This window comes from Benincasa hispida, chromosome 5 (assembly GCF_027475165.1).
Source record: "Benincasa hispida cultivar pf3 chromosome 5, pf3_genome.v1.1, whole genome shotgun sequence".
NCBI classification, from domain to species: Eukaryota; Viridiplantae; Streptophyta; class Magnoliopsida; order Cucurbitales; family Cucurbitaceae; genus Benincasa; species Benincasa hispida.
This window is the reverse complement of record NC_143482.1, coordinates 70154749-70226837: the sequence shown is the minus strand read 5'-3', so window position 1 is coordinate 70226837 and position 72089 is coordinate 70154749. Positions and strand designations below refer to the sequence as shown.

The 72089-nt window shown below is 37.5% G+C and overlaps 2 protein-coding genes across 5 annotated transcripts; both read right to left on the bottom strand.

Annotated features, from left to right (window-relative positions):
* Window positions 1-36407: 36407 nt before the first annotated feature.
* On the bottom strand, window positions 36408-71365 carry LOC120069080 (uncharacterized). Of its 4 annotated transcripts, XM_039020756.2 has the most exons (8): window positions 70970-71365; window positions 70835-70887; window positions 68572-68631; window positions 68388-68465; window positions 54045-54174; window positions 52254-52306; window positions 51033-51215; window positions 36408-36854 (listed from the first exon to the last, which is right to left on the bottom strand). In XM_039020756.2, the coding sequence occupies exons 1-8, from the start codon at window positions 71292-71294 to the stop codon at window positions 36705-36707; spliced, it is 1032 nt and encodes a 343-aa protein (XP_038876684.1). In that variant the 5' UTR covers window positions 71295-71365; the 3' UTR covers window positions 36408-36704. The 4 variants fall into 4 exon arrangements, with proteins under 4 accessions (XP_038876684.1, XP_038876688.1, XP_038876685.1 ...); XM_039020760.2 differs by lacking the exon at window positions 54045-54174 and having other exon boundaries at window positions 68408-68465; window positions 70970-71348; XM_039020757.2 differs by lacking the exon at window positions 68388-68465 and having other exon boundaries at window positions 70970-71348.
* On the bottom strand, window positions 58692-60033 carry LOC120069082 (uncharacterized). The gene is made up of 3 exons (XM_090313946.1): window positions 59897-60033; window positions 59037-59852; window positions 58692-58953 (listed from the first exon to the last, which is right to left on the bottom strand). The coding sequence occupies exons 1-3, from the start codon at window positions 60031-60033 to the stop codon at window positions 58926-58928; spliced, it is 981 nt and encodes a 326-aa protein (XP_090170072.1). The 3' UTR covers window positions 58692-58925.
* Window positions 71366-72089: the final 724 nt, after the last annotated feature.

Here is a 72089-nt window from a genome sequence, read left to right as displayed (position 1 = left end):
ATGTCTTTGCCATTGGGTTATCAAACCTCACAAGTACCACGGAAAGGTGAGAAACTAGCCTACAAACTTAACAAATCTATATATGGGCTGAAATAAGCCTCAAGAAAATTTCTCAAGTTTACAGCTACTCTATCTTCACATGGCTTTCATCAATCCAAGTCTGATTATTCTCTTTTTACCCGAGGACATGGACATGATTTTGTAGCATTGTTGGTATATGTAGATGACATATTACTAACCGGACCATCCCCTCAAATAATCAGCTCAATCAAAGAAGTCCTCAAAGGACATTTCAAACTCAAGAATTTAGGCCATGCGAAATATTTTCTGGGATTAGAATTATTCAGATCTCAACAAGGGATCATGATTTCCTAAAGAAAATATTGCCTCCAAATACTTGAGGATACTGAATTTCTTGAAGCTAAACCAGCTACAACTCCTATGGATCTCAATTTGAAACTATCAAAGAATGAAGGAGAGCTTCTAAAGGCAGATGACATCACATGTTATAGGAGACTGATTGACAGGCTTATATATCTTCAAATATCTCAGCCAGACATATGCTTTGCTGTTCATCGACTAAGCCAATTCATCCACATCCCCACTAAAGCTCACTTAAATGCCACTCATCACTTACTCAGGTACCTAAAACGGTCTTCTGGACGAGGCATTTTAATCAGCCCTAACACTTCCTTTCATTTAAAAGCCTTTGTGGATGCTGATTGGGGATCATGTCCTGATACTAGAAGATCCATTACTGGTTCTGCATATTCCTAGGGGCATCTATCATATCATGGAAATCAAAGAAACAAGCCACCGTTTCTAGATCTTCTGCAGAAGCGAAGTACAGGGCACTAGCCTCAGTTACTAGTGAATTAATGTGGATCTCTCAACTCCTCAAAGATCTTCAGGTTAAAATCCTAATGCCCACTACTGTATTCTGTGACAATCAAGCTGCTATTGCCATTCCCTCTAATCCAATGTTTCATGAGAGGACAAAACACTTAGAAATTGATTGTCATTTTGTTCGGGACAAGATAGCTGATGGGTTCCTTAAGGTTCTCCCTATCCAATCTAGTCAACAACTCGCAGACATGTTCACTAAAGCATTGTCTACATCTATTTTGTCTAAACTAGTATCTAAGTTGGGCATCATTGGCATTCATCGTCCAACTTGAGGGGGAGTATCAACAGTAAAACAGTTACATTCTGTTTATTAGTTACAACAATTTATTTATTACATTCTGTTATAACAATTTATTTGTTACAACAGTTATGATTCTGTTTGAGTTTGTTTGTATTTTCCAGCTGTTAGTTAGTCAAGCAAACTAACAAGTTCTTTTATAAAAGGAACTTGAAATATGTAAATACAATAAGTGAAAGTAATAAGAAAGTATTTCCACATACCTTTTCTCTCCATTTGTTAATTCTTTTATGGAAGTTGTTAGGGTTTTGTAAAGTTTTGATGGTGGGAGGAGAAGAGTGGAAAGAAAAAAAGAAACAGAAAGAGAAAGGGATGAAAAAGAAACAGAAAGAGAAAGGGATGAACAAATTCCCTTAAAATTTTAAATTTTGATGGTGGAGAAGAAGAGGGGCTAGAGTGGAGGAAAAAAAGAAAGAGAGAAGAATGATAAAGTACAGATTTAAAAAAAGAAAAAAAAAAAGAAAAAAAAAAGATGAGCTTGAAATATGGAGAAAGATAAAAACAAAGAAAAGGCAAAGATAGAACAATGAAAAACTTTAATTTCAATTTTGTTTTTAAAAAAGATAAGTGGCATCATAACAAGTTTTGGGCATCATTAAAATAAGAAACATTTATAAATTTGACCTACTTCACCAATAATATTTCACAAATGTTCTCAATTTTAATTATATTCTATAACTATATTCTCGAAATTTTTTTTTTGACAATTTTAATCTTGTAGTACTCTATTTCCTAATAAATATCAATATCATATTGTAATTAAAATATTAAAAATAATTTAAAATATTTTTAGTAATAATCATTTGGAGATATATTAAAAAAATATTTGATTTCATTATATGTCATCATTAATTGTATATATTCATTTAATGATTTTCTATTTTATTCATTAATGAATATAGTATATATCTCTTAATTTTTGGAAAATATTTGTATTGTTTTATAATATGTTTTCCCTCATGTTAAATTTTTATATTATTTTATAATTCAAAATTCAAAATATTCAAACCGAATTTATTATTTATTAAATTTAGTTTATATTACATTAATGCAAGATTTGTCATAATATTAATCCCTTGATTTTAGGAGTTTTTGCTTTTGAGTGATACTTTTTCCCACTCGTTACAAATTTGTCAAAACTTTTCCTTTTTTTTTTACATATTTTGGATTTTTACCTAAAATTTAGAACTCTTAGTTTCACGTTATATTTAATGCAAAATTATTGTTACAAATATTTGTATTCATCTATGTTTTGTTTCTTATGTATATATACGAGGTTTATTTCAAATATATACGAGGTTTATCCCAAATATATTTAGAACTATGATAGATTTAAGGTTGTTATATACTATATACTGTATATTTTAATTTTAATCTCATTTCTATTAAGATATATATTCAACATACTCTGTCACATACACACATATAAGTTTGAAATTGAGATGTATATTTAGTTATTTTGAAAATATATACTTTTTTTTTATTTGACTTAAAATTTAGAATCTTTAAAATTTTGTGGACTACGCCTAATGCAGAATTATGGTTATAAACTATTATTTAAAACAAACTTATATATATTTGAAACTGAAAAAAATGTAGAGAAGATAGGGAAGGTGTCGTAGGTGGTGAGGTGAGGGTAAGAAAAAAATGGGGTAATTAAGGTGGAGTGAGAAAAGTAAGTACATTAATTAAGGTGTATATCAATTTTGCTTAATGATACACTTTGACTTTTTTCAACCACTATTCTATTCTCGACACATGCATGCATATAGTAGTTATTTTTCACAGTAGATTTTTTTTCTGATCTATGGTTGTTCTCTAACTGGGGAGTTTTCTAAGTAAATTCTTGTGTTCTTATATTTACTACTTTCTTTTAATTTCTAAGTTATTTTCAGCTTATTTAATGCAGTAGATGAAGGAAATCGGACATGAGGATTTCTATGAGCAGGGGAATGATCGTTCCAAATTTCATTCGTATATGAACATTAACAATTACAATCAAGAAACGGAAATATACAGTCATGCATAAAACGAAATTATAGCATACTTCTCTAAAGATCAAGGGAAGGAATACACATACCTTTGAAGACTTTTCTTCAACACCCTTGATCACGACCGCTCATTCACAGTAAGACGGAAATCACGAACGCTCGAACACTTTGACTGCATGTTCATTGCTATCGTGATTCGCTCTAGGAGTGTTTTGTATAAAATAAATTGGAAGAATAAGTTCTAAGTATAAGTGATGCGTTTATGCTTTGATGCGTTTAAGTAATTGTAACACGTTGGGGCGTTAGATATATGCAGCAGAACGCACACAACTTCTTCTAATGACATTCAAGTTTTCCTAAACCAGACCCAAGTATAAATCTAATTTAGGTTCCTGGTAAATCCAGGGTCGAACTCAGGGATTCAGTTAACCAAACGCAGACCTTACGTTGTATCTCTGTAGGGGTTTTTCTAAATAAATGTGAGAAATGTGTTATTTACACTAAATTATTGTGCCTATGCAAGAGATGCAAAAGAGTTGAGTAGTTAGTGATGGATCATGTGAGAATGGAGTTTAATGTAAGTGGATGCGTCGATCTAAGATGAATGTACACAAACCAGGATGTTATGTGGATGAGATGGAGTGATTTGCTTATCTTTTGTTTATGCGTTAGACTTCATTCAACATTTTTCAATGCGAATAACATACAAAACCTATCTCTAGGATGCATGTGTCTAACACAGAATGCAACAAACACCAGTAAGTCTATCTCTAGCTGTACTAGGCGTCCTACTTGATGCAATTTAGTTATTCTTTCAAACAATCTAAGTTAAAAACGCTTTTTACCAATTTGTCAAGTTGGCTTAAGCATTGAAATGAAGTTTGCATAAAGTATTAATGCTTTCAACATAAACAAGAGACAAACAAGGGCAAAGTGTGATGGATCAAATATATGAATTTTATAAAGAAACAGAGAATCTTTACAAAAGCAATATTTAATCCAATGGAATGAAAGCGATAAATGAGAAGAAGGAAATTGAGTCAAGCCAAAGAATACAATCTCTTGTAATTCTTTGGCTTAATCTCGTTGTGTACAATCACTTGTATAGGAATTGGACGAAGTGTCTTTCTCAAGATTGGCTTCCTCCGCTTCCTGACCGGTGGTGGTGGTGGTTCTCAACCCGTCTGATCGTCTTGCACCACAGCACAGCTTCTAAAAGACAAATTACAACTACGCTATACAAAGAGTAAGGATCTTGATAATTTCCCCAACTTCTTGATTCTGGAAGGACTTCATCTATTTAAAGGCGTTGGTCATGTCCACTTGCTGAATGGGTAGTATTAAAGTCCATACCCTGGTCAGCATTAAAGTCCATCCACTGGTTAGCCGCCTGACTCTCGAAAGCTTTTCAGACGCCGCCTGCTAATTGGAAGCTTTTCAGACGCTACCTACTGTAGGTACCCATGCTTGCAAGTGGTGATGTAACACAATCAACCTGGATCAATGAATCTTCTCTACATTGAACTCCCTCCGACGCATGGCCCATGCGTTAAAGCTTTCCCCGCGACACTTGTCTAATGCGTTAACGTTAATCTTTGTGTTGAAATCCTGCAATACAATGTGTTAGTACCGCGATATTTAGTAATAAAATTTCTTTTGCATGAGTTTGCTAATGTTTGAATAAATCCATGCATTTCTTCTAAAAATGAGGAGAATTTATCATTAAAAACCTTAGTTGTTCCAACTTAAGAGCAAAAATAACTTGTATTTCTACAAGTTATCACCGCACCACAGCACAACCACAGCAACCACGAACAAAATGATCTCCAAGATCACGAACAATCGGCAACCATCACACGAACACTGTGAACTCAACGAACGGCCTCCAAATAACCTCGACAATGTCGAGCTGAGCAAGACACCACCACAATGGCTACCTTAGTATTCTCGGTGTGAGAATCCAGAAGTGTGGGCTCTGTGTGGACTTGGTTAAAGGACGAGACTGGAGGAACAATCATGTAAACGATTGAGAAATTGGGGGATGATAGTGTCTATAATATAGACGATGCCCAATCGTTTAACAGAAGCTATGCAATCGTTTAGCAGAAGCCACATGATCGTTTAGCTAATCGTCCAGCTGAGTGTCTATCGTATAGAAACACTCCATGATCGTCTAGTCTCTCTGATGTTGTCGTTTAGTAAATCTAATTTACTTGGTAGACTTTCCATAAGTAATTTCTGAGAATCGAAATCTCAATTCAACCACTTCTAAATTTAGGAAAACATTTTTCTTGTTATCTCACGGTTACCATGAAACCCCCAATAACCCCCCACTCAATTGGTTATTAGAGAAAAAGAGATAATTATCCAATAATTAATGTTAATATAAATATATATGGTAACCAACTTATCCTAGTATATTTATAGCCTATAGTTTTAATATTTCATCTCATGAAACATATAAACCATAGCTCTTTTTCTATTTCATGGTACTTAATGTAAATCTCATTTACATTAATCCTCCACTTGATGTATCTCGTACATCATACCGATCATATCATATATAACCGACTTACCTCTTGTCAATTTGAACATTTCAAATCAACACCAAGAAATGATTCTCAACTTGAATCTGTTGAGCTACCAAGAGAACCTTATGAACCTATAGCTCAAAGCTCCAATGGTACGTGAATAACTGACTAAATTCTTTAGTCATGGGATCCACCATCCGTTAACTGCCAGGCACTCCACTAAAGATCGACAACTGAACTCTCCTTACTACAGATATATTATGTGTCTATCTTAACCAATCAACAGTGCAATAACCCTTCACAGATCGCTCGTAAGTACAGCTCGGCCAATAACCGTTATGCCCCTATAGTTACATCTAACTCCTTGAGTACCACTGATCCCTCTAATGAACATAAGTCATAGTTCTACTATGACTGAGTCTTCTCTTCCAAAGAGAAGTTGTGGCCACTATGTTCAAGCCTTGGAATCATTCCTTGAGGTTTTTCTTTTGAAGTAATGACAGAGGAGTTGCGTTTAACATTTTTCTTATTTTTTTCCCTTTTCTTTATGATGTACTCGTTTGATACGTCTTAACTCGGATTTCCCTCATCCCCAAATTTGGAGATGAGCTATACTCATCGCAAATTTGGAGACGAGCTAAATCCTCATTTCTAAAAGAGAAACAAAATTTCAAAAAGACTCTGAGAGTCTGAAAGGAGTTTAAGACTTAAAGCTTGCACGCGTTAGAAGGTAAACAGAACCTTTTTAGAGAAGTTCAAGCCTTGTTGATTTTCCTAACACCTACTCTATACTTATAAATTTCATATAGTTGATATCATTGAGGTCAGGCAAAGCACAAGACTTAGAAAATATCTAAAGAACAAAAATCAAGTATGCCAAGGTCAAATGCAAGGAACAAAATGATAGGAATTTCTCATTCATTTTCATAAATTCACATGAAGTAAACAAACAAGTCAAGTAAATACAAAAGAACAATTAAATCAAAATAAAAAAATAACTCAACACCCCAAAACTCTATTTTGCTGGCACGGATCTCTGCGTTCTTCCTCAGGGTCTTCATCCATAAAACGCAACGGGTTTCTAAGATGGGCAGGTAGTGGAGGCAGAGCAAACATTCCAACCAAGACCTGATTGATGTATTGCACTGTGTAAACAAATTGGTCTTGCATCCGTCTTGTTTGCTGCCTTAGATAATCTCTTAGATCTCGATTCTGTTGCTGAAGACCTTCGATAGACACGACTTGTGGTCTGAGCTGATCACTGATAAAAGTTTTCAACTCTTCTAAGTCTGCGCTGCATTGAGGTGGTGTTGGTTCTTTATTTCTTCCAACTGGGTCTTCAAAATTTGCTGCGTTGCTTGACCCAAGCCCATTGGTTCAAAGATTATTGGAGGAGGCACAAAGTTGGGAATTGGACTTGGTGGGGGCGAAGAAAGGGAATAAGGGATGTCTTGATCTATCTGAGTAGGCTCTTGATGCGTTTGATCAGAACTCCCTTCTGGCGGGGCCAATGATGAGTCATGGAGAGTAAGATTGAGGGTTGGTTGTGTTTCTTCATCCGGAAGTTCAAGCTCACCTTCATGTTCTTCGTACTCTGAAGCTTCATCATTGTGTTCAACAATCTGAACGCGTCTTCTTTTGGGGGCGCGTTTTGATGATCGAGGCATGGTTACCACTTCCTTGGTAGGTAAGGCAAGTTGATGCGGTGAGCCGCGAAGTAGACGCCTTACTAACTTTATATCTATCAAGCCATCGATATCTTCATGATCATCCCCCAGAGGGATGCCCTCGCGTTCGCATAGTGCACAGATCAGCCATGGAAAGTAGAGTTGCCCTCGTGGCTTAGTCTTGATGGCCTTGATCTGATCCCTTATAATTCTTCCAACGTCCAAAAGGATGCACTGCATGATGCAATAGGTAGCCAGGACGCGTTCCTTTATAATGTTTCATCATGCGTTGTAGGCATGATGCTCCGTTTGATCAAGTAATACCATAAATTCGCGTCTGGAGTTAAATTCCTGGAAGCTAACATTTTTTCCCCATTTCTCGATGTTTGCCATTTGCTTCCAAGTTTGGCTACCGTCCTTAATGCATCTTCTAATTGGCTTGGCGTTGGCTGCTCCAAGATGCGATTTCCTTCCACGTCCGAATAACTGTCAATGTTGAACACTTCATTGATCTTGTCAGCTGAGAAACGCACTAACACCCCATCAACGAAAGTTGTGTTCTTCTCCATATCAAACTCACTGTTGTAGAACATGCGGACGAGGTTAGGCCAAATACGTGTGTGCCCAATGGAAAACTGATTCCACCCCAATGCGTTTATTGTTTTTGTTATATATATTGGCAGAGGGTGGCGCTTGGGAAAGAAACCCTTTTTTATGAGTATGTAACTAAATTGACGCTTTCTTCCCAAGGTCTTCTTAGGTAACGCGTCGGTTACCTTGCATTTTCCTGTCGCGTGTTCTTTGGCTTCCCTTGCCAGTTCTCTCAGTTCATTCTCCAATTTCCTTTGGAGAGCCATCTTCCTTCGCCCTTGCCTTGCAGGCTGATAGTCTTCCAATTCCTGCTCTAGTGCATCGTGCCTTGAGCTATTTCCATGTGCTACATCCTCAGAGCCGGATGTAGATTGTTCATCTTCTTTTTCCTCCAATATTAACCTTCTTTTCCTTGTTAGTCTTTTTTATTTTAAAGGCCCTTCATTCACATCGGATGGGCGTGATTGAGACGTGTCAAGGCCAATTCTCCCTACTTCTCTATCTTTTTCTTCTTCCCTTTCTTCTCTTAATTCTTCTTCTAATTCCTCTTAAGCATCATGGCCTATCGCTCCGCTTCGTCTAATTCAAGTGATGCGTTAAGTGGGTCTGAATGCATCACCTGCTCTTTCGCTTGGCTTTAATTGAGAGACACCAAAATCGCACCAAAAACTTACTGCTCGTCCAATCGAGCCAATTCTGCCAACTCTTCAAGATTGCACTCTGACGCGGGACTATCAGAAGGGGGTATGAGTGGAGTAAATGGAGGGGTGCCCACTGGGGTATAAGGCATCCCAGTGGAGGATATGACGATGGGCGAATGAGGTGGTTGGCTCGACGCGTCTGATTCCAAGAAAAATGGTGGCTAAGGGCTGGAAAGAAAGTGGAGGTGGTGGACGCACGGCTGGTGACGGTGCCTTGTGGAGGTAGGTTGAGAGTGGGTCATGCGTTGCACCCACCATAGTGATGTTAGGAATGACTAGTGGTGAGGTAGGCTTGGTGTAGGGTTTAGAAGCGGTCATAGATGACAAACGTGTCCTCGGTTTTGCAGGTGTTTTGGACCTTGGTTTAGGGGTAGGTTGAGGGGTCTTGGTCGAATGGGTAACGATGGATTTGGAGGTTTTGGAAGGGAGTTTTGTGGATGTTGTGGAAGGTTTCGACCTAGATGGCCGCTGGGAAGAAGAGGTGGCTCCGCTGTGCGTGGGTTTGGTTTGGGCAAGGGTTTTGGTGGTTTTTCTAGGGCTCGGGGGAGGTGAAATCGAAATAAAGTACGAGGAATAGGAACTTACCAGTGAGTCATTTCCAAAGCTCACAGTCTGGTTCTGGCTGTCTGAGGCGGACGACATTGTGGCCGGAGAAGCTTGAGAAAATCGGAAGCAAGGGAGACAAAGAGGCTAGGTTTTCTTTTTCGTTTCAAAGAACTCGAGAGTGAAATGAAGAAGAAGAAGGCACTCGAATCGTTGGTTCTTTTTATAGGCTAAGAGAGAATTAGTGTCTGACGTCAGGCAGCGCCTGACGTCTGTAATAAATGTAAAGCTGAAGGGACGTCTCGAGTTTCTAAGCACTCGAGTGCTTTTGTATTCTCGAGACACGTCTCTTCAACTGGGCCATGTGTTAGACTTACGTCTAACACGTCCGTTATTCCCAACTCGATCATACACAACTTTTAAAGAAAAATAAACAAGTTTCCAACTTTGAATGCAAAAACAAGGTACAATCAATCTTAAAACAGAAATAAATAAATCAACAAACTCACACGCATCGTAAAATACATAATGCAAAAAGACAAGGATAGAGAAAGCATCCCTGGAATATATGGCGATGCAAACGTAGGGATACTTCGACGCGAGCCTCAACTACTTCGCGAAGTGCGAGAGATGACTTTTGGCGTTCTAGTCCATCTTCAAAGTAAGGCTTCACTCTTTGGTCGTTTACTTTGAATGCGTTGGTGCCATCTTCTCGTGTTATTTCCACAGCTCCATATGGAAAGATTGTCTTAATGATAAAGGGTCCTGACCACCTAGATTTTAGTTTCCCTGGAAACAAATGCAGACGTGAATTGAACAATAGAACTTTTTGGCCAACAACAAGTTCTTTCTTACTGATGCGTTGGTCATGCCAACGCTTTGTCTTCTCTTTATATAGCTTGCTGTTCTCGTACGCGTTCAATCGCCACTCCTCGAGCTGTGAGCTGAAGTTTGCGCTGAGCGCCCGCGGGTCCAAGTTCATGTTTAGCTTCTTAATTGCCCAAAATTCCTTGTGCTCCAACTCTAAAGGTAAGTGACAAGATTTTCTAAACACAAGAGAGTATGGAGACATACCTATAAGAGTTTTGTAAGAAGTTCTGTAGACCCAGAGCGCTTCACCCAGCCTCTGTGCCCAATCCTTCCACGTTGCATTGATGACTTTCTCCAGGATGGACTTGATTTCTCGATTTGATACTTCCACTTGACCATTTGTTTGTGGGTGGTAGGCAGTAGCGATCTTGTTCCTGACATTATATTTTACAAGTAATTTGGAAATGATGCGATTAATGAAGTGCGTACCTTCGTCGCTTATCAGGGCTCTTGGCGTTCCATAGCGTGTAAAGATGTTCCTGGTAAGAAACTTAGATACAGTGGAAGCATCATTCCTAGCACAGGCTACTGCTTCTACCCACTTAGATACATAATCTACTGCAAGCAGTATGTACTGTTGGCCACAGGAGAGGGGAAAATTTCCCATAAAATCTATGCCCCAAACATCGAACAACTCAACTTCAAGAATATTGTTCAAGGGCATTGCATCCCTTGAAGAAATATTCCTGGTGCGTTGGCAGGGGTCATATTTTCGAACAAACTCCCTCGCGTCTTTAAAGAGGGTGAGCCAAAAGTATCCGCTTTGAAGGACCTTTGCTGCAATTTTTTGCCCACCGAAATGCCCTCTGTAAGAAGAGTCATGACACTCAGCTAAGATGCGTTATGTCTCCTCCTCCGGAATGCATCAATGCATTATGGAGTCATGGCCTTATTTATATAGAAACGGCTCATCCCAAAAATAAAACTTGCTGTCATGAACTAACCATTTCTTTTGCTGAGAGTTGAAGTTCCCAGGGAATTGCTTGGTGGTTAAATAATTGATTATGTGCGCATACCAAGGTTCTCTGCCTTCAACTCTAAACAGGCTTTCATCAGGAACTGAGTCCTTGATTTCACTTTCTTGGACTAGCATTTCTTGATTCTCTAGCCTGGAAAGGTGATCAGCCACCTATTTTATGTTCCCTTTATGTCCTAGATATCAATATCAAACTCCTGTAGCAGCAGCACCCATCTTATCAACCTTGGCTTCGCGTCCTTTTCGCTCATCAAGAATTTTATGGTTGAGTGGTCGGTGTATATGGTGGCTAACGCACCAACTAAGTAAGATCAAAACTTTTCAATGCCAAACACAACAGCTAACATTTCTTTTTCAGTAGTGGTGTAGTGTTCCTGAGAGTCATTTAGTGTTTTGGACGCGTAAGAGATGGTATGTATCAAATTACCCTTCTTCTGCCTAACATTGTCTCTACTGCCACATCACTCGCGTCGCACATGAGAATAAAGTGTTGCGTCCAATCCGATGCTATCAGTATTGGAGCTGTCGTCAATGCATACTTCAAGGTTTCAAACGCATCAGTGTAGTCTTCATTAAAGTCATAAGGTCAGTTCGCCCCTAGTAATGTGCTCAGAGGTCGCGCAATCTGAGAGAATCCTCTAACGAACCGTCTATAGAAGCTAGCATACCCTAGAAAACTTCGTAAAGTTTTAACATTTGATGGTGGTGGAAGTTTTTCCATGACATATATTTTGGCTTCATCTACTTCCAAGCGGCCTTAGATACTTTGTGACCTAAGACAATTCCTTCAGTCACCATGAAGTGACATTTCTCCCAATTCAGCACCAAGTTTGTTTCCTCGCATCGAGTGAGGACGACCTACAAATTATCTATGCATGACTAGAATGAGTCTCTAAAGACTGAAAAATCGTCCATGAAGACTTCAACGTCTTTTCTAGGAAGTCAGAGAAGATAGCCATCATACATCTTTGAAATATACCAGGTGCGTTACACAGCCCAAAGGGCATGCATCTAAATGCAAATGTTCCAAAGGGACAAGTAAACGTAGTCTTCTCCTGATCTTCAGAATCTATCAGAATCTGGTTGTAACAAGAGTATCTATCGAGAAAGTAATAAAATTCTTTGCCCGCAAGTCTGTCAAGCATTTGATCGATGAAAGGAAGAGGGAAGTGGTCTTTCTTAGTTGCTGCGTTGAGCTTTCTGTAATCCATACAGATGCGCCAGCCCGTGACAATCCTCGAGGATATAAGTTCATTATTGTTGTTGACTATCACGGTCGTTCCTCCTTTCTTGGGAATGCATTGGACTAGACTTACCCAGCTACTGTCGGATATAGGATAAATAACTCCCGTGTCCAACCATTTTAAAATTTCTTTCTTGACCACTTCTTTCATTATGGAGTTCAACCTTCTTTGAGGCTCGATTGACCCTGACTTCCCTTCTTCCAGCCTAATCTTATGCATGCAATAAGATCGACTAATGCGACGGATATCCGCAAGCGTCCAGCCTATTGCACGCTTATGCTTTTTCAGCATATGCAAGAGAGATTGCTCATTAGGCTCTGTAGGATTTGCGTAAATGATCACAGGTAAAATGTTGTTGGTTCCAAGGAATGCATATTTCAAGTGTCCAGGTAACTATTTCAACTCGAGTTCTGGTGGTTCTTCAAGTGATGGACGCGTTGGTTTAGTCCGCCGCTCACTCAGACTTGGCGGCTCTGATTCTTTTAGTTTCTCCTCCAACACGAGGACTCACATACATGGGTCTCTTCTTCAAGAAACTCAATACTGTTTAGTTGACAATCTTCACTATCTGGGAATTTTAATGCGTTGAGCACATTAAACTTCACCTTTTCATTATCTACGCGCATAGTCAATTCGCCTTTATGCATGTCAATTAAAACTTTCCCAGTAGCTAAGAAGGGGCGTCCAAGGATAATTGGTACCTCCCTATCTGCTTCATAGTCCAAGATAATAAAGTCTGCTGGGAATATGAAGTTGTCAACCTTCACCAAAATGTCTTCAATATTTCCTTCTGGGTACTTAATTGTTCTATCAGAAAGCTGAAGAGTAACAGAAGTAGGTTGTGCTTCACCAATCCCCAATTTCTTAAAAATTGAAAGCGGCATGAGATTGATGCTGGCTCCCAAATCGCACAACGCATGACCCACATCCAATCCTCCTATCGAGCAAGGAACTGTGAAGCTCCCAGGGTCCTTCTGCTTCTTTGGTAAACTGTTGCTTACTAATGCGTTACACTCATGCATTAGCGCGATTACTTCTATCTCACTGACTCTTCTTTTCTTTGTTAAAATGTCCTTCAAAAATTTGACATATGTTGGCATCTGCTCCAAAGCCTCTATAAGTGGAATGTTAATATGCAACTGCTTTAGGAGCTCAAGAAAGCACTTAAATTGTTGTTCATCATTCTTCTTCATCAAACGCCTAGGGAATGGTGCGTTCAGAGGAACATCAGGCTTTCCGTGTTCGACGTACTAGGTTCTGAATGGCTTGTAGTCTCAAGCGTTCTTTCTTCCTGATCCATTGAACGTGTGATGCATTCTTTCGAAGGACTGATGTCTCTTGGCTTCATTATTCTTTCTTCAAGAGCTCTTCCACTTCGCAACGTCACTACGTGACATTGCTTCTTTCCATTATTACTCCCAGGTGTTTCAGTATTTCTAGGTAGAACTTTAGGCTACCTGTTTTTCAACTAGCTTACTATTTGCCCTACCTGAATTTCCAAGTTTCTGATAGATGACGCCTGGCTTTTCAGTAACGCGTCATTCTGGGCTATGTATTCATTTAATAGGTTCTCAAGCGAAGATCCTGAGCTCGATGCTTGTCCTTCTCTATTAAAGGGCTATTGATGTGGCTGATGCATTTGTTGAAATGAAGGCGGCGATCCATTCCTTTGCTGTTGTTCAACCCTGGGTGGTGCTCCTGATGATTTCCTCCTGTCCAAGAAAAATTTGGATGGTTTCTCCATCCAGGATTATATGTATTGGAAAATGGGTTGTTTTTAATGAAACATACTAACTGAGGATTCTGTGGGCAATCCGCATAGGAATAAGGATCTCCACAACCCACAAGCTAACCATGAGTTGCCCAAATGCCTCTACATGATTCACCTTCTGCTGATTTGATGCATTTCCTAGCGTTATGTTCTGCAAAAGGCTGGTCATCGTAGCCACTTGAGCAGAAAGTGTGGCCATTGCATTGGAATCGATAGAATTAATGTTCTGAGATCTCTTCTTCCTGTCAGCTCTTCCATCATACGTATCATCCACCCATTCCATATTGTGTTTAGCAATGCAATCTAGTATCTCTTTAGCCCCAGTGTAAGATTTCTCCATAAGTCCACCAGCTGTTACTGCATCTGCTGCCATCTGCGATGCTCTATTTAGTCCTCCATAAAACGTCTCCATTTGGATAATTAGAGGTAGTCCATGGTTCGGGAAATTCTTGACCAAACCCTTAAAACGCTCCCATACAGCGCTTAAGGTATCAGAATCTTCTTATTCAAAGTTCATAATCTCTCGCGCCTCTTCGCGTTGGTGGTAGGTGGAAAGTATTTTTCACAAATTTTTCCACCAACTTCTCCCAGGTGGTGATTTCACCAGGCTCCAGTGAGCTCACCCATTGTTTTGCGTCATCACGCATAGAATAGGGAAACAAGGACAGCTTGATTGCCTCTAGGGTGATTCCAGGAATAAAAAATGAATTACATGTTTCCAAGAAACGCTTCATGTGGGCGTGAGGATCTTTGCCACAACCACCCCCAAATTGTCCAGTAGACTGGAGCATTTGGAGCATAACAGATTTCATCTCGAACCTGGTTCCATCTGGCATTGGGTATATGATTCCTGGAGAGAAATCATACAGTACAGGGGATGCGTATTCCCTCATGGGACGTGTGCTGCTATTCGCCATCAGGATCGGATTCTGTGCAGCATGAGCTAGTTATTGATTTACTTGTTCTTCCGCCATTGCTCGTTGTCTGTTCTGTTGTCTAAGAAACTGTTGCCTCAACCTTCGACGACAGTTAGATCGGTTCCTACGCCGGAAGATCCTTTCAATCTTAGGGTCGTATCTGAGTTCAGAAGTGCTCTTCCTACTCATAAACGTTCACAAGCTTCGGCTTAGCTTGTAATACTCCCTCGACCAAAGTGTTCATACAATAGATACAAACGAAATTTCTGATTAGTCTTGTTTCTGAATCGTCGGCAATGGCGCCAAAAACTTGTTCGTTGCTATCGTGATTCGCTCTAGGAGTGTTTTATATAAAATAAATTGGAAGAATAAGTTCTAAGTATAAGTGATGCGTTTATGCTTTGATGCGTTTAAGTAATTGTAACACGTTGGGGCGTTAGATATATGCAGCAGAACGCACACAACTTCTTCTAATGACATTCAAGTTTTCCTAAACCAGACCCAAGTATAAATCTAATTTAGGTTCCTGGTAAATCCAGGGTCGAATTCAGGGATTCAGTTAACCAAACGCAGACCTTGCGTTGTATCTCTGTAGGGGTTTTCCTAAATAAATGTGAGAAATGTGTTATTTACACTAAATTGTTGTGCCTGTGCAAGAGATGCAAAAGAGTTGAGTAGTTAGTGATGGATCATGTGAGAATGGAGTTTAATGTAAGTGGATGCGTCATCTAAGATGAATGTACACAAACCAGGATGTGATGTGGATGAGATGGAGTGATTTGCTTATCTTTTGTTTATGTGTTAGACTTCATTCAACATTTTTCAATGCGAATAACATACAAAACCTATCTCTAGGATGCATGTGTCTAACACAGAATGCAACAAACACCAGTAAGTCTATCTCTAGCTGTACTAGGCGTCCTACTTGATGCAATTTAGTTATTCTTTCAAACAATCTAAGTTAAAGATGGTTTTTACCAATTTGTCAAGTTGGCTTAAGCATTGAAATGAAGTTTGCATAAAGTATTAATGCTTTCAACATAAACAAGAGACAAACAAGGGAAAAGTGTGATGGATCAAATATATGAATTTTATAAAGAAACAGAGAATCTTTACAAAAGCAATATTTAATCAAATGGAATGAAAGCGATAAAAGAGAAGAATGTAATTCTTTGGCTCACTATCGTTGTGTACAATCACTTGTATAGGAATTGGACAAAGTGTCTTTCTTAAGATTAGCTTCCTCCGCTCCCTGACCGGCGGTGGTTGTGGTTCTCAACCGATCTGATCATCTTGGCACCACAGCACAGCTTCTAAAAGAGTAAAATTACAACTACGCTATACAGAGAGTAAGGATCTTGATAATTTCCCGAACTTCTTGATTCTGGAGGGACTTCATCTATTAAAAGGCGTTGGTCATGTCCACTTGGTGAATGGGTAGCATTAAAGTCCATGCCCTGGTTAGTTGCCTGACTCTCGAAAGCTTTTCAGACGCTGCCTGCTGCTTGGAAGCTTTTCAAATCCTGCCTGCTGCAGGTGCCCATGCTTGCAAGTGGTGATGTGACACAATCAGCATGGATCAATGAATCTTCTCTACATTGAACTCCCTCCGACGCATGGCCCATGCATTAGAGCTTTCCCCACAACACTTGTCTAATGCGTTAACGTTAATCTTTGTGTTGAAATCCTACAATACAGTGCATTAGCGCCGCGATATTTAGTAATAAAAATTCTTTTGCATGATTTTGTTAATGTTTGAATAAATCCATGCGTTTCTTCTAAAAATGAGGAGAATTTATCATTAAAAACCTTAGTTGTTCCAACTTAAGAGCAAAAATAACTTGTATTTCTACAAGTTATTACCTCACTACAGCACGACCACAACAACCACGAACAGAATGATCACCAATATCACGAACGACCGGCAACCATCACACGAACACTGTGAACTCAATGAATGGCCTCCAAATAACCTCGACAATGTCGAGTTAAGCAAGATACCACCACAATGGCTACATTAGTATTCTCGGTGTGAGAATCCAGAAGTGTGGGCTCTATGTGTACTTGGTTAAAGGACGAGACTGGAGGAACAATCGTGTAAATGATTGAGAAATTGGGAGATGACAGTGTTTATAATATAGATGATGCCCAATCGTTTAACAGAAGCTATGCAATCGTTTAGCAGATGCCACACGATTGTTTAGCTAATCGTTCAGCTGAGTGTCTATCGTATAGAAACACTCCACGATCGTCTAGTCTCTCTGATGTTGTCGTTTAGTAAATCTAATTTACTTGGTAGACTTTCCATAAGTAATTTCTGAGAATCGAAATCTCAATTCAACCACTTCTAAATTTAGGAAAACATTTTTCTTGTTATCTCACGGTTACCATGTAACCCCCAATAACCCCCCACTCAATTGGTTATTAGAGAAAAAGAGATAATTATCCAATAATTAATGTTAATATAAATATATATGGTAACCAACTTATCCTAGTATATTTATAGCCTATAGTTTTAATATTTCATCTCATGAAATATATAAACCATAGCTCTTTTTCTATTTCATGGTAATTAATGTAAATCTCATTTACATTAATCCTCCACTTGATATATCTCATACATCACACCGATCATATCATATATAACTGACTTACCTCTTGTCAATTTGAACATTTCAAATCAACACCAAGAATTGATTCTCAACTTGAATCCGTTGAGTTACCAAAGGGACTTTATGGACCTATAGCTCAAAGCTCCAATGGTACGTGAATAACTGACTAAATTCTTTAGTCATGGGATCCACCATCCGTTAACTGCCAGGCACTCCACTAAAGATTGACAACTGAACTCTCCTTACTTCAGATATATTATGTGTCCATCTTAACCAATCAACAGTGCAATAACCCTTCACAGATCGCTCGTAAGTACAACTCGGCCAATAACCGTTATGCCCCTATAGTCACATCTAACTCCTTGAGTACCACTGATCCCTCTAATGAACATAAGTCATAGTCTTACTTTGACTGAGTTCTCTCTTCCAAAGAGAAGCTCTGGCCACTATGTTCAAGCCTTTGAATCATCCCTTAAGGGAGCAATCTATCTACTTACCCCTACTTTTGGAAAGGAGTGAATTCCATCTTGTGTAACTGAGTTCCCAACTCCAAATGAGACAAGTCCCCAAAAAGGTAGGCATGATGAGTTGACAATCTGGTCACTCTCACCCATACTAATCAAAGAACTGCTCTCAAAGGAAAGAGTTCCCAAAACACTTAGGATTAAGTTCATGTCACCTATGGTCGTTTAGGTAAGATGTAAGTCTCCAGTATCAACAATGTTATATACAGAGTCTAGTCATCTCGTGGTCCGGTCTTATACAAACTCTTTGTATAGTACACCCTCGCTCGCATATCTCCACATGAATGGTCAGGATCTACCATATGTAGCAGTTCACAACATTTGCAAACCTCTACAAAGCGGGTCGTATCCGTAGTTCACCGGGATCAAGAATCCTTCCTTAATCCTTATACTACGGACCTATTTAGGTTATCACTTAAGGCATGATTCACTTGTATATCTCATATACATGCTTAAGTTTACATACAATAACCATGGAGCTTTGTTTATTGGATGTGAGTAAATGCCAAATAAAATAACTCTTATTTTATTCATAACAATGTGTATATATTACAAACTACGAGACTCTAGGAGAATTAGGACACCAATCCCAACAGTAGAAATGGGAGATTTTTTCTCAACAAGTGATATAAAGCGCCAGGAATTTAGTTTCTTGAATTTTTAAGTTCTTTGTGGTTGCAGCCTTGTCTTATCTTCCACATCAGAAAAGAATTCTTGAAACATGTTATGTTATTATGAATAGTGTGGGTTGTTCACTATTTGCTATTTTGCTAGGAAAAGAAGTAGATATGTCAAGTTTTATGAGTTTAGTAAAGTTTAATGTGGTGAAATTTGATGGAAGATTCAATTTCAGCTTGTGGAAAGTGTAAGTTAAGGATGTTTGATACAAGTTGGATTATACAAGACCTTGAAGGGAAGACCAAGTAGTGGTGCTTATAAAGAATTAAGCGGTGATGATGGTCTAGGAGAGTTCAGTAGAGGTTCTAAGAAGTCAGTATGAGCGGTGAAGATTGGGAGGAGATGGATTTGAGATCTATAAGTGCAATTAAACTAGATTTGGCTAAAAATGTTCTTGCAAATGTGCATGGAATTCCGATAGCCAAAAAGCTTTGGGAGAAGCTTGAAGCAATGTATCAGATAAAAAGCGTCTCAAATCGATTGTACCTGAAAGAGCAGTTTCACACTTGCAAATGGTGGAAGGTACAAAAATATCAAATCATCTAAGTATCCTTAATGGCATTGTTCCTGAGCTGGAGGTGATAGGATGAAGATAGAAGATGAAATAAGGCACTCCTACTAATCTAGTCACTTCCTCCTTCTTATGGACACATGAAACCAATCTTGATGTATAGGAAAGAAACTTTAGATTTTGTTGAGGTTACTAGTAAACTTCTATTAGACAAAAAAAGACTAAAGAATGAAGAACGTACTTCACAAGAGAATTTAGTACAGGTAGCTAGCAAAAGTAAGAAGAACGAGTTCGTGTAGAAAAGGGTTTGTTGGGAATGTGGACAGTCCAGACACATGAAAAAGGATTGTCCTAACATAGTAGGTTTGTCAAAAGGTTTTGAGTCAGATGCTAACATTGTGACCCCCTATGAAGAAGATGAAAATCATCCTCGTGGTATGTTCATTTTACTATGATAGAGGACGTGATGTTAGCGGCTCCACAAGTTTGCACAGGCATTGACTTAGTGGTTATGCAAGGTGTGTGGTGGAAGTTATGTCAATGGTTGAAGGTTATGTATTATATTTGATATTGTATTTGATACAATATAAAAACTATAGGTTATGTATAACATATAGTATATATATATATATAATTAGGTAGTTATTATATATATATTATTATTAATTTAATTAAATTAAATTTAAATTTAAATTAACTTAAGGGAGGGAGTTACAACTCCCTCCCCTTAATGTGCTCCCAATTACAACGTGAGAAAAGGGTCTTAGTTGGTTAGGTCTGACAATCCATCTTCTTCCTCTGGATTACAAAGAAGAGTTCTCTGAGAAAAGATTCTGATTCTCCTCTCATTCTCTTCTTCCCTCTTCCAAAAAATTGAGTAGAGCTCACACCTCCTGCCCAATTCTCATCCTCAAGGAGAATACAAAAGGTTTGTTTTATTGTGGTCTTCTAAGATGGAGAAGAGATCGTGATCTAGATCGAGGGAAGCATGAAGAAGTGTTCTTCAAAGGTAATTCTTTTTCTTCCCCAATTTTCCATAAAAAGTATGCTGTAAAATTTAGAGTCTTTAATGCATAATCTCCTCTTCTCTATTAATTCTCTAATTTCTGAATTCTGTGAAAACTAAAAATGGGATGGATCCCCGCTTCCGCTGCGAAACCTTTGATGATTTCCCTTCAGTTTGTAATTTGTATTTGTACAAACATGTTATTTATTTAATAAAATAATTGTTATTTTATTTGAGATTTAGTTGCATTAACTCAAAACCAATAAACTAATATCCAAATTTATTCGATGTGACTTAAACATGTATCTGGAGACATACAAGTGGATCATGTTTAAGTAACAACCTAAACGATCTGTAGTAGCTAGATAAGTTTGGGTACCTTATCCTGGTGACACTACAAATACGACCCACTTTGTAATTGTTACGATTATTGTAAAATGTTACAAATGATTTGATCCTGATTATTCATATGGAGACATGTGAGCGGAGATATCCTTGTATAAGAACGAACCACGAAATGTATAGTCTCTCTTTACAACATCATTGTTAGAAGAGACTTACATTTCACTAAGATAACCATAGGTGACTTAACCTTAATCTTAAGTGAATTGTTAACTCTTACCTATGAGGGCGGTCCTTTGAACTGCATGGGTGAGAGCGACCAAATTCAACGACTTAATATGCCTACCATTCTGGGAATTCATCTGATTGGGGAGCTGGGAACACAGATACACAAGAAGAAATTTACTCTTTCCCATTGTTAAGGTAAGTAGATAAATTGCTCCCTTAGGGGCTGATTCTGGGCCTTGAACAATGTGGCACCACAATCTCTCCTGGCCCAGGAGGGGTTAAATTATAGTTGAACTATGGCTAATTATTCACTTGAGGGATCAATGGTACTTAAAAGAGTTAGAGGTAACTACAAGCGTAAAACGATAATTTTGATCCAACTATACTTACGAGCAATTTGTAAAGGGTCAATGTGTTGTTGATTAGTTATATCCATTTGACATAGAAATATGTCTATAGAACAAAGAGTGCAGTTGTCGGTCTTTAGTGAAGTGTCGACAGTTAATGAGGGTTGATTAATTTAATTAAAGAGTTTAATTAATTAATCAAGTATAATTGGAGCTTCAATCTATAGGTCCATGAGGTCCCCTTGTTAGCTCAATAAGGATTAATGAAAATCAAATTGACTTTTGATTAATTTGAATTGTTCAAATTAATTAAACGAAATTAATCTAATATATATGATACATTATAATATAAAATTTTTAACGAGAGAAATAAATATTCGAATATGATTCAAATATTAATTATATGAATATGATTCATCTAAAAGATATAGGTTATATGAGAGAATAATAAACTATGGGCTCTATTGTATATGATATAATATAAACTATAGGTTATATGTTATATGTGATATAACATATAGTTTAATATGATATATATTAAATTAGTTAATATATGGATATATATTAAATTAGAATTTAGTTTTTGAATTTTTGAAAATTAAAAAAAAAAAAGGAGGAGTTATTTTGATAACTTCCTCAACCCCTTTTTCTCTCATTAACGTGAAACACAAAGGGAAGTCTTAAGTGTTCAGTTTTTCGATTATCTGAATGATCCATCATTTCCATTCTCAATCTCTCTATGAAAATCTCTCAACCAAGAAAACTCTCTTTTCATCAGAATTAAGCAACAAAAGTCCACACCTCTATGTTGATTCTCATTCTTGAGAATAACGGGGAAGATTTTCTGGTGGTGTCCCCATTAGTGTTGTTGCTGTAATATTCCATTCATGTTGGTGAGAAGAAGATCGATTCGTGATCTTGACTGTGAAGAGAAAAAACAAAGAAACATTTTTCAAAGGTATGTTATCGTTTCCCTATTTTCCTCTTTAATATCTCAGTAGAAGCATGCTTAAGTTTCAATTTTTTTATCCCTTTCTTGTGTCACTCTATATTTTTTGTTCGGTAAAATAAAATCATGACACAATGCGGTCAATTGCTTCCACTTCAGTAAATTCAAATCCCTACATTACCAAGGTGGAATTTGTTGAGGTTTTTCACAAGATGTAGGATTTGAATCCCACATCGTTAATTTTGAAGGAAGAGGATGAGCTTCATCACTATAAGAAGATCCTATCTCCTTTGTTTTTATGTATCCCAATTAGCAAAAACTTTAAACTTATGTATGCTAATTAAATTTCCTCTTTCGCATTTTCTACTTTGAGAGTGAGAAAAAGAAAAAGGGTGTGAGTAGACAAAAGCTTTGAAGTGAGTGATTTTGTAATTGGGGTTCGGGGGAGATCTCTATGTGATCATAGCAATTTTTCACATAGTAGATTTTCTTCTAGTCCTTTTCCACATAAATTCTTATGTTCTTAGATTTAGTGCTTTCTTATAATTTCTCTATTATTTTCTACTTATTTCTTGTGGTAGAAGTGAGAGGTTTTTTCCCAACAACGATATCAATGATTCGAATCTCACCCAGTTATGTATGTCGAACTGTAAACCAATTATGAAAAAAAAAACGATCCAAGAACTCGTACCCATTCCTAAAGAAAAGCTCAACTTCATTATACTGCTTAATATGCCTTTGCAACAAATGAAATATCAAATGAATCAAGATTTTTATTCTCAAAGCATGAAGCTTAATAAAGAAGTTGGAAATAGACTCACCTTTGAAAGATTGTATGTCACACCCCCTCCCAGTTTACCCTCTAAAATTGGAAGAGGGTATAACGACCTAAGTGCCAGCACTTATTGCCTAACTTAAATGAACCTGCTTAAACATGAATATGCAACTACTTGGTAAAAACACATCCATGCAATTAAACAGCGCAAGTCTTAATCATAATTCCAAACAAACAAACATATGTCCAACTAAAATAAGATGACCTAACATGTGTCCCAAAAATAGAATAAGTGTCACAAGTCCTCGACTCCTTTTCAAAAGTGTGTACATCAAAACAATTTTAACCTAAGCTTCTCTCTAAGGTCTCCAAACTTTGGGTGGCAAGCTGCAGTGGATTCAACCGCGAGGGAACTGACCACTATTTGGAAAAGAGAAAAACTTTTGAAAACTATGAGCTGGTTGCCCAGTGAGTGATACATAGAAATACATTTCTTCGTTAACCTTTCAAATGCTCTAATTTAAAATAAATAACATGCCGGAAAATAACCTCAAGAAACTTGAATAGTGTCATACATTAATCATAGCATTCTAATCAATCATGCTAGCAAACCTTAGTTGAGAACAAGTATTCTTAGTTCAAGCTCCCAACGTCCATTCAAGGCTGTGAGACCCGTACTTCGGTCCCTTAATGAAGACTGTGGCCAGAGACCCATACTTCGGTCTCATAAAGAATTACCTACGTGCACGTGGAGTATACTAAGTATCGTCAATACCTTAGGTACTTCCTCAAATACCTTCTATACCTTTGGTATCCAGTACATTAGAAACATAATATCTATGGGAAATTCTAGCATCATTATCAGTCACATGCATGCTTCACATTTAATAACATGTAGTTGCATTTCTTTTCATACCTTCTTAACATACTATAGGATTAACAAAACTCATTTAAAATGCAATTATAACTTTAGTTGCTTGGAAAACCATGAACAATAGCATGAAATTCCTTTGAACCGCACGTCCCTCTTGTGGACATATTTGAAAACATTTAGTCACTCACAAATCCTTTAGTTTGGTTCTTCCAAAGCTTTGTAGGCCTCTCCAATGGACGTAATTCCTACAAATAATAAGAGTTTAGTTGCTACTTGGCCTCCCTTTTGAGACTACTCTTTTAACTAAGCTCATACTTGGCAATGGATTGCCCAAACGTCCAACATTTTTTATATTCAAATTCTAACATAAATAAATTGAAACTAGAACCCATTTCATGAAAGTTCCTTCTGCAAACATGTTCGTAATTTCATTACCAATGCTACCTCAAAGTTTCAACATGAAACTCTTCATGGTTTAACTTGGGTCCTCGAATCTTTCTCGACAGCCCTAACTATAACTTCCTGCTTGATTAAAGAATCTAAGGTTACCTCACAAAATATATATAACTTGAATCATAGACCTTTTATTGCCAAGGTTCCTTCTACAAACTTACTTGAAATGGTGCCCACGGGAATATCTTAACGTTTCAGCTCGAAAATCCAAGTGGTTCGGTCTAGATCTATGTTTCTTCGTTGAGTGCCCAAAAATGCCCGAAAATGAACCTTGACACTTCCTTCCTTCTCCGTCCTTCTTTCTGGTGAGATCTCCCTTCCAAAGGCTCGATTTTAGCAACTAGACTCGAAGAGCTTTCCAATGTTTCCAAGTTTGCCTGGTTTGCTCGAGTAAATCGTCCAAAACATGCCCTTGAATTTCTCTTCCTTTTTATACTACTAACCAGCCCTTCACCTGAAATCTCCTTAAGCCACCTCACCCATTAATGGAGATCAAGGGTCAAGATTAAGCCATTTGTCCAGCTAACTAAAAGAGGAGTCTAAAACTGAGCATTTAGATCTGGGTGTTTCAAGCAACTCGTTTCTCACTGAGGAATCTCGATGGGGAGATTTCCTTACTCGACAGACAATTCCAGGATTCTTTGTAAAATACTCGATGGAAGGACTCGCTACTCAATGGGGAACTCAACGATGGGAGCTTGCTCGACATGCACCCTTACTCGACGCTCAAACTCAACATGTGAGCCTTCCTCACTCACCCTCGACACTCGCCAGCTTCCTCGCCCACATATACTCGACACTCGATAGCATCTACTCGATGCTCGACTCTTCTCGATCACTTATACTCAACGATCACCTACTTTCTCACTCACTTATGCTCGATGCTCGGCAGCATCTACTCAATGCTCGCCTTGCACTTACTCGATGTTCAAGCATCCTTCAATACGATCAACACTTAGCCAAAATTTCTCTTATCGAGCCAGAATGGTGTGAACGAGAGCTAAGCTTTCTCACTTAATCATTTGCTCCAGGTTTAAACTCATCTTTTACTTTAGAATATGCAAATCCAAACTAACTTAAATACTTAACCCAACTTTTTGCTTAACTTAACAGTAAACATCGTTAAAAAGGGAAAAGTAAGGTGCGGGTTCTACAACCTACCACCCTTCAAAGAAATTTCGTCCTCAAAATTTACCTGTATAAGTCAGTGGAAGAGTTGAGGATACTTCTTCTTTATTTGCTCCTCGGATTCCCACGTCGTGTCTTCAACTCCATGGTTGTTCCACAATACCTTCACCAAAGGTATAGTTTTATTCCTGAGCACCTATTCCTTCCTGTCTAAAATCTGAACTGGGTCTTCTTCATATGGCATATTTTCCTTGAGTTGAATCGGTTGATTCACCAGTATATGCGTACGGTCAGGTATATACTTCCTCAACATCGAAACATTGAACACATTATGAATACGTGTTAACTTCAGAGGTAACTGTACTTATATGTTGTTGTGTCCACTCGTTCTATAATCTCGTAAGGTCCGATGTAGCAGGGACTTAGTTTCCCTTTCCTTCCAAACCAGAGTACTCCTTTCCATGAGGATAAATGGAGGAATACTTAGTCTCCAACCTCAAATTCTAGATCTCTCATTTTCTTATCAGCGTAACTCTTTTGCCTATCCCGCGCTGTCTTCAAATTTTCCCTAATAAACTTCATAGTATCGATCGTTTGTTGCACTAATTCTAGACCAAACAGTTTTCGCTCTCCAACTTCATTCCAACATATTGGGGTTCTGCATGGTTTGCCATACAATGTTTCGTACAGGGCCATGCTTATGCTTGAGTGATAACTGTTATTATACGCAAACTCAACCAATGGCAGTTGTGCATCCCAACTTCCTTTAAACTATAAGACACATATTTTCAACATGTCCTCCAGTGTCTATATTGTCCGATCAGACTGATCATCTATCTGCAGATGAAAAGCAGTACTAAAATGTAGCTTAGTACCCAAGGCCTTCTACAAACTAGGACAGAACTTGGATGTAAACCTCGAATCCCGATCTGATACTATCGATACTAGAGCTCTAAATTGGCTAACTATCTTGTCCACATATGTCTTAGCCAATCGATCCAAGGTAAAGGTAACTTTCACGGGTAGAAATTTGGCCGTCTTGGTTAGGCTGTCAACTATCACCCAAATTCCATCATACCCTAAGGGCGTACTAGGCAATCCAAACAAGAAATCCATCGTGACATGGTCTAACTGCTACTCTGGCACTGGGAGTGGGTTGAGTAATCCTGCATGTCTTTGTCTCTTTGGTTTAACTTGTTGACAAATTAGGCATCGGTCTATGAATTCAACTATTTCTTTCTTCATTCCAGGCCACCAATACAACCTCCTCAAAGTTCTGTACATTTTGGTGCTTCCTGGATGCATGGCATAAGCCGAATTGTGTGCCTCCTCTAAAATGGCTTGCTTAAGCTGCAACACATTCGGTATGCAAAGTCTACCTTCCTTCGATAAGGCACCATTTGCCCTCCCTTGGAAATCCGTTCTCAGTTCCTTACTTGCCTTCTCTGCCATGTTTTGGAGGTTAAGATCCTTCAACTCTTCACGTACGATTTCATCCACTAAAGTGGGTCGTACATGAAATGAGGCCAACAATCCACCTATTTGCTACACTACTAAATTCGCTCCGGAATTCTTGAATTCTTAGATCAACATTCTGTTGGGATTGGTGTCCTAATTCTCTTGGTGGTCTCGTAATTTGTACACATTGTTATTAATAAAATAAATGTTATTTTATTTGTATTTACTCATATCCAATAAACTAAGATCCATGGTTATTTTATGTAACTTAAGCATGTATGTGAGACATACAAGTGAATCATGTCTTAAGTAATAACCTAAATGGTCTGTAGTATAAGAATAAAGGAGGGATACCTTGTCCTGGTGACACTACGGATACAACCCGCTTTGTAGATATTTACAAGTGTTGTAAAGTGCTACAAATGGTCTGATCCTGACCATTCATGTGGAGACATGCGAGCAGGGGTGTCCTATACAAAGAGTTTGTATAAGACCAGACCACAAGATGATTAGTCTCTTTATATAACGTCGTTGATAATTGAAACTTGCATTTCACTAAAATGACCATAGGTGACATGACCTTAATCCTGAGTGAGTTGGGAACTCTTGCCTATGAGGGTGATCCTTTGATTAATATAGGTGAGAGTGGCCAGATTGCTAACTCAACAAGCCTACCTTTTTGGGGTTTTGTCTGATTGGGGAGCTGAAAACTCAACTACACAAGACGGAATTCACTCCTTTGTCGAAGCAGGGGTAAGTTGATAAATTGCTCCCTTAAGGGTTGATTTTGGGTCTTGAACATAGTGGCCACACCCTCTCTTCGGAAGAGAGGACTCGGTCATAGTAGAACTATAACTTATTATTCATTAAAGGAATCAGTGGTACTAAAGGAGTTAGATGTAACTATAGGGGAAAAATGGTAAATTGGCCCAGCTGTACTTACGAGTGATTTGTGAAGGATTATCGCACTGTTGATTGGTTATAAGGACACATAAATATATTTGTAGTGCGAAGAATGCAGTTGTCGATCTTTAATGGAGTGACCAACAATAAACGGATGGTGGATCTCATGACTAAAGAGTTTAGTCAGTTATTCACGTACCATTGGAGCTTCAAGCTACAGGTCCACGAGGTCCTCTTGGTAGCTCAATAGGTTCAAGTTGAAAATCAGATTTTGGGTTAGTTTGAAGTGTTCAAATTAACAAGAGGAAATTCAGTTATATGTGATATAATTGGTGTGATGTATTAGATACATTATTTGGAGGAATTAATTTAAATATGATTTATATTAAGTACCATAAAATAGAAAAAGAACTATGATGTATATGTTTCATATGATAAAATATAAAAACTAAAGGTTATAAATATAATATGATAAGTTGGTTATCATATTTATTTATAATATATTAATTATATGATAATTAATTCTTTTTCTCTAATAACTGATTTGAATGGAAGATTATTGGAAGTTTTACGGTAACCGTGAGATAAAGAGGAAAATTGTTTTCCAAAATTCGAGATGATTGATTTGGAAAATTCTCACGGAAAAAGGCTATCAAGTAAAAAGAGTTTTTACTAAGTGATACCGTTAAGAGCATACACGATCGTTAAGCATTGACTATATGATAGTTACTCGTTGATCGTTGCTACACGATCGAGTAGCAAAGTCTATGCGATAGGCTTCATCTTCTAAACGATTGAGTACATTGTCTATGCGATAGACAGTGTTCATATCTCCCACTTCCTCGATCGCACACCTCCTCTCTTTCTCAATCCAAGATCATACAGAGCCCACAACTCTTGGATTCTCACACCAGAATACCAAGGTAACACTTGTGGTGGTGTTCTTACTCAGTTCATGAATCGAGTCGGACTCGATTGGGTTCGAGGAGCATTCAGACGTTCGTGGAGATCGTGTTCTATTTGTTGCATTCGGGTGCATTGTTGGACTCATTGGAAATCGATCGGGGATACTTGAAGAATGGTTCTTTAAAGGTATGCATACTCTATCCCTTTAATCTTATTAAAGCATGCCGTAATTTTGATTAATGCATAATCTGTATGCTTTCGATTAGACTATGATTGTTGTCTTCATTCTGAATGAAATTTGGAACGATCCACTTCCACTGCTCATGGAGATCTCTGTTTGTGATTTCCTTCAATTGGTATCAGAGCCAGGTTGTTCTGATATTCCTAATTCCATTACTGTTATGAACTTATTTTACAGTCGTGGTGGGTTTTAAGTTTGTTCTGCAATGCGTTTAAAGGTTAAATATGTTTGTGGATGTATTAATGGATGTTTACGGGATGATTTCCTCTATTTAAAGATTTATTTAAGTTTACAAAGTGTTAATTTGTAAGGGCCCCTGCATTTTTGGGCATAATTAACCAGCAATCGAGTTTGTATTCAAAGCGTTTGAAGTTTTTTCAATCATTCGTGATGAAGTTTCGAAGCATGGAGATGCAGTTCTCATTCGAGGAAGAAGACCAAAGGTTGGTCACATCGTGTAGCCCAGGCAAACAATCGTTCAGATTTGGCTAAACGATCGTGTAGAAAAGTTCTACCCGATCGTGTAGTATTTACTAAACGATCGTATAGTTAATGTTAAATGATAGGGTAAAGAATTTACTCTATCTTGTAGCGTTAGTTGCTGGATCGCGTAGACGCTTCAGCTAAACGATCTGTAACGACCCGAATTCAGGAAGGGTACATGAATGAACGGATATCACATCTAAATGAGAGGGATCCTGAGGACATGAAAGTATGGTTACAAAAGGCTTAAAACAATTGAAAGTTACTACCTATACCAACAAGGTGCACCTTCCTTTTCGGTGGTTCAATCATAAGAACTTCAAAGTTAAGCGTGCTTAGCTTGGAGAAATCCTATGTTGGGTGACCTCCTGAGAATCGGATTCTAAATCCTAGTCTGAATCCTGGGCCTAGGGTCTTACAGATGGTATCAAAGCGAAACCTCTCCTAGTAAGATGTGGTTTGGGGACGAACCAAGCGGAAGTTCAGCATGCTTCATCGCTATGCTCACACAGCGTTGCTAGACGATCACAAGGATTTTTTACACGATCAAGGAGATGTGAGCTTCACCTAGATGATTCAAGACCCGATTCATCTGTTTGAGCCAGTGGACTCATTACTCTTTGTAATATTTAGCTTTGTTGGTTAAGGATTTAAGGCTAATTATCCTGGTCCATCAAATTTTACTTAATGTACATGAGATGAATGTTTGTTTATGTACAATAATGTATGACATATAGATTTAAAATCCACCTTAGGTTATGCATTTTATTCATGCGTCATATATTATATGCGTTATAATATAGTTAATGGCATGATGAAATTACAAGAAAGCATGTTCATGCATCATGAAATATAAGAGTTATATTTATGCATGCATTAAGCATATTCTGCATCATCTTTATATTACAAGCGTTATAGTATAAGGGTGTATGAGAGCATATATACTTGGTTCATTGCTTTGTTATATAAATGTTATATATAAGTAGTAATGAATGAACAATACATGGAGCATGACACTTAGGCTTATTTATAAGAGTTATGAATGCCTTAATATGTGTTGCTTTGCATTATGGTTAGTTTTAGTTGTTTCCTATTATAAGCGTTATAATGGAAATTAGAACTAAAATCAATAACAAAGATAAGAGAGATAGTACACCAAGGAGACGTGATCGTCACGAAGATAGCCTCTGAAGACAACCTTGCTAATCCATTTACAAAGGCCCTCTCGACTAAAGTGTTCGAGGGCCACCTGGTTGGACTAGGAGTCTGAGCAACGTAATCTAAGGCAAGTGGAAGAATATCTATGGTATTAGTGATGCCCTAGTTTATTGTATTTTCCTCTATGTTTCTCAACATTGTATTGTATATATTTATTCTCACTGGAGTTTTATTCCAAATGGGAGATTGTTGGAAATGCCCTAGAACTTGCAGTTCATAAATTTTGTATTAAACATTTCTATTTATCAATAAAATATTATTGAGTATTTTAGTTCAATAAAGACATTGATATTGCATTCTATAATGAAAATCCAATAAACAGATTCATGACAACTGATAACGGGCAGAAATGCACGTTATTACAGTGCTAAATTATTAAACAATGCAGGTTTACGTTGATAAAATATATAAGATTGTGTCCAAAAAGAATTAAGTTCATAATATTGTGGTCGCATGCATACATCGCATGAAAACAGTTAACTTGTGTATTTTTGTGCAGAATATGCGTTGATGCAAGACGGAAAATGCAATCACAAGAAATCAACGGTCGAACGCAGCGTCACCGCAAGGCTTTGCGGTGATTTACGCTCGCAAGTATCTGCTCAAGAAGGATTTCCGCATAGAGCCAGCAGAACTTGATGGGCGCATCTGGGTGAAAAGCATAATAAATCACGATGGGATAGAAAGCTGATGACGGTCGAGTCCGAATTAAGTTGACAAACCGCTAAGGAACTACTATAGCAAGTACCCTCAGCTTTTTGGTGACAAATATTCGGCGCATCAGACAGAGAATTAATGTCCTCCCATTAGTGGAATCATGAGAGAGAAGACGTCTTTCACCCTGAAGCTCTATAAATACCGAAGGCAACCTTCAGTAAAGAAGTTTGGACAGTTAGAGAATTTTCCTTTAGATAGAAAAGCCTTGTTCATAGTTTTCCTTTTTACTTAGAAGGCGGAGTGAGAGAAGAGAAGAGACGCCAAAAGATCGCTCTGGGAAGCTCGAGAGAGAACCCAGAGGCGTGGAAAGCAGATAGAGGGCCGACTCTTACGAGAGCGAGACTATCTTCTGAACAGAGTAGAAAAGACAGTGTAAAAGCCTTGGGAAGCAAGAGATTGCTACCAGGCTCTTTATTCTCATCTTGCATTGTTATTTTGTTTTTCAACTCTATATCTATACAATGGAAATTGCTTATCTACATTTGTTCACTCTCTCAAACGCATGCATGAGTAGCTAAATTTATCGAATGGGTTGAGAAGAACTAAGCTAACGTGACCTAGGATCTTCATTGCATGCGATTATCTTGTTTTATGTTGTGCCCAACATCCCTTTAGAGCTACTTGAGAGAGAGTCTAAAGAAAGAACCTAAGACTTAAGAGAGCTAGGTTAGAATTTAGACTCGAGAGAACAAGATTAGATCTGCATAAGCGAGAGATAAGGACTTAGAGATAAGCTCTGTTTGCAAACATGCATCGCATGCACCCTAGAGATAGGTTATAATATTATGTGGTCGCCTTATTTGTGTGTGTGTCATTTTTTCATCGCATAGATAAGAATAGAGGCTTATGCGTCGAGAGATGATTTTCTATTGTATGTGTGTTGCATGATCACATAAAATGAATGCATCCTAGGAAGTGTTAGCTGAACCCCTTCTCAATCCGTTCTCTGCATATTCATCGCATCTTCCGTACTATCAACTCTTTTCGTAACTCCATCGCATACATCTATTTTATACTGCAAACAAAAACCCAAAACAACTATTTGAATTATTGGTTACCGCAAAGTCTTCTAAAAAATTATCACTACATACGGTTTAACTAGTCCTGAGTTCAACCCTGGACTTACCAGGAAACTCAGTGGGATTTATACTTAGATTTCGCTGAGAAAACTTGTTGCTCAATGCATTTTCATCACCGCATTTCATTCCATAATTTCCACATAAAATAACGCATCAAGTTTTTGGCGTCGTTGCCGGGGACTTCAGCAATTCAGTGTGCTAACGGTAATTTTTCTGATTTCTTTGCAGCTCTCAATCTCTAGCGAATTATGATCTGGATATTGAAAGGAGGTTCTAACGAAGATTAAGAGACAACCGCCAACAACAACAACAACCAAATAAAGAAGATGTCATGAAGCAGCCTGGAAACGGAGCACCAAACGAAAACAATGTCAAGGCGAATCCAATCCTACTGGCAAACGATCGTAATAGGCCCATTCGGGACATGAGAGTTGTTGATGTCCAAAGAAACTTCTTACAGAAATCATGAGTCCTATTACGATTACTCTCCAGGAATCATAAGGCCTGCCCTTGATGGATCCCGATTCGAAATGAAACCGGGCAAGTCTTAATCATAATTCCAAACAAACAAACATATGTCCAACTAAATAAGATGACCAAAATAACATGTGTCCCAAAAATAGAATAAGTTTCACAAGTCCCCGACTCCTTTTCAAAAGTGTGTATATCAAAACAAGTTTAACCTAAGCTTCTCTCTAAGGTCTCCAAACTTTGGGTGGCAAGGTGCAGTGGATTCAACCGCGAGGGAACTGACCGCTACCTGGAAAAGAGAAAAACATTTGAAAACTGTGAGCTGGTTGTCTAGTGAGTGACACATAGAAATACATTTCTTCTTTAACCTTTCAAATGCTCTAATTTAAAATAAATAACATGCTAGAAAATAACCTCAAGCAACTTGCATAGTATCATACATTTGTCATAGCATTCTAATCAATCATCCTAGCAAACCTTAGTTGAGAACAAACATTCTTAGCTCAGGCTCCCAACGTCCATTCAAGGTCGTGAGACCCGTACTTCGGTCCCTTAATGAAGACTATGGCCAAGAGACTCATACTTCGGTCTCTCATAAAGAACTACCCACGTGCACATGGAGTATACTAAGTGCCGTCAACACCTTAGGTACTTCCTCGGATACCTTCTATACTTTCATACCCAGTACATTAGAAGCATAACATCCATGGGAAATTCTAGCATCATTATCAGTCACATTCATGCTTCACATTTAATAACATGTAGTCGCATTTCTTTTCATACCTTCTTAACATACGCTAGGATTAACAAAACTCATTTAAAGTACAATTATAACTTTAGTTGCTTGGAAAATCATGAACAATAGCATGAAATTCATTTGAACCGCATGTCCCTTTTGTGGACATATTTGAAAACATTTAGTCACTCACAAATCCTTGGACTTGGTTCTTCCCAAGCTTTGTAGGCCTCTCCAATGGACATAGTTCCTACACATAAAAGAATAAGAGTTTAGTTGCTATTTGGCCTCCCTTTTGAGACTACTCTTTTAACTAAGATCATAATTGGCAATCAATTGCCCAAACGTCCAACATTTTCCAAATTCAACTTCTAACGTAAATAACTTGGAAGTATAACCCATTTCATGAAAGTTCCTTCTCCAAATATGTTCGTAATTTCATTACCAATGTTACCTCAAATTTTCAGCGTGAAACTCCTCGTGGTTTAACCTGGGCCCTCAAATCTTTCCCAACAGCCCTAACTGCAACTTCCTACTTGAGTAAAGATTCTAGGGTTACTTCCCAAAATATATATAACTCGAATCATAGATCTTTTCTTTCCAAGGTTCCTTCTATAAACTTACTTGGAAGGGTGTCCACGAGAATACCTTAAAGTTTCAGCTCGAAAATCCAAGCGACTCGGTCTAGATCTATGTTTCTTTGTCGAGTGCCCAGAAATTCTTGAAAATGAACCTCTGAATCTTCCTTCCTTCTCCGGCCTTCTTTCCGATGAGATCTCCCTTCCAAAAGCTCGATTTCAGCAACTAGAATCGAAGAGCTTCCCATTGGTACCAAGTTCGCCTGGTTTACTCGAGTAAAACGTCCAAAACGAGCCCTTGAATTTCTCTTTCTTTTTATACTATTGTCTAGCCCTTCACCTGAAATCTCCTTAAATCACCTCACCCATTAATGGAGATCAAGGGTCAAGATTAAGCTATCTATCCAGCTAACTAAAAGAGGAGTCTAAAACTAAGCGTTTAAATTTGGGTGTTTCGAGCAACTTGATTCTCACTGAGGAAACTTAATGGGGAGATGTCCTTACTCAACAAACAATTTCAGGACTCTCTGTCAAATACTCAATGGGAGGGCTCGCTACTCGATGGAAAACTCGATGCTGGGAGCTCACTCGACACGCGCCCTTATTCAATGCTCGAACTCGACATGTGAGCCTTCCTTGCTCACCCTCGACACTCTCCTCCAACCCCGCCCACATATACTCGACACTCGGCAGGATCTACTCGATGCTCGACCCTTCTCGATCACTTATACTCGACCCTCGCCTCCTTCCTTGCTGACTTATACTTGATGCTCGCCTAGCACTTACTCGATGTTTAAGCATCCCTCAATACGATCAACACTTAGCCAAAATTTCCCTTGTCCAGCCAGGATGGTGTGAACGAGAGTTAAGCTTCCTTACTTAACCATTTTTTCCAGTTTCAAACTCATCTTTTACTTCGAAATGTACAAATCCAAACTAACTTAGGTACTTAACCCGACATTTTACTTAACTTAACAGTAAACATCATTAAAAAGGAAAAAATAAGGTGCGGGTCTTACATTGTAGTAGTAGAAGAACGACTTCTTCACATTGGAAACCTGAATTTGGTTCCTCAACTTCTTGAACTTGTCAAAATAGCAATCTCCTTGACCTCACTATTGGGGTCAACGATGAGGAGGAGCTTTCTCAAGAAATGAAAGCGGTGAAATTTTGAAAATTTAAATTAAATTTGAAAAAAAGTCTAGCCGAAAACACACTAGAACACACACGGGGTTTTTCACACAGACGAGTTGCTAAGGTTTGTGGTTGTTGTCATTGAATGTAGGTCCGATGTGGTTTGAAGTCGTGCAATGGTCAGATGTTTGTGTCATGTCTACCATCGCCAGAGGAGGCTCACCGGTGAAAAGAAACACAAGAAGAAGCAATAGAAGAAAACGACGAGAGTAGGATGGGGTCCGCAATTGGAGGAAAAAGGAAGGGAAAGAAGAAGATTCCATTACCAGCAATTTGGAATAATAAAGAATCTGAAAATAGGATTTATACAAATGTCAAATGTTCAAAATATAAAAAATGGATAACACACCTTTAGTATTATGTTACTAAATAGCCTTCCATTGCAAATTGTCTGAAAAAAACTTAGTAATGCCTTCAATGTTGACCTTAATAAGTAGTGCTTGCCCTATTTTTTATTAAATTACAAATCTTTTACTCTAGACTATAAAAGTTGTCTATTTACCTCTTAAATTTATAAAATTACAAATTTAGTTTCTCAATTTTGATTTCTTTTATATATAAAAATAATAATATTGATCTACTAAATGTAAAACTAAAAATTTAGATCTCATTTATAACCATTTCATTTTTTGCTTTTAGTTTTTGAAAATTAAGTCTATTTCCTCCTCATTTCTTACAATAATTTGCATCTTTTTCTTAAATATAATAGTTGCATTCTTAGCCAAATTATAAAAACAAACACAAGTTTTTGAAAACTGTTTTTTATAGTTTTCAAAATTTGGGTTGGTTTTTCAAACTAGTGATAAAAAGTAGATAACAAATGAAGAAATTTTGAGGTGAAAATAATGTCTATTAGCTTAATTTAAAAATCAAAAACAAAAAATGAAATGCATTTCATTTCACTTTTAAAAATCGAGGCAACTAATAAAAACTTGTAAAAATTCAGAGACCAAATAAACAAATATCAAAATTCTTACATCCCCAAATAGATAGATCAAATTTCCTGAGGTGGTTATAATGGGATTGATTATCAAGGAGATTAATAAAAGCAATCAAAAGATCCAACCCTTTCAATGCTACCTATACCCCATACCATACAAAATAGTAGCTTATGACCAAAACTAAGAGAATGAAACTGGGAGCTGCAAACATAATATACGAAACAGCAACTCTAACTCACAATATTCAAGACATGGTCTTTACAAACATATCTAGTTTTCGTCATAACTAGTACACTCCAAATTGTGGATTCATCTTCATCCATCAAATCAAAGAGCAGGTTGTAGATCATGAAAGTCGCTCGTACGGCCTCCACTCCTTGACACTCGCTCTTAATGCCTCCGGAACAACAGCAGACCAGGAGTGCAATTCTGGAAATGGTCCAGTCAGAGCAAGATAATTCTCACCCTTCTCTTTCGGCAATTTTTTCCAACACAACTGCAATTAAGACTTCAAAGTGAGATCTTCGACTACCATAGGCGTACACAGCAATTGTATACTTATCCACATTTCTATGTCCAAAATACCAAATGATTATGAAGCGATACTAACTGAATCTTAAAGTCTAACATTTCATCAGTTTTTATTTCGACAACATCATGACTTACACGAAGAATAAGAATCTAACTAAACATATCAAAGAAAAGATAAACAAATAACTAAAAACATAAAAATTAAATTAAATTAAAATGTAATCTAATCTAAATTTAAAAAAATAACATTCAAATTTAAATAAAACAAATCTCTTAATTGCCACTATACTTAGATGTGCAACTATAGGTCAACATCGTGACCTAGAATGCCTTATAAGGTTCTGAAGATCCTATTTACAGCCTCCAATATGATATTCAGATATTCATTTGGACTGCTCATATGCTGTCTAACAAATCTAACAAAATATGCAATGGTTGGTATTGTATGTGAAAGATACATTAAAGCACAAACCATCACTCCCCCTCAAATTGGTTTGGAGATATTTTCAATTGTCAACTTGTCAAATCGTAACTTTGAGAGCTTCTAAGTTAACACACCGACAATTTTCTTTGTTGTTCAGAATACACAACAGTTTTCTTTGTTGTTAGAAGATAAAGAATACACATTATTCTGACATCAATCTTCTCCCTTATAAAGTGTTTATCAAGCTCGATATGTTATCACGAAGGACTTGATTGTGTCATCTTTGCCATAGTAAATATGCATAGGCACCCATCTAGAAGAATTTCAACTTTTCCAACAGTCCCTTTATCCATGAACTCTCAAAATTGTCATGGGCTGCCCTGAGTTCTACTTCATCATTACTTCTAGCTACCATACTTTTCTTTTTGCTTCACCTGGTAACTAGATTTCCTTCAACAAACAAACAATAATCAAAAGTAGATCTTCTATCTATCATGCTACTTGCCAAATTAGCATCGGTGTAAATTTCATTTAGTAGTTGTACTTCTTAAAAAGTATGCCTTTGAAGTTCCTTATGAATATTTTAAGATCCTATAAATTGCTTCAAAGTGAGATGGCCCTTGGGCATGCATGAACTTGCTTGCCATAATAACTTAAAAGCAATTTCTAGACAGTGTGAGATAAATAAATAAGTTGTTCCACAAGTCTTTGGAATTTTTCTCATCTTTACCTCTTCCTTGCCGCAACCTGCAATTTTAAATTTGATTCCATAGGAATTTTTGTTCTCCTACAACCAAGTAAGTTTTCTTCTTTAAGCAAATCAATAGTATATTTTCTTTTATTGACAAGAATACCTTTTTCTGACGTAGGAATTCAGGAAACACTTCAAAAGTCCAAAGTCTTTTGATTTGGAATTCATTTGCTAGGTTTTTATTAAAACTATTTAGTCTAGCCTCATCATTACCTCTAAGGATGATACCATTAAAACAATCATCTTGTCATTTCCAATGTCTATAGAAAATAGTATGATCTACTAAACTCTGGAAAAACCAGATGTGTGTGGCTAGACACGAGTGGTTGATGTTCATGAAACCATGAGTTGCAATTAGCTCCAGGGGCAAATTGAAAGAGAATTAATTGGTTCTATGTCGTTTCTTTTTATGAAAATAATAGATCTTTTTACTGAAGGATCATAAAAAATAAGCTCCCCATCAATTATTTCAAAGATCAAAGAGACTACGACTAGTGATACTGGAGACGACAATGGCAGATAAAACAGCGACTACGAATCATGATTGGTGTTTCCAGAGCGCAAACTAGTGTTTTAAAAAGACCTCTCGGGCGTGCGTTGAGCCTTGGGATTTGTTATTATTTGAAAAAAATAGTAATAATTAAGGGGTTTTCTTCTTTATTAACTAAAAAAATCAAATTTAGTGAACCTAAATGCAAAATTTCTTGTTTATAGATCTTTTTTTCCTTCATGTTTCCAATTCAACTAAGCTTTCTCTTCTTAATATAGTATTTTTATACATAGTGCGCCTAGAAAAAAAGCCCGTGCTTTTCTTTGCCCCTTGCACTTAAGCCCCAAAAGACTATTGTGCTTCATTATGTCTTGAGCTTTAAAAGACACCGGCGAAAACAATGAATGATTGATAGAAATGAAGTAACGAACAAACCTAGTAGAGATTGCCAACGGAAAATAGATGGCGTGGAGGAGGGTGGCTAAGGCTTTTTTCATGGCTAAGGTTTCAACTCTAAATCGTGTACCTTTTGAGAGAAAATAAAATTCTCATTCACTTTTCCCTTGGAACTATTTACAAAAACAAATATAGTTAAGCTAGGATATATAAAAATGATCCAACTGAAAAATAGGAGATTCCCTTAATTAAAAAAAAGAAATAAAAATGTGTCATAGACAAATAATTAAAAATATAAAATTAGACTAAAAACTAATATTAAAAAAAGATAATATTTAAATTTAAATACAACAAATTTGGGTTAAAACACCACTATGGTCATTGTACTTTGGGTTATATTCTATACCTATATTTGCACTAAATTGTAGTACTTTCAGTTGTCCAAATTGCAGTACCAATACTTACAATACCTCTTAAATTTCATAAAACTTCTATCAAAATTGGTGAAACAATAATAATCATTTTTATATAAGAAAAGACACTATGTGAATAGATTTTCACAATTTATAAAGGGAATCTTAATTAGAGACCTTTTTTTCTTTTTGGAAAAAACCAACAATAAACTACAACAAAAAGTACAAGGGCTAAAATTGAATATTTAAAAGTGTATAAACTAAAATAGAACAAAACCAAGAGTACCAAGACCAAAATGATATTTTAACCAACAAATCTACATCACTACTACCATAAGATGACCTCATACCAACAATATAATAAATTAAGGTTAAATCACACCTTACATTATATATGGCAAAATGTTGGAGCTTTCAAATTTTCACACGCCGAGATAGCGCATAATAATAAGAAAAATTATAATAGGAAGCAAAATAAGGGAAAATATCAACCAATATAGCACCATTTAAAAATAATTGCACATGTTGACCAACCACCTTTTAATTTTTTTTCAATTTCCAAGTTTGCCCTCCTCTATTCCTATTCCTTTTCTTTTTTCTTTTTTTTTCCTTTTTCTTCTTCTTTCCTCCGTATTCTCCGTTCTTTTTTTTTTCTTTTTTTCCCCTATTTCTTCTCCTCTCCTGCTGTGTGTTCTTCATTCCTTTTTTTTTTTCATTTGGCTTCTTTTTTTTTTTTTTGTTTTTTTTTCATTGCTTATTTTTACTTTTTAATTTCTTTTTCTTTCTTTTTTCGTTGTTAATTTTGATTTTCAATCTTCAATTTTTTCATTGTTAATTTTTTTATTGCTTAGTTTTACTTTTTAATTAAAAATTAATTGATTTAAAAAATGGAGAAAGCTAGGTTTCAAACCAAGGAACTAAAAGAGCTACTTTTCTCAATTTTTTAAATTTGAGATCTTTTTTAAAAACGGAATGAGAAATGGGAATGTTACAAAGAGACTTCCTTTTTTATTTGCAGGACTTTAAAAGTATGAAATTTAACGGTAATAAACTTCTATCACTAATAGCCTGTGATATCAATAACAGACTTAGTTTATTGGTGACAGAGTTCCTATCACTGACAAACTATGTGAATCAATGATATAATTTAGGTGGATATCGTAATATTTGTGTATTGATAATACCAATTATTAGTGATATTAGTGATAGAACTTAGATATCAATCATATTCATATATCAGTATATCGATACTTGAGTAGATATTAGCGATAGAAGCCTATTAGTGATAAAAGTCTTTTATTAATAATCATGGTAAAAGTTTCTCAATAATAGCCACTGATAACTTTAAGTTTTAATCTTTCAAAATTGATAGTGACTAATTATAGCCACTAATATTTTATGTCATCGATAACTTAATCTTTGATGATTGCTTTCACAGTTAATAGCCACATATAGCAGTCTATCATTGATAGCCAACTTAATTAATTCAGTTAATAAAGTTGAATCTCGAACTAAAGTGTAAGTGGGATGCATAGAAGCTATCACTAATAGTATGTTACAATAATAGAAGTTGTTATAATTCTATTGTTAGGATTTTCCATTATTGTAAATATTTTGTTATATTTCCTTTTCTATGCTTCTTGTATATATTCAAATCTTTGGTGAATGAATAGAGTATTCTGATTCTCTCTCAAACCTAAGAGTTTCAGAGCACTCTAAACAAACTTAGGGTTTTGTGAACCTTAGGGTTTGAGAATTTAGAACCCGCTTTTGTCACGTCTAGTATTTTGTGGAGGAGTGAGTTTACATCTTTGTTCACAGCCGCCGTCTTCCGTTTGTTTGCCACCAGAAAAAAAACAAAACAAAACAAAAACAAAAAAGTAGTTGTTCGGCACCGCCCAATCTGTCGAGGAGCCCAGTCGCGATCTATAGAACCCTAAAGTCCGGACTCTATCTTACCAGCGCGTGAGGCTCGCGCACCACCTTGCTTTTCTACCATCGATCCACGTGCCGGCGCATGTAGGCGCGTGTGCCACCTATTTTTGTTCGTCTTCTGTGGGTTTTCTCAGTTTTGTTGACTCTTCTTAGTGGTGTGTTTGTTTGGGATATATAGATATACTAACTACTTGTAAAGACATCTCTTCGGTAAATTAGGGTTTGATTCTCTGTTGTCCAGTGTCTATTTTTTTTAGGTAATGACTGATAAGAAACCAGTAGTCATGTCTGAGATTGTTCCTATAGTGTCAAAAGTAACTGAACACAAGTTGAATGGATCCAACTACTATTCATAGAGATCAAATGTTCGCCACTTTATTAGGAGCATGGAGATGGATGATAACATCACATAAGAGCCACCGATTGATGCTAATAAAAAGATTTGGTGGCGGGACGATTCAAGAATGCAAAGATTTGGTGGCGGAACAATTCAAGAATTCTATTGACCGTGAAATCATTGAACTAGTAAATCATTGCGAATCAGTCAAGGAACTATTGGAATATTTGGATTTTCTTTATTCTGGGAAAGAGAATATTAATAGAGTGTTTGATGTTTGTAAATACATGTGCGGAATTCAATGCCTTGATGCCAATCAGCACGAATCCAAAAGTTCTAATGGCTCAACGTGAAAAGTTGTTTATCATGAGTTTTTTAGTAGGTCTTGCACCTAAATATGAGATGGCCAAAGATCAAGTGTTGTCAAGCTCAAATATCTCATCGTTGGAAGAAGCTTACACTCGAATACTTCATACCGAGAAGACACAAGCAATTACGTCATCTGATTCTAGTAGTGCTTTGATTGGGCGCACAAATGATTATAGAGGTAATAAGGGGTTTGAATCAAAAAGCTCCAAAGATCATCCCAATAACCAAAGATTAAATCCAGAAGGTGTTGTTTGCTATTACTGTCATAAACCTGGCTATACAAAACGTGAATATATAAGATTGATGAATAAGGGTCAAAGGGTGCCATCACCCTCTGCACATGTCGCCTCAACTCCTGATAATCTTGACAAGTCAATTACGATTTATGCAGAGGAGTTTGCTAAATTTCAACAGTATCAAAAGTCATCGAGGGCATCATCTTTTACTCCCATTACGGCCATCGCAGAGACAGTAACATTTCTAAATGCCTTCTTTCCTCCACGTCAAAATGGGTCATTGACTCTGGTGCTACAGACCATATGACAGGTAACCCCAGTTTACTCTCTAATCTTTGTACATCTACCTCTTCACCTAATGTCACCATAACTGATGGAACCTCCACTTCTGTTTTAGGATCAGGAACCGTCCATCTTACTGAATCAATTTCTTTGTCATCAGTTTTAAATTTACCACATTTCTCGTTTAATTTGATTTCAATCAGTAAACTCACTCGTGATCTTTATTGTTGTGTCTCTTTTTTTCCTGGTTATTGGATCTTACGACGAAGTAGACTATTGGTAAAGGGCGTGAATTTGGAGGTCTTTACATCTTTGAGCCATAAACACCTACGGCCATCACATGCTCAAGCGTGTCGTCTCCCTTTGAAAAACATTGTTGTTTAGGTCATCAATCTATCTCTATGTTGAAGAATCTTCGTTCACAACTTCAACATTTGTCTTCTTTAGATTGTGAGTCATGTCAGTTTGCTAAATTTCATCGTTTGAGTTTGTATCCTCGAGTCAATAAACGAGCTAGTGCTCCTTTTGAATTAGTTCATTCTGATGTTTAGGGTCCATGTTATGTTGAGTCATGTTATTCTATAATTAGGATTTTCAATTCTTGTAAATATTTTGTGATATTTTCCTTTTCTATGCTTTGTACACTTGTATATATTCATATCTTTGGTGAATGAATAAAGCATTCTGATTTTTTCTCAAACCTAAGAGTTTTACATGGTATCAGAGCTCTCTAAATAAACTTAGGGTTTTGTGAACCTTAGGGTTTGAGAATTTAGAACCCATTTGTGATACGTTTAGGGTTTTGTGGAGAGGTGAGTTTACTCACAGTCACTGTCTTCAGTTCGTTCGCCATCGTTAGTCGCCGCCGCCGGGAAAAAAAATAAAATAAAATAAAAATAATAAAAATAAAAATAAAAATAAAAAAGCTGTTTTTTCGACACCGCCCATTCCAAAGAGAAGCCCAGCCGCCGATCTAAAAAACCCCCAAAGTTCGGTTGTCATCTGACCAGCGCGTGAGGCTCATGCGCCGCCTGTTCCAACCTGCTGTCCGTCCACGCGCCGGCACGTGTAGGCGCGTGCGTCGCCATTTTTCGTCCATCTTCAGTGAGGTTTACTCAGTATTGTTGGTTCTTCTTAGTGGTGTGTTTGTTTAGGATATATAGATATACTCATTGCTTGTGTAGACATCTCTTCGGTAAATTAGGGTTTGATTCTTTGCTGTCCGGTGTCTACTTTTTGAGGTAATGGCTGATAAGAAACCAGTAATGTCTGAGATTGTTCCTATGGTGTCAAAAGTAACTGAACACAAGTTGAATGGATCCAACTACTATTCATGGAGATCAAATCCAAGAGGTGTTGTTTGCTATTATTGTCATAAACCTGGCCATACGAAACGTGAATGCAGAAGATTGTTGAATAAGGGTCAAAGGATGCCATCACCCTCTGCACATGTTGCCTCTACTCCTGATAATCTTGACAAGTCAATTACAATTTCTACAAGGGAGTTTGCTAAATTTCAGCAGTATCAAGAGTCATTGAAGGCATCATCTTCTACTCCCATTACGACCATCGCAGAGACAAGTAACATTTCTAAATGCCTTCTTTTCTCCACGTCAAAATGGGTCATTGACTCTGGCACTACAGACCATATGTCAGGTAACCCCGGTTTATTCTTTACCCATTGTACATCTATCTCGTCACCTAATGTCACTATAGCTGATGGAACCTCCACTCCAGTTTTAGGATCAGGAATCGTCCATCTCACTGAATCAATTTCTTTGTCATCAGTTTTAAATTTACCAAATTTCTTATTTAATTTAATTTCAATCAGTAAACTCACTCATGATCTTCATTGTTGTGTCTCCTTTTTTCCTGGTTATTGCTTATTTCAGGATCTTACGACGAAACAGACTATTGGTAAAGGGCGGGAAGTTGGAGGTCTTTACATCTTTGAACCACAAACACTTACGGCCATCACATGCTCTAGTGTGTCGTCTCCCTTTGAAGAGCATTGTCGTTTGGGTCATCCGTCTATCTCTGTGTTGAAGAATCTTCGTCCACAACTTCAACATTTGTCTTCTTTAGATTGTGAGTCATGTCAGTTTGCTAAATTTCATCGTTTGAGTTCGTATCCTCGAGTCAATAAACGAGCTAGTGCTCCTTTTGAATTAGTCTATTCTGATGTTTGGGGTCCCTGTCCTATTGAGTCCAAAGGAGGCTTTAGGTATTTTCTTACATTTGTCGATGACTATTCTCGTGTTACATGGTTATATTTAATGAAAAGTCGTCCTGAGTTACTTTCTCATTTTCGTAACTTCCATGCCGAAATTCAAACTCAGTTTAGTGGTATTCTTAAAATCCTACGGAGTGATAATGCTAAGGAATATTTCTCTCATACACTCAAGTCTTATTTAGATGCCTATGGCATTCTTCATCAATCTTCTTGTGTTGAGATACTCCATCTCAAAATGGGGTTGCAGAACGAAAAAATCGTCATCTCCTTGAGACAGCTAGAGCTTTGATGTTTCAGATGCATGTTCCAAAATCCTTTTGGGCTGATACTGTTTCTACAGCTCGTTTCTTAATAAATCGCATGCCCTCTTCCATTCTTAAGGGTGATACCTTTTCGTACTTTATGCCCCAAGCAACATTTGTTTCCCATTCAACCCAGAATATTTGGTTGTACCTACTTTGTTCGGGATGTTTGGCCTCAGCATACCAAGATGGATCCAAAGTCCTTAAAATGTATTTTCCTTGGTTATTCCCATGTCCAAAAGGGGTATCGGTGTTATTGTCCTAGTCTTAATAAATATTTAATCTATCTTGATATCACGTTTTTTGAACATACCCCATTTTTCTCATCACCGTCTTTCTCTTTGAATAAGAGTCAGGGGGAGCATAAGGAATTAGAGGATGATTTCCTTGTCTACACAGTTATTTCTCCTTCTGATCCTCTTCCTGATTCATCTCTTCCTGTGGCTACCTCTACTCTTCCTGATTCATCTCTTCCTCCCATCGTTAAGGTCTATACTCGACGACAACCTTCTCCAGTTCCATGCCCTATACCAGAGTCTTCTTCGTCATTGGATCCAGAAACGGGTGATGATCTTCCTATTGCTCTTCGTAAAGGTAAACGTACTTGTGCTCATACTATTTCCTCTTTTGTTTCATATAACCATTTGTCACCTTCCACATGTTCATTCATTGCATCCTTAGAGTCTGTATCCATCCCGAAAACTGTCCATGAGGCTTTGTCTCATCCTGGTTGGTGTGCCGCAATGGTGGAGGAGATGACTGCCTTAGATGATAATTGTACTTGGGTAGTTTCTCTCCCTGCAGGAAAGAAGACTATCGATTGCAAATGGGTGTTTGCAGTTAAAGTTAATCCTGATGGTTCTGTTGCTCGATTAAAAGTGCACCTCGTAGCGAAAGGCTACGCACAAACTTATGGCGTTGACTATGTTAATACTTTTTCTCCTGTAGCAAAAATGGCATCTGTGAGGTTGTTTATTTCATTAGCTTCAATCAATCATTGGCCTTTACATCAGCTTGATATTAAAAATACATTTCTTCATGGTGATCTTCAAGAAGAGGTGTATATGGAGCAACCACCAGGGTTTGTTGCTCAGGGAGAGAATGGAACGGTGTGTCACCTTCATAAATCTTTGTATGGTTTAAAGCAGAGCCCACATGATTGGTTTGGTAAATTTAGTCAGGTGATTGAAAGCTTTGGAATGCGGAAGAGTAGGTCAGATCATTCAGTCTTTTTTAAGAGATCTGAGGGTGGTGTCATCTTGTTAGTTGTATATGTGGATGATATTGTGATTACTGGTGATGATGCTTTAGGTATCCAGTCTCTAAAGACCTTTCTTCATAGTCAATTCCATACAAAAGATTTGGGCATGTTGAAATACTTCTTAGGAATTGAGGTAATAAGAAGCAAGAAAGGAATTCTATTATCACAGAGAAAATATGTACTTGACTTGTTGACTGAAAGCTAAGGGCTAAGCCATGTAGTACCCCAATGATGCCCAACTTACAGCTCACAAAAGATGGAGAATTGCTAAAAGATCCTGAAAGATATAGGAGGTTAGTCGGAAAACTTAATTACCTTACAGTGACTCGACCCGACATAGCCTATTCAATAAGTATTGTGAGTCAGTACATGTCATGCTCTACAATCGATCATTGGGCTGCATTGGAACAGATTTTTTTGTTATTTGAAGGCTGCTCCCAGGCATGGTTTATTATATAAGGATTATGGTCATACGAATATTGAATGTTTCTCAGACGCTAATTGGGCAGGATCTAAAGAAGACAGAAGATCAACCTCAGGATATTGTGTTTTTGTTGGAGGTAATTTGATTTCTTGGAAGAGTAAGAAGTAAAATGTGGTGTCACGTTCAAGTGCAGAATCAGAATATAGAGCAATGGCACAATCTGTGTGTGAATTGATTTGGATATATGAACTTCTTGTTGAGTTGGGATTTGAAATCACCACACCGACAAAGTTGTGGTGTGATAATCAAGCAGCACTTCATATTGCGTCTAATCCAGTATTTCATGAAAGGACTAAACATATTGAAGTTGATTGCCATTTTGTACGTGAGAAAATTCAACAAGGGTTAGTATCTACAGGATATGTGAAGACTAGAGAACAATTAAGAGATATCTTCACGAAAGCATTGGATGGAAGACGTATAGATTATCTATGTAACAAGTTGGGCATGATTAACATATATGCTCCAACTTGAGGGGGAGTGTTATTCTATAATTAGGATTTTCCATTCTTGTAAATATTTTGTGATATTTTCCTTTTGTGATATTTTCCTTTTCTATGCTTTGTACACTTTGTATATATTCATATCTTTGGTGAATGAATAAAGTATTCTGATTATTTCTCAAACCTAAGAGTTTTACAAGTCCAAAGGAGGGTTTAGGTATTTTGTTACATTTGTCGATCACTATTCTCATATTATGTGGTTATATTTAATGAAAAGTCATTCTGAGTTACTTTCTCATTTTCGTAACTTTCATGTTGAAATTCAAACACAGTTTAGTGGTGCTCTTAAAATCCTACGGATTATAATGTTAAGGAATATTTCTCTCATGCACTAAGTCTTATTTAGATGCCCATGGTATTCTTCATCAATCTTCTTGTGTCGATACTCCATCTCAAAATGGGGTTGCACAACGAAAGAATCGTCATCTCCTTGACACAACCAGAGCTTTATGTTTTAGATGCATGTTCCAAAATCCTTTTGGGCTGATATTGTTTCCACTGCTTGTTTCTTAATAAATCGCATGCCCTCTTCCATTCTTAAGAGTGAGATACCTTTTCGTACTTTATGTCCCAAGTAACATTTGTTTCCCATTCCACCCAAAATATTTTGTTGTACCTGCTTTGTACGGGATGTTCGGCCTCTACATACCAAGCTGGATTTAAAGTCTTTAAAATGTATTTTCCTTGGTTATTCCCGTGTCCAAAGGGGTATCAATGTTATTGTCCGAGTCTAAATAAATATTTCGTCTCTCCTAATATCACGTTTTTTTAACATCCCATTTTTTTCATCACCATCATTCTCTCCGAATAAGAGTTAGGGGGAGAATAAGGAATTAGAGGATGATTTCCTTGTCTACACAGTTATTTCTCCCCCCGATCCTTTTCCTGATTCATCTCTACATGTGGCTACCTCTACTCTTCCACCCATCGTTAAGGTCTATACTCGACAACAACCTCCTTCAATTCCATGCCCTGTACCAGAGTCTTCTTCGTCAGTGGATCCAGAAACGAGTGATGATCTCCCTATTGCTCTTCGTAAAGGTAAACGTATATCTGCTCATCCTATTTCCTCTTTTGTTTCATATAACCATTTGTCGTCTTCCACATGTTCATTCATTGCATCCTTAGAGTCTGTATCCATCCCTAAAACTATTCATGAGGCTTTGTCTCATCCTGGTTGGTGTGCCACAATGGTAGAGGAGATGACTGCCTTAGATGATAATTGTACTTGGGATTTAGTTTCTCTCCCTACAGGAAAGAAGGCTATCGGTTGCAAATGGGTGTTTGTAGTTAAAGTCAATCCTGATGGTTCCGTTGCTCGGTTAAAAGCATGCCTTGTAGCGAAAGGCTACACACAAACTTATGGAGTTGACTATGCTGATACTTTTTCTCCTGTAGCAAAAATGGCATCTGTGAGGTTGTTTATTTCATTAGCTTCAATCAATCATTGGCCTTTACATCAGCTTGGTATTAAAAATGCATTTCTTCATGGTGATCTTCAAGAAGAGGTGTATTATGGAGCAACCACCAGGGTTTGTTGCTCAGGGGGAGAATGGAACGGTGTGTCGCCTTCGTAAATCTTTGTATGGATTAAAGTAGAGCCCATGAGCTTGGTTTGGTAAATTTAGCAAAGTGATCGAAAGCTTTGGAATGCAGAAGAGCACGTCAGATCATTTGGCCTTTTTTAAGAGATCTGAGGGTGGTGCCATCGTGTTAGTCATATATGTGGATGATATTGTGATTACTGGTGATGATGCTTTAGGTATCCAGTCCTTAAAGACCTTTCTTCACAGTCAATTCCATACAAAAGATTTGGGCATGTTGAAATACTTCTTAGGAATTGAGGTAATAAGAAGCAAGAAAGGAATACTATTATCATAGAGAAAATACGTACTTGACTTGTTGGCTGAAACAGGGAAGCTAGGGACTAAGGCATGTAGTACCTCAATGATGCCCAACTTACAGCTCATAAAAGATGGAGAATTGTTAAAAGATCCTGACAGATATAGAAGGTTAGTCAGAAAACTTAATTACCTTACAGTGACCGACTCGATATAGCCTATTCAATAAGTATTGTGAGTCGGTACATGTCATGCCCTACAGTCGATCATTGGGCTGCATTGGAACAAATTCTTTGTTATCTGAAGACTGCTCCCAGGTGTGGTTTATTATATAAGGATTATGGTCATACTAATATTGAATGTTTCTCAGACGTTGATTGGGCAGGATCTAAAGAAGACAGAAGATTAACCTCAGGGTATTGTGTTTTTGTTGGTGGTAATTTGATTTTTTGGAAAAGTAAGAAGCAAAATCTGGTGTCACGTTCAAGTGCGGAATCAGAATATAGAGCAATGGCACAGTCTGTGTGTGAATTGATTTGGATATATCAACTTCTTGTTGAGTTGGGATTTGAAATCACCACATCGACAAGGTTGTGGTGTGATAATCAAGCAGCACTTCATATTGCGTCTAATCCAGTATTTCATGAAAGGACTAAACATATTGAAGTTGATTGTCATTTTGTACGTGAGAAAATTCAACAAGGGTTGGTATCTACAAGATATGTGAAGACTGGAGAACAATTAGGAGATATCTTCACAAAAGCATTGGATGGAAGACGTATAGATTATCTATGTAACAAGTTGGGCATGATTAACATATATGCTCCAACTTGGGGGGAGTGTTATAATTCTATTGTTAGGATTTTCCATTATTGTAAATATTTTGTTATATTTTCCTTTTCTATGCTTTGTACACTTATATATATTCATATCTTTCTATGCTTTGTACACTTGTATATATTCATATCTTTAGTGAATGAATACAGTATTCTGATTCTCTCTCAAACCTAAGACTTTTACAGAAGCTATTAACGATAGCATGTTATTTGATGGTAAAAAGGAATGACATAAGTTATCTCTGATAGCATGTCTTTAGTGATAGAAGCCATTACCGATAACCACGATATAAGTGATATCAGTTATATTAGTGATGTTGGTGAGAACTTAGGTGATATCCATATATCGATGACATCAATGATATAAAAGTCCATTCCATTTGATGAAATTCTATCATTGATAGCCACTGCTAAAAGCTATCGGTGATAGCCACTAATAGAAGCTATTAATGATATTCACATATCAACGAAGGTGTATATTATTTAAATGAATGATATTAATGATTTTGGTGATTTTAGTGATATGACTTAGGTAGATATCAATGGTAGTCACTTATAGGCCTCTCATTGATAGACTTATATCACTTATAGCTTTAAATGTTAATCTTTGAAAGTTGATAGTTTCCTTTCAAAGTTGATAACAACTTATAAAGGTCTATCTTCGATAGTGACTGATAGTCATAAATGTTAATATTTCAAGTTTGATTCCAATTGATGAAAGTGTACCAATGATAACCACTGATAACTAATAGCAAACTGAAAGCTAATATTTCAAGTGTTACTATCAAGTATTAACATTTCTCAAATTGAAAGCTATCACTGATAGCCCACACGTAGCTCACCATTTCGCCTTCTTCTTCTTATTTTTTCAAATTGAAAGCTATCACTGATAGTTGTTGCCAGTGATATCTGGCACTAATTTTGTGCTATATCCCTAATATGTTTATCTTTGTGCTACATCTTTTACTATTTTAGGCCTCATTGTTATTTGTGCAACCAACCCTACAATAATGCCTTTTTTTTTTTTTACAATTTAATAACATGCCATACCTGTTTAGGAAATACTTCTGAAAGAGCCTCAATCACAGAATTATTTGGCCAGAAGCAATCGGTTGAGGATACTTCACTGCATATACCATTGTCAGTAACGTTGACTACTTCATTCCCTCCACAATTTATCATGAGCCGACCACCAACCATCAATCTATCTTTCAAATCCAACCACATGCCAACCTATTATAGAAATGCAATTAAAAGATTAACATCATATGCATAAGAAAAGTGTCATGGTTTAGCTTTGCAAAGTTTTGATTTGTCTTCTCTGGGTTATTTGGATCGACTTACATGAGGAGATCTTTTATTTCTTTGCTGGTGATGATTTTTCCAAAACTATTTTCATTGGGTCAATAGTTCTTGCAAAGCTGAAGAGCTGTTCGAGGGGTCATGTCCAGAAATGGCTTGAAGTTTGGGAGCTTGATAAATCAATCTATTTGGTACTAAGAAGCTGTCTGTTTGTGCTGTATTAAGTTGCTTTATGATGAGTTTTAAAAGGGTTTTTTTTTTTTGTTGGTTGGTGGTCGATTCTTGGTTTTATTTGGAAGATTTGAAGTAGCTATTGGTTTTCAGTATTTGGTGGAGGCCTTATTCATGGTTTCATCATTCATTCACAAAGTCTCTAAGTCCTTCAGATGAAGATTTTGGAAAAGTTCTTGGTTCTTTAAATGTTTATTTATTTACATGGCTAATCTATATTTGGTTGTATTTGCTGTTTGTATTTTTCTTTTTCACTCTCTTTGGGAGTTTATTTCCGTGGACATTGATTCCTTTCCATTATATCAATGAAAAGTTGGTTTTAGTTCAAAAGAAAGGGGAAAAAAGGATTTTTAAAAAAATGATAGAACCAAATCCTTGGACCAAAAAGATCAGTAGGAAGAAAATTAGGCAATTCCAACATATCCTATTGTATGGAAAGTAAATGAATTAGGCATGAAATTTCTAAACCAGACTCAGAATTTTTTTTTGAAAAAAAGAAGAAAAAAAAAAAGAAAAAAGAACATCTATTCAAGGAACATCATTGGTACAGTTACAACTAGTTCATTGGCACATTACTAAGGTGGGACACAGAAATTGAAACACCAAAGCCATAATTACACGCACAAGGTACATAAGGAATATCATCGGTACAGTTACAACTAGTTCATTGGCACATTACTAGAGTGAGACACAGAAATTGGAACACAAAACCCATAATTACACGCAAAATGTACATACCTGTTGCAATTGAGGTAAAATCTTTCCATCAGAAAACAAGTCAATAACAATTCCTGAATATTATATAAATACACATCAGCACAAGGGCGGAGAAAAAAGGAAAGAAGGGCGCAGTTCTCCCCTCTTGATTTGTCATATATTAAAATATATCTATATCTAACAATTAAGATTTTAAAATGTTCTTCCAAAAATTCCCCCTCCCTAAATTTTCAGAATAGAAAGATTTTCATATATAAAAAGTTCCATGTACAATTTTGCCCCTTCCTATGAACATTTCCGACTCTATGCTTGTGTCAGAGTATATAAAAGAAAAGTATAGCTTCTAGTAAAGAATAAAGAAGAAATTAGTTAATATAAAAAGACGTAATACAAAACTGATATTGAAGAAGATTGTGATGGTTCTAGTATGAGATATGACTAATTCAAAAATTAAATAGTCAAATATCCCTTGTAAAATTATATTTTTTTAGTAGTAACTGTCATTGTGATTAAAGAATTTAGGATGAATGAGAGGATTGAATTCTCAGGATCTCGTGTAGCTAAGGAATATGCATCCATGCTTCAAATCCCATGGCATGTTTGCACACTCAGAATTAGATTGGCACATATTTTGGTGAAATTTTGGTTCTCGAACAATATTTGGTGCCAAAACATGTAAAACCGCCTTGAATAGCTGCCATGGAGGAGAATTTCTTGGAGGAAACATATGGATATTCTTCTCTGGCAAGAAAAAAATCCTTCAGTAAGGTTGGTTAGATGGCTAGTTTGGATTATTTGGTTGGCATGCAAATTCAAAGACGCCGAATATGAGTAATCTTAGTTTATTTCAATTCTAAGTTTCATCTCTCCCATATATCAAGATGTTTTTCTTCCTCCCTTCCTCTCTAAATTTAAGACAATAAGGGTCCGTTGTACAGGCTGCTCTATGGTTTCTGTAGCTTTTGGGACCTTTCTAGTGGGTGCTTCTTTGAGACTCCCCATCTTAGCAACATCTTGTACTTTTTCAAATGGAAGTCCGGCTTCCAATAAATCTCTGCTGTATTTGATCATAATGGATGGATGATTGAGTGATGAGCATTTAAATCTCTGCTGCCCAACCTCTTTCATGGAACTCTTCTCCCCAGATAAAAAAAATGTGTCAAAAAATTAAATGAGGGAGAATAGCATATATTTATGTAATTAAGTGTTAGTTAAAAGATTGGTCTTACTTAGGTAACTCTCAGTTTAAGTTTCGAATTACTCCGTTTTTATTTTTCTGTTTCTCCCTGTTTTCATGTTGTTCTGTTTTTTTACCGTATATGACTTCTAAAAGTTAAAGTTCCATTTGATAATCATTTAGTTTTATGTTTTTGTTTTTGAAAAGTAAAAGTCTATTTCATTCACATTTCTTACAATGATTTACATCTTTCTTAAATACAATGGTTGAATTCTTAGCCAAATTTCAAAAACAATAACTTTTTGAACGCTAGTTTTTTTAATTCTCAAAATTTGGCTTGATTTTTTAAATTATTGGTGAAAAGAAGATAATAAAGGAAAGATGTAGAACTAGTGTCCATAGGCTTAATTTTAAAAATAAAATCCACAGTCAAAATGTTTACCAAATGGGGTCTAAGTTACCTTTAGTTTTAGTTTTCAAGGCTGGTTTGTAGCCTGGTAGCCTTTGAATAGGCGTCCCAGGTTGTAAGATGCATTAAAGAAAAATATTTTCCAAGATTGTGTCCAAGAGAATTAATTTTACACTATATGTATTATACATTTGTTCCATAAGAACCGAGAAAAATAGGACCTTACCAGCATAACCCCCAGAGATTCGGACTGATGGATCAAGGGCATCTCCGATGTTAATGTTAAGTATCCCACCATCATCAGAATGCTTCTCAAGAACAGATAGGCCGAGAAATTTTCTTGCTTTATCAATTAGCTGGATTGTTAAGAAACAAACCGTTCAAGATGAAGTCACAGGGTAAAAAAGATGAATGATGTTTAAATTTTCACTAACCATTTTAAAAATGTCAACCAAAGCATAGCTCATTTGGTTAAAGCATTATAACTTCGACCAACAGTTAGATGTTTAAATCTCCACCCCTACTTAAAACCAATACCATTTTAAAAGCAATTTCACACTATGATAGCAAGAATCAGTATAATGTTTGAAAGTAACATTGACTAGAATAAAACTCTGAATGCATTGAGGCAATTGTTGTCAAACTCAAATTTTCTGTCCGCCTCTAATAATGCACTCAGTGGTCGTGCTATCTTAGAAAAGTCTTTAACAAATCATCTATAGAATCCAGCATGCCTCAAGAAGCTTCGCACAGCCTTCATGCTGGTTGGAGGTGGAAGTTTTTCAATTGCGCTTAAAACTTTCATAAGCTAAAAATAATGAAACAAGGAGCCAAACAGAGCAACGGTGGGATAGATCTGAGACTTTTTTTTTGAAAAGGAAACAGTCTTTATTAATCAATATAATTAGTACAAGAGATGAGTACTTTGATAATAAAGGCAAATACAAGGAAATCAATCAGGAAACCAAATGATCAGTAGGTGCACCCGGGTATCTCAACTAGGTTGACACCCCCATAGCACCCTTATCATATCCAACAAATTGAGAATGCCAACAAAGGCTAAAATAAGAGTAGTCTAATGAGGCAATACAATCTGAATGTTGCAACCAAACAAAATATAGAACTAGGCTATAGAAATCTAAATTACATCAAGAAGCTAAGACAAATAAGAGTACTAAAGAAAGCGAAGCTGTTGTCTCTATTTCTGATGCTTCGATTAATCTTCCAATTGACAAAAAGATTGTCAATTTAAACTTATGTCTTGCAAGGAGTAGGCTTCAAAGCAATTAGAAATGGAGCACCAAAGCGAGGCATTGAGCTTTGCTGCCTCAAAGCGATTATACCAAGGAGTTTCAATCCCATTGAATATTCTTTGATTTCTTTCAAACCAGTTTCAACCAGCATTGCTTTTACTCCATTAGTCCATAGTAAATTGGAGTATTTCTTCAGAATAGGACCTGAAAGTAGCTGATGAACATTGCATCTAAAGGAAAAATCAAAGACCCAAGAAGTGTTGAAGCACTTAAGGAATTTCTTCCAGCAGTTGAAGGCAAAACAGCAGTCAAAAAATAAATGTTGGAGGTCTTCTTCGGCTGATTTACAAAGGACACACCAATTGGGGGAAATAGAAAAGCAAGGCAGCTTTTTTTGCAGCACCGATGAACAATTTAGGGTTCCAAACAGTCATATTAACCCTTCGAGGGCTGTTAGACTTCCATAGACTCTTGTGAAGGCTGGTTGATAATGGGGTGGTCTCGGAGAGATGGTTAAACAGGGATTTTACTGAGAAAGAGCCATGTTTTTCAAGGGACCAAATGCAAATGTCTTCCTTATTGGATAATCTTTGCTCAGCCAATAATGCTAGTAAGGCTTGGAACTCTAAAATCTCATCATCTTTTAGGTATCTTCTGAAGTTTAGAGTCCAAGAAGAGGTGTGATAGTCCCAATACTGTGATAATGAACCATTTGGAAGCAATGTTAGTCTGAAAAGGGAAAGAAATCTGTCTTTTAACTGAAAAGAGTCCAGCCAAGGGTCATGCCAAAATGCAATTCTGGTTCCATTCCCTACTTTAAAGACTGCCAACTTCTCAATAATCAACCAAGATCTTGAAATACTTATCCAAGGGCTTTGAAGACTACAATGAACCTTGCCGGAAGTATGCCAACCAAAAAGACTGCTACCATGTATACTCAAAATAACTTGGCTCCAAAGGGAAGGTTGCTCTTTTAGGAATCTCCAACCCCATTTGACTAATAAGGCCATATTTTTAGCTTTTAAACCTCCAATTCCGAGTCCCCCATCAGCTTGATTCTTAGAAACTAGCTCCCATTTTGCTAGATGATTTATCTTTCCCCCTTTAAAACCTTCCCAAAAGAAGTTTCTGCTAATTTTTTCAATGGCTGAAATCACTTTTTTAGGCATCAAGGAGGACATATAGTAAGTTGGGAGGTTGGCAAGGACTGAGTTGCATAAGGTAGCTCTTCCCCCTCTTGATAAGTTGTATCTTCTCCACTTGTCAAGTTTTTTGTGAACTTTATCAATGACCAGTTGCCAAAACAATAATTTCTTTGGGTGCCCCCCAAGAGGAAGGCCTAAATATATGAAAGGTAGGTGTGTTAATTGGCAACACAATCTTGAAGCCACTGCCCTTAACTTAGAATCTTCAATATTTATCCCAGAAATGGCAGATTTTTCCCAATTAACTTTCTGCCCCGAACACCACTCAAACAAAGTAATAGATTTTTTGAGATTGTCTAGCATGTCATCATCATACTTGCAAAAGAGTAAAGTGTCATCAGCAACTGGAGAATAGAGAGATGTATCTTGTTTTTTCCAACCACAAAGCCTTCAAACAGCCCTTTTTCATGAATTCTGTCAACCAAAACACTAAGCAAGTCACTTACCAAGAGGAAGAGGAAGGGGGATAGGGGGTCCCCTAGAGTAATTCCCCTTGTAGCCTTAATCCTTCCTCTTGGTCTTCCATTAATGAAGATGGAGAACATTGGGTTAGTGATGCAGCCCAAAATCCAAGTTATCCACTTGGGGTGGAAGTTCCTTTCCTTAAGGGTTTTTTCAAGAAAATTCCAATCCACTTTATCAAAAGCCTTTTCAAGATAAGCTTTAAAATCCAACCCTTCTTCTTCTTAATTTTGTAGTGTTCTACGACCTCAATAGCTATTAAGACCGGATCAAGGATTTGTCTCCCTTCAACGAAAGCAATTTGAGTTTGACTTATAAGGCTAGGCATTACTTTCTTGAGCCTTTCTGCAAGTACTTTAGCTATAATCTTATAGATTATAGTAGATAGGCTAATGGGTCTGAAATCTTTCACTAAAACTGCCTCTGGTTTTTTTTTTGAATTAAGCAAATAAAATTTTCTTTGATGCAAGAATTGAGCTTCCCATTTCGGTAGAAATCATCAAAAATACTCTTTATATTGTCCTTTAGAAGCTCCCAAAATTTTAGTATGAATTCAATTGTGAAGCCATCCAGTCCTGGAGCTTTGTTTCTTCCCAACATCTTTACTGCTTCTTTAATTTCTGTCAAATTAAATCTGGAAATCAACCCCAAATTCTGATCTGAAGAGACCCTTGGCCAGCTCAGATTCTAAGGTATATATCTCAATCCTTGACTTTTTGAGTATAGATTGCTGTAAAAATCAATAATTAGGGATTCCACTTCTCTGAAATTCTTTGTAGCTTCCCCTTGGTCATTGATTAACTCCGTTATTAGGTTTTTCCTTTTCTTGGCAGCAAGAAAACAGTGGAAGAAGGCTGTATTTTCATCACCAATTGTAACCAATTCAGTTTGCTTTTTTGAATAAGGTTTCTTTCCTCTATTTAGTAGATGGAAACTAATTCTGCTTTTAGGGAGATTCTTAAATCTTCCTCAAGAGAGGATTCCTCTTGAGACTCCATAATTAAATCTCTTCTTCAAATTTCTTCTAGTAGTGTCTCTTCATTAGCTTTCAGCTGCTTGGTTTTTTCAGCATACCATCTTTTGAGGGCTTGTTTCAACTTTCTTAGTCTGATTGAGAAATTAAAACCAGCCCACCCTTGCTGAATTTCCAGACTTAGAGAACGTTCAATAATTCTGCAACACTCCTTATCAAGTAGCCAACTATTGCAAAATCTAAAAGGGAAGGGGCCCCATTCAACAGCTCCAGCTTCAAACAAGAGAGGGAAGTGATCAGAAATTGGTCTAGTTTGTGTTGAGACTCTTGAGTTTTCGAACAAATCATCCCAACTACTTGTGATGAAGAATCTGCCGATTAGTGATCTTGATACTGTTTCTCCTTCTCGTGACCAAGAGAATCTTCCATTTGACATGGGGATTTCAAATAGATTCGTATTTCTAATGAAATTATTAAATTGTCTGATTTCTCTAGTTGCTCTTCCTACTGGAAATCTTTCTTGTCTTCTTCGAATACAGTTAAAGTCCCCACCGATACACCAAGCACTATCACATCTTTCTGCCAATGAGGTTAATTCAATCCACAAATTTCTTCTTTCACTAGGGTTGTTTGGTCCGTATACATTGGAAATCCAGCATAATTTCTTACAAATGGTACTGCACTTTAATGTTAATGAGAATTCTGCCTTGAAGACTTCTAAAACTACAATTTTGCTTTCATCCCAAAGAGAAAGAATACCCCTCATCTGCCTTGTGCTTCTACAAAAGCCCAGCCCACCTCTTTAGAACTCCAAATGCTTTTTATGAAAGGGAGATCAAAGCTGTCCTTTTTTTATTCTTGAAGTAGAACAACATCTGGATTTATTTTCCTCAGAAGCTTTTTTATAACTAATCTTTTAGATTTATCTCCAAGTCCCCTAATATTCCAGGAGATAATCTTCATTTGCTGATTATGCCAGGGTAATGTCACAAATATTTAAGAAAGAATTGAGCTCTTGAGGTAGTTCAATGTGGGATGGAGGGATTAAGACTGCTGAATCTTGTACCTCCTCTTCATGGAAAAGCAAATTCAAGTTTAGTATGGCATCTTTTTGATCTTCTAGGCCTTTGAATTTCAAGTTATGATCCTCAAAGTCTAAATCTTCACTGCTGACACTAGCTATTGAGGCTTCATCATACTCTTGTGGTAGCTTTTTAGAGCCAAAGACAGAAATGGGAGACCCTTGCACATAAATGAAAGATAGATCTAAGTTTTTACCCAACTGAGGAGTGGTTGAAGAAGGAAAATTGGGAGGAATTACTGACCTTTCTGCCTTATCAATAGGTATTTGTACCCGAGCGCAACAATCTTCCAATAAGTTTGAGTTTGCAAGTAAGGACCACGTTTTAACAATGGAGCTTTTCCTTCTTTCAAAGTATTTGGGGAATGGCTTGAGAAGATGTGAGCTTCGGCTAAAGAGGGACACTGAGTTTTCTTCTAGATATTTCAATGAATTATCAAATGCCGGAGGGGTAAATTGGACAGGGGATTGAACAGGGGAGGACTCTTCCTCTTCAGCATTTAATGTATGTGTCTCCTCGGTATCCTCTGGCCAGCCACAGCTTTTTAATCGAATATGATGCTTCAACTTCCTTGTCTCTTCAGTGGGGAGTTCATTTACTGCCGCGCAGCAGGGTAATTTGTTTTTCTCCCGAGATGCTGATGGTTTATTCATTGTGGGGCCATGTAGAACTGAAGATGAGGGGTTTATCTCTTTCACAATAATTGGTTGTTCTTCCAAGGAATCTGAAACGTCAGTCCTTTGGTTTTTTTCCAAAAGAGATGTTTTAGTAGGGTTTATAAACGAGGTGTTTTTAGAATTAAATAGAGTGGTGACTGTTGGAGTTCTCGAAGGAGTGGCTGTTGGGCTTCCCTTGACTTCCTTCTCTCTTCTTAATGAGATTTCTTCATTCTCTTTCCACATGTTCACACCTAACCGGTTCTGGATTTCGGGTAGAGTGGTTTCTAATTGGCCAACCAATTGCTCTGGCAAGCTACCTTCCTCTTTTTCCGGCAAAGATGTCCCCTGTTCTGATTTTTCCGGCGAGTTGACATTGACTTCTTTTGAAAACAGAGGATTCCTTGCAAAAAAAACTTTTGATTTACTGCTGTATCAAGGAAAGACCACTCTTCAGCTGAATTTGGATGGCTTAATCCTTCATCGATCTTAACCTGATTTAGTCTAGCTATGTCAACCGGATTGTGGACTTCATTTCCTCCCAAAATTCTCATATCTTTTCTTAGAGGATCCAAGAACTCCATGTCCCCAAAGTGTAAAAATATATTTCCTCTGTTTTTTTCTGTTATTTCTATTGTTGCTGGCAAAAAACCACCGATGTTCTTCTTTAACTTAATCCTTGCTTCAACCACATTGAATAGATTTAGTGTTTCAATTGCAATGGCTTCTAGCCCTCCAAAGTAGGCACCTATTGCTTCAAATGTGTTCTTGCACTAGTAGTTCAGGGGCAGATTTTTAATGGATAACCACCCTCCATATCCTTATATTGATCTTGGTCGGCTGTGTAGAGAATTGCTCCATCTTTCAAATTTCAGGTGTAAATGCCCTATCTTTTGCCATCTTCCCGGTTGTTCTATTAAGGCTTCCAGCTTTCCTTCTTCTATTTTTAGTAAAGCATACTCTGCTGATAAGGGATTAATTAAAACATTAGAATTGGACCATACTTTAATTACCTTTGAAACTTCCGACCATTGATTGGATTCAAACAACCTTGAGACTACCCATAGGTTACTGAAATCTTCTTTAAGTACTTCTTGATTCTTCTTTGTCCAATACTTTGCCTTGTTTTGTTTTCTGGGAGCCAGAGCTTGAAGAGTGCTCTGTTTTGAATTTGTTATCAAGCTAGCAGGTTGAGACAGGGTTGGTGATGATGAAGGATGTGCCTTGGGTTTTATACCTCTTACTATATCCACAAAACTCATGTGAGGCTTTGGTTGATCTTTGAAATAATCACTTTCTTCTTTTAAAATCAGGGATCCTCTCAACATATTAACAAAAGAAAGCCACCCCGAATTAAAGTTACCTGATGGAACATGAATAAAGAGCCGTCCTCCAGTCGCCGGCCAAACCACACATCTTATCAACCACCTTGAAGAAATACGAATTTTTGAGAGCTTCATTACTCCATAAGTGTCTTGACCGTTTTTGACAAAGAAGCTGGAAGTTGGGAGTTTCACAAGGGTAGAGATGTTATCCACAAACCACAAGAGCTGTGGTGTAGATAAAGATAAATACTTCTTAGCTTCTACATCTTTGATGATGAACTTTTCTTCTTGTAAGTAAACACAGAAGTGGGTTTCATTTATCTTGCAGCTAAGGACTTCAAAGAATCTATGGGAGTGGAGTTAAGGGTCTTGGGTAAGGAGGTTGGGATGGGGTTGAAGTCGGCCATGAGGATTGAGTATGGAGGAAGGCTTGAGGACAGAAAGGGAGTGGTTAGAGGCTGGTCGGAAAGATGATCGGAAGGAAGAGCAGGCCGTGGCTAGTAGGGGATTAAATTCTTTCCAACTATAGAATTTTGACGGTTGAAAGATGATTATTGATAATGTAAGACCCTGACCTTCTAGCTTTTACATCAACTTTATGGATGCAATTAGTCCATTTGTTTTAGTTCATTTGTTTTCATGCGGTGCGATAACTTCTCCTAGATCTGAGACTAGTTTGCTTTATCACTCTATTTTAACTTTCACATCTTAGAAGGGCCAGAATAGGTAGAAAAGTTCTTAAATCACCAATTGACCCAAAAACCTAAGCTAGAGGGTGAAGGTAAATTTAATTAGATGATATAACACTCCCTCTCACTTGTGGGTTTGAAATACGTAGAAGAGCCAAATAGGCGGATATGAATATTAATTGGGGATGAAACAACATTGCAGGGACTTGAACACAAGACCTCCCTAGACCACCTGCTCTGATACCATCTTAAATCACCATTTGACCCTGTTGAAATTATATTTTAGCCCGAAGGGCCTTTTTGTCTTTTATCAGTCTAGGGTTTCTCATTGTTTGGTTATTTATACCTGTTCCTGTATTGTGTACTATGTATCTGAATTAAAAATAAAAAATTCTTATCGTGGTTTTTTCTCCCTAGTCTAGGGTTTTCCACGTAACTCTGGTGTTTTCTTTTCTTCCCTTAACTTTTCAAGATGGTATCAGAGCATGGTGATGAGAACGTCGCTGGAATAGAAGAGATTCAGTCATCGACTCTAGTAGGGGATGGAACTCCAAGAGAAAATTCTAACAGTGCTGAAATTAGGGCTACCGTCAACCAATATCTACGATCATTACTTGGACCGATTCAGATCCAACCAGCCCTAATAAATCCAGCCGTCGCTACCATCGGAGGACCCCTGCCACTGCCGTCGACGACTTCAACCACACTGTCGCCGCTGCCGTCGAGACTCGACCATCCGCCGCTAGTCCAGCCCAGATCCACCAAGCATCTGCCTTCGACGTCTTCTGTGTTCCAGCCGTCGGGTTTTTCAGATCGCTGCCCCGATTCCGCTTCAGATCCCACCGGCGTAAACTTTCCAAGTCTGTCGTATTCCCTTCCTCCGGTTTTTTCCCTTCCGACGTTACCCAGCTCTTCCTATCCTCCGAACACACCCGATCTCATTGGTCTCCACCCGGTCCAGAGCCCATCATGTCTTCCAAACCTTACGAATACACCCGATATGTCGGTCTACCAGAACCCACAACACCGCTTGAACCACCCGGTCCAACTGAACCCCTTACAGCAAATTCTTGTCTCCCGCTATTTGCCCTCTGGTCAGCCAGCTCCTCCCGTTGTTTTTCCCACACCGACAGAAGCGACATCTTCAGGGGTCTATGGGCAAAAACAACCTACAACGATTCATGGTGGGATTGTTAGTGTTCAACAGCAACTGGCCAACCTTCAGCAGCAAATTTCTACACTTGGGGCAACCGTTAGATCTTCGGCCAATCCATCAACAGATTTTTTACCAGATACATACCCAGGGGTTCCGTTCTACTCTACCTTTCACAAACATTATGTCTGGGTCTGTAGGCAATTCTGCAAGAATTTCTATTGGCGAAAAACTTAATGGACAGAATTATTTTTCTTGGTCACAATCTGTGAGGATGGTTCTCGAGGGGCGGCACAAGTTCGGGTACCTAATAGGGGAAATACCCAGACCAAACCCTGGGGATCCTCAGGAACGGATATGGAAGGGGGAGGATTCTTTCCTTCGCTCAATTTTAATAAATAGTATGGAGGCCTCAGATCAGGAAGCCTCTTTTTTACTCAGCTTCTGCTCGGGATATCTGGGAAGCTGTCCAGAAACTTTATTCGAAGAGGCAGAATGCTTCACGTCTTTATACCTTGAGAAAACAGGTGCATGAGTGCAAGCAGGGGACACTCGATGTAACATCCTATTTCAATAAATTATCACTGTTGTGGCAAGAAATGGATCTATGTCGGGAAATAGTTTGGAATTGTCCAGTTGACGGGGTTCAGTATTCGAAGATTGAGGAGGCTGACCGTGTTTATGATTTTCTGGCTGGCTTAAACTCAAAGTTTGATGGTGTTCGGAGCTGAATTTTGGGACAAAGACCAATGTCGTCCCTGATGGAAGTTTGCTCAGAGGTCAAATGGGAAGAAGATCGAACCAGCACTATGAATGGTACAACGTCTAATACCCTGGACTCTGTTGCGTTTAGAGTCAAGTCATCAGGTTCAGAAAATGACAAACAGAATAGAAAGAACCCTCCAATTTGTGAGCATTGCAAGAAACCATGGCATACGAAAGATCAATGCTGGAAATTACATGGCCGACCTCCAAATGGCAAGCGGCATCCTCCAAACAACAAATCTAAGTCCGGTCGAGCCTTCGTCAGTGAAATTGTTGATGGTGCCCCTCCAGGGAAGAGCCAGGTGGATCCAAGTACGGTCGGAATCGGCAATATTGCACAGTCAGGTACTCCCCATTCCTTTAGTTTCTTTGCTGAAGGAGATGAATCTTGAATCCTTGATTCCGGAGCAACGTACCATCTAACTGGATCATCTAACCAATTCCTCTCCTATTATCCAAGTGCTGGAAATAAGAGAATAAGAATTGCAGATGGGTCATTTGCCCCCGTTGCAGGAAAGGGCCACTTATCCCCAATTCAAGGACTGATTTTGCATAATGTCTTACATGTGCCAAAAATATCGTATAATTTGCTATCAATCAGTAAGTTAACCAGAGATTTGAACTGCAAAGTTGTGTTCTCATCAGATAATATTTCGTTTCAGGACCTGAGCTCGGGGAAGATGATTGGCATTGCCCGGCACAATAGGGGGCTCTATTTTCTTTCCAAAGATGCTTCTTTTAGAAGTTTATCTAGCACTTGTTTATTGTCTTCTCTTACTATTTCTGAAACTGATTTCTTATTATGGCATTTTCGTCTTGGACATCCAAACTTTCATTATATGAAATATCTATTTCCCCATTTATTTCGTAATGTGAATGTGTCATCTTTGTCGTGTGATGTTTGTATCTGTCCTAAGCAGCCTAGGGCCTCTTTTACCTCACAACCCTACAAACCTTCCTAACCCTTCCACCTGATACGTAGTGACGTTTGGGACCCTTCGAATGTCACAACGGTATCAGGTAAACAGTGGTTCGTTACCTTCATCGATGATCACACTTGTCTTACATGGGTGTTTCTTCTTACAGACAAGTCTAAAGTGACGAAGGTCTCTCAACAGTTTTACACCACCGTCGAAACCCAGTTCAATACCAAAATCGCCATTCTTCGAAGTGACAATGGGCGTGAATTTGTTAATCAAACCTTTCGTGAGTTCTTAAACTCTAAAGGAATTGTCCACCAAAATTCCTGTGCCTATACACCTCAGCAGAATGGGGTGGCCGAACAGAAAAATCACCACCTCATTGAAGTAGCCCGATCCCTCATGATACCTGCATCCTTACCCTCGTATCTATGGGGGGATGTTGTTCTTACTGCAACTCATCTCATAAATCGGATGCCTTCCCGTGTGCTCAAATTCCAAACCCCCTAGAACATTTTAAAGAATCCATCTCGTCCACTCGCCTTTTTCCTGATGTTCCTCTTAGAGTTTTTGGGTGCACCGTATTCGTCCATAATCATGCTCCTCATCAAAGTAAATTTGCTCCTAGGGCCCAAAAATGTGTCTTTGTTGGGTATCCGCTCCATCAACGAGGCTACAAGTGCTTTCAGCCTTCCTTTCGAAAGTGTTTTGTCACCATGGATGTCACATTTCTGGAGGACAAGCCCTTCTTTCCCGTTAATCATATTCAGGGGGAGACTTCGAGTGAAGAGGCCAACACTTCCACCTACTCTGTTCCCTTAGACTTGTTTCCCGAACCTATCCCTGAAACAGAAACAAATGAACTTATCCTCCCTCGGGTTGGCAACGGGGTCGGGCCGGGGGGGGGGAGGGTCCCCCGTCCCCGGCCCCGTGGGGGAAATTCCCCCCACCGTCGGGGAAACGGATCCCCGCAGGGCCCCATTCCCCGTTTCCCTACGGGAAATCCCCTATTAGATCCCCGCGGGAATTTCCCATTTTTTTCTTTTAATTTTTTAAGTTTGGGCTTGACTTTTGGGCTTAAATTTAAAATTTATATATTCAATATTGGGCTTACAACACTATAAGTCTATAGTATACATTATAAACATACATATAAATAAGTTATTTTATATATTATAAATATATATTTATAAAATATTAAAAATATAGCTATATAAAATCGGGGTCGGGGATTAATCAGGGTCAAGGTCGAGGCGGGGATACCGGACGGGGCCCTGAAAAAATTCCCCAGTTTGACCCCATCCCCGGTCAAACCGGGGATTCCCCGCCCCACGGGAACCCGACCCCGCGAGGAATTTTGCCAATCCTTCCTCCCTACAAAACAAGTGCCTTGGATAACCTACTATAGGAAGCATCTCTGAAAGGAAATAGTTCCCGAAATTGTTTCCCCTGTTGCTCCGCCGGAAGGTGTTCAAGAGTCAGAACCGGAACCAGCCTAGGTTCAAAGTACCCCTAGTCATAATGACAATGAGTATGTTGAAGGTGATATAGGGGACTCAGGCGAAGTCAGGGATGATGACAGTGAAGTCAGGGATGATGGCAGTAATGAAGCGCCCAGTGGTGCTCAGGGGACTAAAAATGAACAACAGTTGGGTACAGATCAACAGGTTGACAAGACCAATGAGATTAAGGTTGATGCTACCTTGGTTTTGCCAATAGCTCTGCAAAAAGGTACTAGGTCGTGCACCAAACACTCTATGACAAGCTTCTTGTCTTACAGTAATCTGTCTACGAGATTTAGAGCTTTCACCACCAGCCTGAATAATGTGATAATTCCGGGCAATGTGTACAAGGCTCTGGAAATTCTTGAATGGCGAGGTGCAATTATGGAGGAAATGCGGGCCCTTGAGAATAACAAAACATGGAATCTGGTTAGTCTTCCGAGAAGTCACAAAACCGTAGGGTGCAAATGGGTTTTTACTGTCAAATACAAGTCAGATGGAACTCTCGACAGATATAAGGCCAGATTGGTTGCAAAAGGATTCACTCAGACGTATGGAGTGGATTACTCAGAAACCTTCTCACTTGTGGCAAAACTTAACACTATTCATGTCCTTCTTTCTATGGTTGTTAATCAAGACTGGCCTCTCCATCAGTTGGATGTGAAAAATGCGTTCCTGAATGGTGAACTGGAAGAAGAGGTTTATATGAACCCACCTCCAGGTTTTGAAGCACAATTTGGCAATCAGGTGTGCAAATTAAAAAAATCCTTGTATGGACTGAAGCAGTCCCCTAGAGCTTGGTTCGATCGATTCACCACCTTGTTAAATCTCAGGGGTTTGTTCAAGGGCATTCAGATCACACCTTGTTCACTAAGAAGTCAGCACCAGGAAAAATAGCAATATTGATTGTCTATGTTGATGATATTATACTATCAGGAGATGATTCAGCAGAAATTGATAGGTTGAAACGATGAATGGCAGATGAGTTTGAGATAAAAGATCTCAGTACCTTGAGATATTTCCTAGGAATGGAGGTAGCAAGATCAGTAGAAGGGATCTCAGTGTCTCAGAGGAAATACACACTCGATTTGTTGAAAGAGATTGGAATGACAAGGTGTAAACTTGCAGATACACCTGCAGAAGTCAACCTCAATCTGATAGAGTCAGCAGATGATGTTCCTGTAAACAAAGAGAGATATCAACGGCCTATGGGGAAACTGATATATCTGTCACATACCAGACTTGATATATCATATGCAGTTAGCTTGGTCAGTCAATTCATGCAGGCTCCGTATGAAAGACACATGGAGGCAGTCACACGAATCCTGAGGTATCTGAAGTCTTCTCCTGGAAAGGGCTTGGTTTTCAAAAAGCATGATAAAAGGTGTATCAAGGCCTACACAGATTCTGACTGGGCCAGTTCTATTACAGATAAGAAATCTACCTCAGGATACTGTACCTTTGTGTGGGGAAACTTAGTTACCTGGAGAAGTAAGAAGCAAGGCATCGTGGCTAGAAGCAGTGCCGAAGCCGAATACAGGGCTATGAGCTTGGGTATATGTGAAGAGATTTGGTTGAAGAAGGTTCTGGTAGATCTACATCAAGAAAGTCATGACCCGATGAGACTTTACTACAATAACAAGGCTGCCATTAATATTGCACACAATCCGGTTCAACATGACAGTTGCAAACACGTTGAGATTGACCGACACTTCATCAAAGAAAAACTAGATAACGGTAGCATTTGCATTCCTTATGTTCCGTCCAGTCGACAAGTTGCGGATGTTCTCACCAAAGGTTTACCCAGACAGACTTTTGACACCTGTGTTAGCAAGTTGGGTCTCATTGACATCTACACCCCAACTTGAGGGGGGGTGTTGAAATTATATTTTAGCCCTAAGGGCGTTTTTGTCTTTTATCAGTCTAGGGTTTCTCATTATTTGGTTATTTATACCTGTTCCTGTATTGTGTACTGTGTATCTGAATTAAAAATAAAAAAACTCTTATCGTGGTTTTTTCTCCTTGGTCTAGGGTTTTCCACGTAACTCTGGTGTTTTCTTTTCTTGAAGAGACCCAAAGGCTTAAGCTAGTGGGTGAAGGTAAATTTAATTATGTCATCTAACAGAAGTCCTTGAACAAGGAAATTGTTCCACAGTCTCCCCTCACCATTCATTTAGAGGTGTTTAAACCGAGGGAAAGAGGATGGGAATGATGTGGGAACGGGTATGGATTCTACATCTCTTGTCTGGAACAAGGTTCAATGCTCAAGTGGAAAATATGGTCATGGAGCAACACTTCTCTATCAAATTTTACTCAACTGAAAATGAATCTCTATCACTTATGAAAATTGCTCATCTCTATGCTATAGTTAAATCCAACTCTTCATTCTAAAATTTTTGGTGGTTTAAGATATCAACGCCAAATAGTAACATGAGTTGAGGATACCTATTCCTTTCTTTCCCGCACAATACACGACCCCAAAGGAGAAAGAAAAGAATGGGAAGTTCCATAGAGATGATCTATATTATTTCCCAACTTCTGAATTTTCAGAGACTGATAGGTAAAGAAACCAAATCTAGCTTACGATTCCATCAATCTCCCAACCTTCAAGCTGCAACGAGGGCCATGAAGCAAGCATCAAATGGGCAGTAGTCCCCCCTCCCTGTGTAAACAGTATGAAATTTCAGATGAAACCAGTAATTTGATATAGAAAAGTTTCATATTTATTATCAAAAGGAACATCAGTATTGCAGAATGAACCGATGTACCAAGCCAAATATAGCAATTGGCCCCTCCGGAATAATAGCTGGCAGGCTAACAAACTCATCCTACAAGATGCAAAAATACACAGCAATCGGTAGTAGAAATAAATTCACAATATAAAAAAAATATAGAAAATTACAAGAGAATTGGTAATTAACGTTTTTTAGCCCAAGAAAGTATAACTTGGGGAGACAAGAGAATTATTGGATTTTGAAATAGAATCCTTAGAATTACACGACCAAACATAAAAGAAAATTAAATAAGGATAAATTGACTAAATATTAGTGCTTTTTTAAATGATTTCACGTTGAAATAAAGTTTTAGCCAATAGAATATGCTCATTTGGGGTTTTTAAGAAAATTCCAACAACCTTACTCTCATCCAAGAATTTTTTTTTTAACAAGAAACGAACGTTGCATTAATGAAAAGGATGAAATGTTTAAGATACAAACTCAATAAAAGTAAAACAAAAAGACCTTTTATAATGGTCATGAGAAGGGTCATTTTTTATGGCTTGCTAGGTGTGAATGGAATAATCAAGTGTTTAAAAGGTTGGAAAGGGATCCTAGTGATGTTTGATCCTTGTTAGATTTCACACTTCCCTTCGAGCTTCGATTTTGAAGACCTATTATAACCATTCTATAGGTTCTATTTTGTACAACTAGAGTCCCTTCTTCTGGATGAGCTCTTGTTTTTATGGGCTGGAATTTTCTGTATGTCAGTGTATTCTTTCATTTTTAATCTCAATGAAGTTGTCGTTGTTATAAAAGAGAGAGGGAAAAAAACTGTAGTAGGAAGTGATGGGAGTTCTTGAATAGGCTTCCACCTATACAAGTCATTTTTCATAACCAAGAGAGTATTTTCTAGTCTTGAACGATTCTTAAAATATTCTACCTTAAAAGGTCCACCTTGTAATTAGGTGTACATTGTTTGGCAACAAGCATAGCTCACAAAGCTCCCTCTTGCGATTGATATCGTCAAGAGTTTTCCGATCAACCATCGACGGCAATCAATCTTGGTTCAGACATCCGCTCTGATACATAATTGATGTAGCCTAAGAGCTTGTTTATTTCAAGTATTTGCCATGAGATTTCAAACAGACATTTAACATTCATGTTTGTTTCACGGGATTTCACTTTTTAAAACTTGGGATGTTATTGTCGAAGAAACTTTATAACTCATTTGACATGAGTTTTCTAATACCCTATATACGTGTAAGATATAACACCCTTAAACACTTCAAACTTCTCACTCTTCTTCATTCCACTCGAGGATGGCTTTGCAAGAACTCCGACAACGCTGAAGAGGGACCTCTTCAACCTCTTCGCTTATACAAATGCAACAATAATCTATATTCATCTAGTTTACAACTTTGACGACAAAAGAGAAAAATCCCAATTACCATGAACTAAACTAAGAGGGATAGAAACCACCTTGCACTTTTCTTTTAATAACAAAAAACAAAGTTCAATTGATCGATGAAAAGGACGAGAATTATTCAAAGATGCTATCTCCGAGGGAGATAAAAGTAAAACAAAAAGAAAGCTAATAAAGGCCAAAACTCAACCCAGATGAGCTAGAAACACAGACCAACACACAAAATAGCTGCAACAAAGAGAAAATAAAAGGAAGAAATACAAGGGCGCCTAAAAAAATGCTTTAAGCCAGCAAGAAGACCAAAGCTACTAAAAAAACGCTAAAAACTTCTTTACACAAAAGACAGTAGGCCAAGCTGAAACGGAAATTAACACAGCCCTCTAAGACAGCAAACAAAACCAACAAAACATCCAGACTAGCATCTTTGACTGAGGCAAAACCACTCCGAACACTGAGAAAGAGCAACAACTTTAGATGGACCGAAAATATGCAGTTAAATAAAGACAACGGAGAAGCAAAACTCCTCATAGCCATAACCAAGGGATCCAAAGCCATCAGGCTGCCAAATAGATAGAATAAACCTTAACAAATGTGGTAGCAACTTGAAGAACATATTTGGAATGACTTTCTAAATGCTTAAAATATATCTTTAGAAAGTCATTCCAACATTTTTTTTAAAAAAAAAAAAAAAAAAAAAAAATAAAAAAAAAAAAAGGGAAACTGAAATCCATATTGAATTGAGATCAAACACAGTCATGGGACGATATAAAAATTTAAAGGGAAGGGAAGGGAAAGAGAGGATTGAAAAACTTTAATTGTTTCTTTTTCTTTGAAGATAACATCCTTATAGTTTTTAGGTTGGTGCGAAGAGACCAAGTTTAGTTTACCGACCCAGTAAGAACCTGTCCACATCTGGTCCTTATAAAGAATGCTGTGGACGTTATCTGCGTCAACAATGTGAGCATAGTTTTAGAAGGTATGAATTCCCCTTTTGGAGAAACAAAATTGAAGATAAGGGAGACCCACTAGAAGAATCGAGAAGCAGCATTCTGGATTTGGGAGTGTCTACAATTACAATGTCATTGTAGTTGCTAGTTACAGCAGTCAAGACTTGAAATACTTCCTCTTCCTCTTCGTCCTCAACCCTCCGAAAGCTGGCCTCACCGGTGGCCCTTGTCAATCTTCCAACGGAGGAATATGGTACATCGCTCTGGAATTTCCTCAAGTTTAGTGATCCAGATAGGTAACCATTACTTGAACCTATAGATGATACAAATCCGAAACTCCATGGACGTGAGTGAATTTGAGGAGCAACAGCATACGCCATTTGAGGAGCAACTGCATACGCCATTTCCTTCTTTATCCAACCCCTTCTCTACTTTTTCAATTTTTATTTTAAAGGACCAACCTATTAAAAACTTTGTTTCGTCTTATTTTAGATTTCTTTGATGAGTATTTTGTTTTTTTTTTTTTTATTTTAGTAATTTGGTTAAGAATTTTAAATAAGCTTAATTTTTAAAAATAAAAATAAAAAATTAAATGTTTACCCAAATGTCTTAACTGTTTTAAATTTTTTTTATCTAATTATCTAATATAATTTTATTAGATCAAACATGAGTTTTTAACCCTTGAACTTCACTTTTTTGTTTTGTTTCCACAAAAATAATTCTACTTGATGATTTGTTTTATTTCATTTGCAGGACCCTTTGAAACATAATATATGTTTTTCAATTTTTATTTTATTTTATTCTTTTCGTTCTTATGTTAGTTGGATAGGGTTTTCTTTTCTTTCTTTTTTCGGTTGTCTCTACCTATTTGACAAGTTTCAACCAAGATCTATAGATAATTTTTTTTGTTGCCTCTACCTTCAAAAAAATGAAGCATTATTGTTAGTACAGGAAGGAAATTTTTATTAACTATTTATCTAAAATATCTAAGTCGATTCACTTACAATATTTAGAGTTTAATTAATAAATTTTAAGTTAGATATGATGTTCTTTTATCCAAATTTAAAAGAGGGTGTAAATACAATTATAAAAAGTTTAGGATTTTAATTAATATAATTATTGATTTAAAATTGAAATTTCTATATCGAATACTAGAAGAATAGACACATATTACGTTAATATCTTGAAAATTTCATTTT

What these genes read in the sequence shown, in the direction of transcription:
- LOC120069082 (XM_090313946.1), bottom strand. Translation starts at nt 60,033, where the DNA reads ATGGAGTTCTTGGATCCTCTAAGAAAAGATATGAGAATTTTGGGAGGA. An exon ending in CCAAATTCAGCTGAAGAGTG is followed by an intron (nt 59,853 to 59,896) that starts GTCTTTCCTTGA and finishes TTTTTTTGCAAG; the next exon opens with GAATCCTCTGTTTTCAAAAG. An exon ending in CCTATTGATAAGGCAGAAAG is followed by an intron (nt 58,954 to 59,036) that starts GTCAGTAATTCC and finishes TTTATGTGCAAG; the next exon opens with GGTCTCCCATTTCTGTCTTT.
- LOC120069080 (XM_039020756.2), bottom strand. Translation starts at nt 71,294, where the DNA reads ATGGCGTATGCAGTTGCTCCTCAAATGGCGTATGCTGTTGCTCCTCAA. An exon ending in TGTGGACAGGTTCTTACTGG is followed by an intron (nt 68,632 to 70,834) that starts GTCGGTAAACTA and finishes TGCATCTTGTAG; the next exon opens with GATGAGTTTGTTAGCCTGCC. An exon ending in AATCTCTGGGGGTTATGCTG is followed by an intron (nt 52,307 to 54,044) that starts GTAAGGTCCTAT and finishes TATAATATTCAG; the next exon opens with GAATTGTTATTGACTTGTTT.